Raw genomic sequence first — 72,089 nt, 5'->3', positions numbered from 1 at the left:
GATTAAAATAGTCCTTTGCGTTGTTTCGTGGAGCCGTTATCGGTATGTGCGACCCGTCGATGGCACCTGCACATTGAGGGAAACCCCATCTTCTCTCAAACCCATCCCTGATGTCCAGGAGCCTCTGGCCTGTGGGCAATTGAATGCATTTCTGCATGCAGGACACCAGCGCACTGCATACTTCCCACACGCAGATGCATACTGTAGACCGGCTCAGCCCAAAGAGGTGAGAGATGGTGTTATACCCGCTGCCTGTAGCGAGATACCACAGGGCCACGGCGACGCGCTTATCGACCGGTATAGCCTGACGGAGATGAGTGTGCCTCCTCATTAAATAACATTGCAGGCAGACACAAAGGTAATCGAAGGTCCGGCGCCCCATTCGAAAACTGGTTTGCCAGTCTTGTTCCGTAAAAGAAGCCTGTACTATATTTTCCCACCAGTGTTGACTCCGAGCTTTCATCCAGGTATCTCGCTGGTTTTTAAAGTGTAGTACTGCCGACAGCGAAAATGCTGCACATAATAAGTGCTGCCTTTTGTTGCGTAAGCGTTGTAGCAAGTTTTTTTGTTTTCGTTTTGACTGCATTCGCAAACACAAATAGAGCAAAATGACCGTGGCTGCCTTTTGAGTTCAACTTAAGCGGAAATGAATATTTGCATTTTTCGCGGGAATTAGAAGATCGGATTCATATCCGTTTCGCTGAGACGCATTCATGTGGCCAAGTGTAAATGGAACCGTTTGAACAAATCCGATAGCTATCCGATCTGAGGAAACGCATGAAGTGGCCAGGTGTAAACAGCCCCTGAGTCAGAGAATGCTTCATATGAGGCATGTAAGATAAGAGCGCAGGTGTTTGCCTCAGGAAAAACCCTTTTCCTGTTGTTCACTGGCTCATTTAAAAAAGCCAGTGTGGGCACCTCACTGAACCCAAGAGGAGGGATTCGTTCTGTGCCAGTCGCAAACATCAGCACATCCTCAAACAGGACAGCATCTCCACCTGCAATAATAATAGATGTAATCCATGTTAATCAATGAAATGATAAAAGGCAAATGTTTCTGTATAAGATTGCTTTGAAAGCAAAAAGATAATGGCTGGTACTGAAATAGATCTGTCATGACAGCTACATAAATGATCACGTATCACTTCCTCTTACATTATTGTGCCTACAAAATTAATCAATACATTTTTATTGCAGCAATGCTTCATGTTGACTTTACTGAGAGCTTGTACTTTGAAAGGTTCTGAAGGATATTCAAGAGTGTCTGGCTTGCTTGACACAACTCTAGTTTTATGAATGCGGGTCGCCGGGATGCACGCACACCCACACGCTTAAGGTGAGCAGGAGTAAAAGTGTCCTTAAAATTAATTATTTTAACGAGTGAGGGGAAGAATATTCGCATCATATTGGGATCAATCATACAACCCTCCTATAGGGAGTCCTGCGCAATACTGACTGAGCTAAACAGGCAGACAACAAATGTTTACAATTATTTTACTGTTATGGCCCACCATGTAATGTCTTCCAAAAAACATAGTCTCAATGCCACAGGCAAAAAGACAAAGGCTTGCATAATTATTACACATAGAGATAAAGCTGTTTAAATAAAAATCACAATTAATCATGCAGGTCTCAAAACTGATTAGGTCTGGTTGTATTATCATGCTGTTGTTGCAGCAGTTCCTTTTATTTGAGACAAATTTCTTCATAGGGACATACAAGTTACCTTTATACATAATTAACTGGAACTTGAGCTTCCCCATTTATTTAAGTTGTTTGATGTACACACTCTCAGTAATGCAGATATACTTTAAGGCATTGGTCTGCAGTGTTGGGGAGTAGTTAACTACAAGTAGCGACGCTACTAACTTAACTACATTTTTCAGTAGCTTGGCAGTAGCACAGTTACTTTTTAAACAGTATGATTATTTAATGATGTATATATTTTCTATCGGGTGTTCAAAATATGTAGTTTTGTGTTTTATATTGTGTAGTTCTCTGGCTAACCGGCTAACTCGCATTAATGTTACATCAGTCATTCGGGTAACATATTTTCGTCTGCCTGGGAGAAGCTCACTGGTACATTTGGAGCTGAGAATGGTGATATTGGTAAATATTGTATGCAATTAAAATATTTACATGACAAAAATAACAGTTTTAAAAATGTAAACAATTGCTGAACTTGCTACTTGGTGTGAGCAGGGGTCTTACAACAGGAAGGAAAAAAAAGCACTCAGCAGTTACATACACCTACGTCTAGCAACCATTTAACTAGTTTAATTGTTTTTTTACCTTTTGTCTTGATGTTTGCTTTTGGTGCTTTGTCTCTATTAATAATTTTTTTTTTTTTTGTGGGGGGTATCATGAGGCTCATTATCTGATGTGTATATTTTCTTTCTAAGAGCAAATCATGGTATTAGATTATTTTACAAAGCAGGATTAGATAAGTAATAACATTGCCCTGTTTGTCAACTAAGAGGAAAAAAATTGACATTATTACATTTACGTGTATCTATTCTTAAAGTAAAATATGCTTTGACAACTTACTTGTGAATTCTTTTTCCAGGCATTTCTGTTTCTGAGATGTCAGAAGTGTAGCATGCCTTTTTCCATTTTTTAGAAATGTTGTGAAAAGATGCTGAAAGAAATGAAGTACGTGAATTTAATTCATGCAAGCAAGGGATGTCATGTATTAGTGATTTTACCATCTTTTTGATAATGTTCATTTATAGTGTTGTTTAACCTGCTTACCTGATGTTTGGTCCAGCCTTGAACTGGCTGTGGTGCCTCCATCATCCTGACACTCTTCAGCAACCAGTCCAAGTCTTTGAATGGAGGCCACCAGGAGTGGCCATCGGAGTACCAGGACTTTGCTGTAGGTCCAGTTTTCCCTTCTCCCACAAACTCCACTATCAGGTACTTGTGTCTTTTCTTACTGCATCAACCTAGAGCTTTAAACCATGATGTTTACAGACACTTCTTAAATTTCAGTTGTTCATTTGCATGAACATTTTCAATTCAAAATATATGTAACAAAACAAAAGCAAATATATGTGTAAAAAAAAAGAAGTAATTATTGAGTGTGTAAAAGAGGCACTGAAACAAAACAACGATCATAAGGAACTAAGAAAGCTTTCCCCTCAATCTTCTCAAACTTGCAGAAATTGGTTGTTCTTGAGAGGTTATCAACTAGATGAATACCAAGTGCCGAAGATGGAAGGGGATAGTAAAAAAAAAAGTTCATGGTTGTTGAAGCTACTCTAGGCTACATAAATTTCATCCCTCACTGAAATTATATTTTGCAGCTTTGACACTTTACCCCCAATGTAAACAAAACTGCTGGTCCAGTCTCAGAGTGTAAGAGCATGTTTTTAATTCTCTGTACTGTGAAGCTCCCTGAAAAGATTCAGGTAGAGGGCCAGCTGTATGTAGTTTTCTGAGCATCTTTGGGTTGTTGTTGTTTTTTTTCTTTGCTGCAGCTTTGCATCTCGTAGAACCTTCTTACAATTTGACTTAACGGACATGTAGTTTTCCGCAGGAGTCTCTTCAGCTTGTGCAGGTAATCCTCGAACTTGAAAGCACTGAAGTTGTCGAGTACACCATGGTGTTTTGCATCTTCTGCAAGATGTACAAGAGAGTGGACATTGTAGGACAGGAATTTGGGGCCATATAGCTGTCCAAAGTGTGTGACAAAAAGTCGCAGGATATCATTGGCATATTCAATGTGATCTCCAATTAGGCTGTTATTGCTCAGGATGAAAATTCCCATAAAAAACAATAGGAAGTTTTTGTACACCTCTGTGTCAAGGATATATTTTAACATAACAGGGGCTGTGTACAATAAAAACTGTCTGAACTCGGTCGCCTTCCATCGATCTATTTCCCTCAGTGCCCTTGGTTTGCGTGCAAATTAGGGCTGTTCCGAATACCAATTTTTGAGCTTCGAAGCTTCGGTAGTAATGAACATTGTTACGTTCCTGTATTGTGTGTGTGTGTGTTCTCTTGTGTTTCTCTTCCCGCTCTCTCTCGGTTACTTTCGCTTTTGCAGGTACCCGTGATTGGCTAAGTGACCTGTCGATCATTGTTAGCGCTGACGTCACCTCTTCTCGCTGTGGCCAATGGGAACCTGGGGAATAAGAGTGCACGCCAGACGTTTTTTATTTTTTTTTATTTTTTTTATGTAAAATGTTATCATTCCTGTTGTTGTTCTATTTTTGTATCACTTTTTCTGTTGGGGTTTGTTGTTTAAACTCAGAAATTTCTTGATTTCGACTCTTTGATTTTACTTTTTTTGGTGCTGTGTTCCTTCAATCTTCAAAAATTTCAGCCAGTGTTTTAACATGGCTTCTGCTGTTTCGGGTGTCCAGTGAATTTTGTCCTCTAGTGTTCTAAACCGACTTGCTGGTAGTAGTGGGATGTGCTGGGTTTTTTCTTTTATGATGTTATTAAGGAAATCTATGTTTTCCTGAACCCTAGTGAGTAGACCCCTACTATAATTGATTAACTGAAAATGAACAGTAGCTGACGGGAATGTGGCTTTGATTGCCCCCCTGCAGTCTTTCGATGGTTTTGGTCAGTATCGTAGGATTGCCCTGCTCTCTGTCATTGAGGCCAAAGTTCATCGGGATCACTTGGGTATCCGGATTGGTGACAGTTTTGTTTTTGATCAAGTGATAGGCATGCGCCAGCTTAGCATCCGGATAACAAACCGCTTGAATCTGATCGTTGTCGATCCGGGGAAAACGGGAAAGGTTGGAGTCTCCTAAAAAGAGGATGGGCTTTTTTGGTATTAGGGACCAGTGGGCGTATTTGTCTTGTTTGCAGACGTGTCGCTCGAAAATACCATACGACTGGGGGTCCGACCTGGTCTGGGGTTTGGGACCCTGTGGTTCTGAAGACGCTGTTGAGCCACTCCCAGTCTGGGCTTCTCCTATACCGGTTTGTGTTGTTGTGGTGGTTGTTTTCTCCTTAAAGCTAGTTGATGATGTGTTAGGGGACTCTACGGTGGGGTAGAAGACTTCCTCTTCTTCTGAGTCTCCTGTGGCTACCGCACTTTCTTCCACCGGTTTCCTCTTCTTTGGGGCGGGGTCTTCCCCAATTCCTGTTCCTTCATCTGCCAATTTCCGACGGGTAGCCCCCTCGTTGGTAGCTTTTGGTGACGTGGTGTCAGATGTAGTGGGTTCGGTCGGATTTATGGGGTTTATAAAGCTTCGGACCGTTTGGGAAGCTTGTTGTATTGTACTGTCCCTTAACGTTTTCAAGTTTTTTCTACCCCATTTAATCGCGATGTTCCAGGCCTCTTCCCATCTACTCATCGTGGTGTGGGTGATCTTGTCCTGGGCAAGAACCAGACACTCAGAATAGTGTTTTTTCAGGATCTCCATCCCTATCTGGAGCCAGTTCTGGGCGTTACCATAGATTAAGTCTTCTGTGCCCTGGTTCATGTTCAGAAGCGCTGGTTTAATGGCCGCGTTTAGCCCATTAGTGATATGTTGGAGACGACGAGGTTTAACGTTGTTTGCTTGGTGGAAGGCCCTGAGATATGCGTAGAAATCTCTCACTAGTTTTTTGAAATTTTCGCCAGAAGCCATGATGCCGTTTTGGTATGTCCTAAGGGTGAGAAATATAATGATTAGAGACAAATTCGTAATCTGAGATTCTCTTTTTTTTATGGTTAAGGGGTTTCTTTAAATAAAACCTTTACAGGATATGTTTTCATGGACCCGAAAGTGTTAGACCTGTCTGGGCCACCCACTTTCCTGCCTGTCTGGGCATTTGGTCCATTCCCTAAGCCCGGTCCCCTCCTCCCCCCAGAAATCCAAGGGGAAGGGGGACCCGGCAAGGGAGACACATCATGCAAAATAAAGGATGAGGCGGTATGATATCTGTTTTGTGAACCGAAAAAGCCCTGATTCAGAGGGGACTCTGTGAGTGTTTTATACTAGGTGGTTTCCATTTCGTGTTTCTAATTCGTAAATCTTTTGAGTTCCCGTCGTCCTTTTGGGAATTGTTAGGGGGTTTCTTTTGATAAAACCTTTACAGGATATGTTTTCATGGACCCGAAAGTGTTAGACCTGTCTGGGCCACCCACGTTCCTGCCTGTCTGGGCATTTGGTCCATTCCCTAAGCCCGGTCCCCTCCTCCCCCCAGAACTCCAAGGGGAAGGGGGACCCGGCAAGGGAGACACACCATGCAAAATAAAGGATGGGGCGGTATGGTATCTGTTTTGTGAACCGAAAAGAGTGTTTTATACTAGGTGGTTTCCGTTTCGTGTTTCTAATTCGTAAATCTTTTGAGTTCCCGTCGTTCATTTAGTCCTTTTGGGAATTGTTAGGGGGTTTCTATTAATAAAACCTTTACAGGATATGTTTTAATGTACCCGAAAGTGTTAGACCTGTCTGGGCCACCCACTTTCCTGCCTGTCTGGGCATTTGGTCCATTCCCTAAGCCCGGTCCCCTCCTCCCCCCAGAACTCCAAGGGGAAGGGGGACCCGGCAAGGGAGACAAATCATGCAAAATAAAGGATGAGGCGGTATGATATCTGTTTAGTGAATTGAAAAAGCCCTGATTCAGAGGGGACTCTGTGAGTGTTTTATACTAGGTGGTTTCCATTTCGTGTTTCTAATTCGTAAATCTTTTGAGTTCCCGTCGTTCATTTAGTCCTTTTGGGAATTTGGTGTCTAACTTTTTGATCCAATGCCATTCAGCTTTCCTTCTTTGTTGTTCCGACCATTGGGGGTTATGTTCTATACCCTGTATTCGTATATTTGCAACCCCGTGTCTTAGGAAGTGTTTGATTAAGGTTTGGTTCCTGTTATTTTTGAGGGATTTGCGGATATTGTATTTATGTTGATATAGTCTACTATTAATTGAGTTTTTTGTTTGCCCCACATATTGTAGTTTATACCTGTTGCAAGTTATTAGGTATACGCAGTTAGTGTTCTTGAGGGGTATTTTGGGTATGGAAAACGCTTTGGCCCGCCTCGTTTGTCTTATTATCCCGGTTCTGTGGATTAAACGTGTGGGAGCTTTGGAAGGGAGTTTGCTCTTGACCAGGATATTCTTGAGGTTTGGATTTCTTTTATATGCCGCGATTATGGAAATGTTCTGTTCGTCTCCAAAAGTTCTAGCGAAGTTATTTTTGATCTTTTGGTTGAAGTTGACCGATAGTGGTGTATAAGTGAAAATGGCGGGAACTACTACTTGATTCTCCGTGTTTTGTTGTGGTACCGGACTGGTTTGTTTTTCGAAAAATTTTCGATATATACCTCTCAGTTTCGTTTTGGAGTAGCCTCTTTGTTTGAGTGCCCTGAATAATTTTATTTTAGCTTCTTCGAAGTCCCCCTTCCTGGAGCAGATTCTCGAAAATCTGGTGAGTTGTGCTCGTACTATGCCCTCGAAAGTGTGTTTGGGGTGGAAACTTTTGTGATGCAACAAGGCATGTGTATCCGTCTCTTTGAAATAGACTTTTGTATCTAGTATGTGAGTGGTGTCGAAGTCTGGGCCTTTAAAGACTGTAGTATCCAGGAAGTTTACTGCAATCCTATTGGAGGTTGCTTTGACTTTAATTAAGTTATGATGGTCATTCAGAACCCCTATGAATTCCTGAAAGCTGTCCTCCCCGTGTTCCCAGGTACCCCATATATCGTCTAGATATCGGAAGTATGTGGTTGGTAGTCTAGTACATTTAGGAAGGATTGTTTCTTCCCAATTTGCCATGTAGATGTTCGCATAGGACGGGGCGAATTTTTTGCCCATTGCCGTACCGTTGATTTGGAGAAAGTTCTGCCCCGCGAATTCAAAATCATTACGAGTTAGACTAATTTCCAACAATTCTAGGATCGCATTGTCCGGTCTAGCGGTGTCTTTGAATTTCCCGAAGGCTTCCCTAACCGCTTTGAGTCCTAATTCGGTCTCTATGTTAGTGTAAAGGTTGACTACATCCATTGTGAAAAGGATGGTTTCCGTTTTGAGCGTTGTGGTTTTAATCTTACTTAGGAAGTCATATGTGTCTTTGATGTAGCTCTCGTGTCTGGTGGAGAGGGGCTTCAAATAATGATCGATGTATTCCGCTACTCTATATGATTCACTTCCGCAGTCCGATACTATGGGACGCCCTAAGGGCATGTATGGAGTTGGCCATTCTGTTTTTGGTTTGTGGATTTTTGGTAAGAGGTAAAATCTCCTGGGTCTCGGATTATGTTCCCCCAAAAGGAAGGTCATCTGTTTTGGTTGTAGAAGTCCCTCTCTGACTGTTCTCTCTAAAATTTCCTTAATCCTGGGAATTGTTTCTAGGTAAATTAGTTTGGGGATTTTCTTGTAATATTTGGTGTCCCCTAATTGGCGTAAGGCTTGTTGTACATATTGGGGTTTATCCATAATGACTACTGTGTTTCCCTTGTCTGCCGGTTTTATAACTAAATCCGTTCTTTTTGCTAGTGCGTTTAGAGCTTTTATTTCCATAGGGGATAAATTTGGTTCTGGTATCTGTGGTTTTGAGGTGAGTTCTTTGAGTTGTTTTTCGTTTTCGTCAAAAAAGTCCCAAATTTTGTTCGGTAGTTGTTGGGGTGGTGGTCTCCAATTTGATTGTTCAGTAAAAGGAATTGCTACTTTTGGGTTGCTACTTGTTCCGAAAAAGATTGTTCTTTCTATCTTCTGGTGGAAGTTGCTTAATTCTGAGTATACTGTAGATCTATCCCTACTTTTGTGAGGGGATAAAGGATAATCCCCTATTTAGTACTGCTAACTCCTCCGGAGATAAAGTGTAAATCCTAGAGAGATTGATCACTGTCTTTTCAATATTACTATCCTCCGAGTTTTTGGTTGATTCTGGTACGTTTAGAGCTATTGGGTTTAGAGTTTCTTGGGGTCGTTCTGCCTGGATTTGTGTTTTCTTATAACTAGAAATATTGTGTGAGGCTTGTTCAACTATTGTTTGTTGAAAGTTTTTGAGATTACGTTTTGCCCATTTGATTGCAATTTGCCAGGCTTCTTCCCATCGATTTCTAGATCGAGATTTAATGTAGGTTTCGACTGTTTCCTGTTTTTTGCCCTTAAGTGAGTGTTCTGCTTTAAGGTAAGCGTATAGTTCTCTAATGAGTTGTTTGAAGTCTTGTTCGACTGATATGCTTCCTTCGGTCTGTCTTCTGGGTACAATAGTTGGTCTGAAAAAGAATAGAATAGAATAGGTCTATTAATTCTGTTTGTATGAAAGGTGAGATCATTTCCGACAGCTCTGGCTAGGTTAGGTTTTAGGGGAAATTACAACGACTCCCCCCTTGCTTAAACATCGTTTAAGAAGGTTTGGAATAGGGAGACCGAGGATATGCACTGGCCTACGTCTGTTAGATTTTCACCCGTACCTGTGATTGGACTCCGGTCTGGGAGTCCCATAAATCTGTGTGGATTTTTTAGACCTAGTTCTATCTTTCTTCTCTTTTCATTTTGGGTTTCAAGTATAAACCCCTACTCAAAGAAGTTGTGAGGGAAATATTTGAGACATTTCGTCAGTGGTGTACCTCAAGATCCTCAAGTGTTTCGGCCTTTCAACAACCAGACACTCTCCCCTGAGGCGGCCCGCTTGGGTTGATCAAATCCCAGCGAATGTCTCCTAGCCAATTACTAACCGAATGTTACCAGAATCTCAGAGCAATGTAGTTGGATTCTGCGTTACAATTTTAAAGGATTTTTGAATTGTCGTTAATCGTTCCGGTTCTTCTATCAAAGCATCTCATTTTAACGGGTTATTTGGATTGTCGTTCTACGCTCCGGTTCTCCTATCTAAGTATCTCTTTTGGTATCAGTGTGTCAGAGGTGTTGTGGTGCCAATGTGCTGTTGCGTGGGTGGCCTAAATTACCATGAAAAACTGGGCACCCATTTAAGACCTGTATGCCCTAGGTCACCTTCCCTGTGTGCAAGCCCGAAGGTACAGGGGGGCTGGATACTTACCACTCCACCAGAAAGACCCTTTGTTGACACCGTTAGGTTACCCAGGTCCCCCGGAAGGAGTCTGCAGACTATTGGTCTCATCTTGGGGTATACTCTGCGTACAGAGTGGGAGTTCTTTGGAGTCCCGTAGGTCAGCCTGGGGCCTTCCGTCGGGGAACTCCTCCGAACTCCTTACCCAAGTCAGTTGAACCTCTAACCGGTTCCAGATTTCTCTGGCTGACTTTGGTTCGGGGCCTTCCCCGGCTAAGCCAGAGAGCGTGCCCCCTCAAAGTCCCCGGCACCCAGGCGAACCTGGATAACCGGGGGCTCCAAGAGAGCCCTTTGCCCAAATCAACCGGATCAAAGGTCCTCGGTCACCCGGAACCGCACCCCAATGATCATTGGTTGATTTTGGCCGGAGTCTCCTGGCCCCCCACGGAGAGAGCCAGAAGGACCCTGTCAGAGTCCCCTGGTTCCCGGGAACCGGTCACCAACCCGGCGTAGATAAAAAGATAAAAGGCGTAGTTTGATGATGCAGTGAATGATTATGGAATCTTATTCAATAGGGACAGAGACAGAGACTTGAGGTTTCCACAGAGAGGAGAGGTGAGGGGACCAGTGATGACACTGTAGTTCTTGATGAAGAGATAGACGTTAGCAAAACCAAGACATCTCTGGAGTTCCCTTATAGTGGTGGGAATGGGCCAGTTACGGATAGTATCCACCTTCCTCTCATCTATGGTGGTGCCTTGTTAATTTATGACGTACCAGAGGAACTGGATCTCTGACTGATGGAACTGGCACTTCTCTGCTTTCAAGAATAGTTGGTCCAAGCTCCGGGAATAGATGAGGTTGTTGTTGAAGTAGACCAGTACAAACCAGTGGGGGAAATCCCGGAGCACCTCATGCGTGAAGTCTTTGAACACGGAGTGGCTTTTACCGTGGGCTTGATACTACTTTTCATTGAAGGTCTTCCAAAGGTAGAGTTCCCCCGAGATGAAATTGAGCTGCCCCAGAGTTGATGAGGGCGGTGACTGAAACAGAGCCATTGGAAGAAGCAATGAGGACCTTGGTCATGTGAACTAACACATGAAGTTTGTACAAAACTCACCAAGGGTCGTGGCCGACGTATGAGGCATGCAAGATTGACATGTCCAGCTGCACCGCAGTGTAGGCAGAGAAGCTGGGTCAGCCAGCACTGTCACTCAGGCATAGACAGATGAGTGGATTCAATCTGCAGGGGTTCTGGTTCTAGAAGACTAACTTGCTCTGGCTGGCGTGGAGAGGAGGATTACTGACACTGGTTGGTCTCCAAACACCCCTGCATACCATGGGAGACTCTGGTGTGCTTGATGAATTGTTTTAGACCGATGGAATCATCATATGCAGCCTCAGAGGAATCCGTTGCATTCCACCGCCAGACCACTGGGTTCGCCATGGGACTGGCCACAACAGGTGAGGGAGAAGGAACAGGTGCAGCGATTGGTGTGGTGGTGATTGGATTAGACATCACTCAGCGTAATGAATCCACGATTTCTTGAATAGGATCAGGTGCAGGAGTCCTCATGATTGTTGTATCCTGTCTTCTGTCAGGAAACAGACTCCGGGAACAGTTAAGTAAACTGTGACAAAGTTTATTAATGAGTAGCAGTAAAAAGTTCAATAACTAAGGGAGCTTGAATGTCAACAACCATTTTGTGACTGGAGAAGAAAGTGCAGAGAGGTAAGCTGCAACACACACCACTTTCGCTGACATAACTTGTCGACTCAGAAATTTTTCCTTTCGTTGCAGTGATATCCAGGGAGCGAACCAGGAGACACCAGGAGATTGACTGAGAGGTAGGTAACACAGGTAAGTAGCTCATCGGAAGGTCAGGAAAGACCTAGCTTATACGGAGCTTATATGGTTGATGAGATGATTGGATAAGTGAAAGGTGCCTGAGATTAGAAGTCTGGTAAGGGTGAACAGAATGAGGGTGGAGCATGGTGATTCCGTGACACTTTACACATTATGCTTGACATAGTGATGCAAGTAATCAGGGGTGAAAAATGTTACATGTAAGACCTGAGAGAAGTTTTCTCTGCAGGGTGTCTCGGCTGACCCTGAGAAAGAGGGCAAAAAGCTCATATATGCTGGAGGTACTGGGAGTAGAGCAGCTGCTCCTCCAAGTTACAAGGAACCAGTTAGGGTGGTTCAGGCATTGGTTAGGATGCCTCCTGGATGGCTTCCAGAGGATTTGTTTCAGGCATATCTAACTGGAAAGGGACTCTGGGTAAGACCTAGAACATGCTTGAGGGATTATATCTTTCTGCAAGCCTTGGGATACCTTTGGTTCCCACAGTAGGAGCTGGAGAAAGTGGCTGGGGAAAGGAAAGTATGGAAAGCCCTACTTGGCCTGCTGCCACCGTGGTCTGGTTCAGGGTAAGTGGAGGAAAATGGTTGGATGAATTGTAACAAGGTGACATTAATAAAATGCTGATTTCTCATCCAAAACAGTTTTAGTTGAAGATTAAAGTTATGTTTGACCAGCAGTAATTGGAATTTTTGTCCAGTGTCCCATCCTGCTCCCAGAGGGTCACTGTTCTGCAGTTAGCTCCAACCCCAATTAAACACATCTGCTTTATATTTTAACCAGGATATATAATATATTGTCCAGCTATGATCTTTGCCTTCCCTCACATACCCTTGCGTTCTCCCCTTCACACTTTGAAAACCCTTTTCTGACTGCATTAAGATCCATCACACAAACAGAATGCTAAAATTAATCATCATACATACACGTTTACACAAATATTTATTAACAAATACCATTACTGATTGAGTTGAGCTCCAGAGGTCTGGCTCCATTGGAGTCTTCATCGCTGTCAATGTCCTGGTCGTCATCTTCGTCGTCTGTAAAATCTTAGAAAATACAATGGAAAAATAAGCTTAACATTGTTCCTTTCATGTTAGTTAGTACTCATTACTTAATTGATTAAAAACAATTAATAGTAACTGTACCTTGGATTTCATCAAGAGATTTTCCTTTTAATTCTGTCAGCTTTCCCTTTTCAAGGGCTAGAAGGAGTTTTTAAATTTTGGTCACCTGGATGGTTGCCTCAGGTAGTCTGTAATATTCTCTATGCACATTAATATTGTGGCCTAAAAAGTCTGCTAGTTGGTCCAGTTCATTATTTTTTAAATTAAGAATTTGGTAGGGATGGCTGACACGAAACAGTCGTTCCGAAGCTTTGCGAGATCCCGAAGCACAGATGTTTCGAAACACTGATCCGAAGCGTGATTCAAAACACCCATGTCACATGACTATGGCCAAACGAAGCCTCGAAATGTTTCACTAAGTGTTTCATCAGGTGTGATCTGCCGAATCAGCGTTCGATTGACACGGTCGGGAACAACAGACCACACAATCGCACATCTGTATAAAAGTGAAATCAACGCATATTGACCTCGTGGGTTTTTGTGAGAGGAGTTTGATTTTGAGATAGCGGATTTTGGTGATATAGTGACATAGTGCGATTTGATTAGTTAGGCTATTTAGGCTTAGCCTACATTTAAATTTTCACAACACATTGACTGATAGGCTAGAGACAGACAGAGTATAGCCTACATATAGTGACACATTAATAGATGCATAGATATAAATATAGACAGATAGATTAATAGATAGATTTGGCCAGAACTCATGATCCACTAACTTACTGGAAAGAGAGAGCAGTAATCTTTCCTCATTTGTATGTCCTAGCTAAAAAATATCTTTGCATGCCAGCAGCAACAAGTGTCCCTTGTGAGGGGATTTTTTCAAAGGCTGGAGAAATTATCTGTAAAAAAAGAAGTAGGCTAAGTCTTTCCACAGCAGAGAAATTCATATTTTTGAATAAAAATCTCTAAAAAAGTGAGACATTGTGGCTTGATTTCTTTTATTAATATTCATTTTGCAGGACCAAAATAACATTATGCACAGTGAGGAGCCTATAGGTTACAAGCTTCACATATGAGAAAAATACAATAATAAAAAAACAAACATTTTTTAATGGCTCGTCAAGGTTGTTTCAGATCAACACCTGCAAGTGACCACTAGGTGTCACAGTGGAGACGGGTGTCGGATTGATTCGAAGCCTCGAAACAATATGGCCCATTTGGTTCAACTGTTTCATTGCTTCACAAAGCCTCGATCTGCCCATCACTAGAATTTGGGAGGTTGTTGCAACTTGTTGTCACGGGAACACACAGAGAAACAGGTGGATCCAAATGTAGCGTATTTATTGTCAGGCCAATCCAACTCATAGTCATCCATGCAGGGGTCAAAATCCATTTTAGCAGTCCAATAAACAAACAAAACAAGAACAGGCGAGGAAACAGACTCCAGAAGTGTAAGTGACATTTAGCAACGACTCCGTGATAAACACTAAAACAGACAGGGTATATATATACACACAGAACTAACAAGGTGATGGGAAACAGCTTAGTGCAATGAACTGATGAGTGACAGACAGAATGCTGGGAATTGAAGTCAAACGTGAAAGACACCGTGAGAACGAGGACCTCTAGTGACAACCCAGGGAACACAAACCAGACACTGTGACACTTGTTTCCTCAGTTGTGTCGATCTCAAGTACTCTGGGTGAGTTGCACCACACTCAGCAGCAAACCTCTTGAGACAGTCGTAACCTCTGTAGTGGCTAGAGCACTTTGGAATGGCAAAGAGGAATTCATTTTCTTGCAGTACTCCACATTGTGCCCGCTTCTCACTAAGCAGTTCCAGAGCTTTTGTGATGTCTGGGTTGAGCAAAACGGCAACTTTTCGTCCTCTTTTTCCTTTCAGCTCAACTCGTGTAAAATATTTGCACAAGCTCTTCTCATAAGCTGATAGACCCAGCCCGTCAGATGTGTACGAGTCATCTCTTTAGAGGAAATTTTAAGGCATCTTGGAGACCTCTCCAACCCGTCGTCTGTTGAACATTGATCCTTGTCATTGTTAGCTTGGTGAGACATGTATAGTTGTCCTCTAAGGTCTTTTGGCTAAGTTCCCGGAAGGCCGATTCTGCACTTCTTTGTAGATAGTCATTAAGTTTTTCAATGTCTTGAGTGAGTGGCATTTTGGTCGGCTTGTTGTATTTCAAATCATTAATGGTGCTTAACGCTGAGTGAGATATGAATTCTGACCACTTTGATTTGTACCGTTTCTGGAATGCTTCTGCACTGCTTGCCAACTCTGTTTCCAGCAATAAGAGCATGTCATTGGATAATTTCACTAACTTTTAAGAGGGAGTGTCCGATTTTTAAAGCTAAGCTTGGAATTTGGTAAGAATGTGTGTTTTCATGAAATCCTGCAGTTTCTCTAACTGCTTCAATGACATTCATGAAATTTGCTGGCTTCATGGCATCATCCAGAGTTGCAGATGGACATTTTTTACGCAGTGTTATCATGAATCTGCCAAACTCACGGACCTTCTGGCGAATGTATTCATGTTTTGTAATGTGAAATCCGTGGTGATTATATAGGGACTGAGCAAATTGAAGAAGTCCAAAATCATGTCTCACAACATGGGCAATTTCATCTTCATTCATTTTACTCAATATTCTCATTACCACTTCATCTGTTTTACCAGAGAAGGCAGATTTTGCCACTGCAGCAATGGTGAGGACTCTCTGTCTGCCCTCAGAAGCCTTATCCGTCTTGGCTGGTTTGGACTTGCATCCTCTCATGTGCCTCCACAGCTCATTTCGCAAAAACATTCCCTTGCAATACAAGCAGTATTCATATTTCTTCTGGGTTGAACCTGCGTTTTTAAATGCCCGTCGTTTTACTTTTAATGTACCCTCTCCTTTTTTAAGGACATTGTTGTTGTGGTTGAAGTTGCCTCGGTTTCTCAATTTTTCAAGCAGTTGTTTCCTTTTTTTTGATTTTGCAGGTAAACTCAGAGCCTTTGCTATATCCATGTCTTCTTTGGCATGGACTTTAAAGTGTCTTGAAATTTTGGATTGGGGTTCTTCACACACGAAGCAAAAATGTTGCCCTGCTTTGGCAAGTGTTGGTGATGCTTGAGTTTCTGAATAGCTGTCAGGAAAATCCATTTTTTGTGTTGTATCTTGAACCTCTGTGTAGTCTATAGAAATAGACTCATGCATGGTTTCATTTGGTGTTGTTTCTACACATTTCTCACATGTAATTGATGCATCCAGTGGACTACTGACTGGGTTTCCACTTCCACTGTCTGTGTCATTATCAGATGCAGAACAGGGAACATATTCCTCTCCAGAGTACCTTTCATCCCCCTCACTTTCATCAGCTGATGTATACTGAAGAAACATTGGTAGTAGATTTATAGAATTAAATTTCATATTCATGCATAGAAATTACTTTAATATATTTTGATGTAATTATTTATGGTAATTGCTTACATAATTTTGCAGTTTTTCGAAACACTGTGCATGCCATACAGTGAAGCAAGCTGAGAAGCACAAATAATTCAATCAGTTGAAACGAGAGTTTCAAATATGGTAAATGTCATTTGATTATTTAACAATTACAAACTGTTCACCATTCATTGTTGTTGAAACTGGCCAATAATTTAGTTTTATTCAAAATATCTATAAAAAATCCAGACAATTAAAAAATTACCTATACATTTGACTCCAGACCACTTTAGAGAGGAGAATGGTCCATGGCAAGCCAGACATTTCTCAAAAGAGGTCAGTTTTTATTGTGTGTTTCTTACAAACTGAAAGAAAGTAGAAAATAAACACTTTCACTTTTGAAATTGATTGATTCAGCTAATGCTTGTCAGGATAAATCACACTGAGAGGATGATTAAACTCAGCAAAACTTTATTGAACACTAGGGGTGTGAACCTCCACTGGTGTCATGATTTGAGTCAAGTACGATTTTCATGTCAACGATTCGGTTCAATTCGATATCACAATGCATTGACTATGCGTTGCATGATTTTGATTACTCAAACTGAATTTGCGTTGCATGATTTTGACTACATTTAAAAGAGGGTTGCAAACCAACATGAGGAAGAAAGGTAAAGTGATGCTCTTACCTGATTTACCTAGAGCAGGCTCATGGGCTTGACTGATTTCTGTAGGGTGCCCATGTGCTGGATCACGCTCTGGAGTTGATTCTGTTGTGTTAGTAGAAGTTGTGTTGTATGATTTTGACTAAATTCAAAAGAGGGCTGCAACCCAACATCAGGAAAAGAAAATAAGAAAAGCGGTGCTCTTACCTAATGTATATGCAACGGGCTCAAGGGTTGGAGCAGATTCTACAGTATGTTCTTTGGCAGGAATGGGCTCTGGAGCTGATTCATGGGCAGGAGTGGGCTCTGGAGAGGACTGTTTTCAAAATATATTCAAAAGTTCTTAATATGTAATACCCAGATAGCAGACAGACGTTGATTCAACCTTGATTTTAGTTGTAAAGGTCGGTATCAGTCGTCAAACTTTTGTAAACATACCTTGTTTTTTTACTTTGCATTAACACGCCACGGCAATCCAGTTCCTCCATAATCATATGTGACTTCTTCACATTCTTTTATGTCCATTTTTGCAAATAAACAGAAATGAGGAAGGCCATCAACTTCAAGTTTTTTTTATTTTTGCGTTGAGTTTTGCATCATCATTGACACATCAATACTGAAAAGGAGTAAATAAAACAATTATATAAATAAGTAAGCTGCTTCTTACAGCATTTCTGAATCATATGGCTGGTTAAAAATAATAATCTTCTAATTAATTACAATTTCCTTTTTTAATAATAATCTTAATATAATAATTCCTAAAACTCCAAGATTATATAAAATAATATAACACAAGTAGGAGCGTGATATTATGTTTATACTAGGTGTGCCGATCCGATTTTCAGTATCGGTATTAGTCCGATACTGGGCAAAATCACTGGATCGGATATTGTATGAATCGCGGGAGTATAATCCGATCCGATCAGTGATGTAGTGGTGCCCGGAGAAGTGGGTATACTCTTAATTTATGCCCCCAATATTTTTTTTTAAGCGTCCCAGCAAAGGATGAACGCTCTTTGTAATAAACAGTGAGATGTAAGACTAGTCTTGCATTAGTATTGAATATGCAAGACTACAGAATATAGAATATAATGAATACAATAGAATAGAACATATAGAATCACTAGTATTCTCTCGACATGAGCATTTTAAGGTGTTTTGATGGCCAAAAAAATGGACAACAGTAGCTTTAAAAGCATGAAGTATTTGATCAGATTCTTCAATATGAGAATCAGTTTCAGCTACTTTTTCTTTCCTAAATTAATCAATGTTTTTGGACTAATCTGTTCATTTGTCCACATTTGACAGTCACTTGTCGCCGCCTTCTGGCTTAATGATGCAAGTTGCGCAAACACAGACAAAGCGGAGTGATACAAACAGTGAAAAGTCGAACACATTCGAGGAAACGTTATACAAATAGCCTATATTTATACAATAATAATAATAATGGCAATATATTTAATAGGGTGCTTGTGTTGTTAGATTGAGCTTATAATTTCCACTGTCTCTGATCAAACTGATTATTTCTGTCGGTCATTTAAAACTTCTATCGAAAAACAGCCGGATATTTTAGCTACTTCCATCTTATCTCGCACTGTATGATCGTTAACTGAAGTGAAGCGTTGCGTTGGGATTAGCGCTCGACTCACGCTTCTGTGAACAAAAATCCTGCTTTGGTCTCAAACATTTTGACATTGACGAGCGGATGAGTGCTGAAGCAGATCAGATGAGAAGGTCAGTTATCGTCGCGATGGGAGAATCATTGCAGCAACAAATTAGAGTTAATATTAGGGGTATGACCCTGACTGGGTGTTTTTTATTCATGAGATTGGGTTAGCAACTAAATGATGTGCATCAGAGGGGATTTAGAAGTGGGTATACGCAATGCCGACTGAAAAAGAAGTGGGTATACACCGTATACCTGCGTATACCCTGCACTACACCACTGGATCCGATACGATCCCAGTCCTAAACTGTCATACAAATGCTTAACACCACCTGAGAGACATGCCGTAAAGAGAGCTGAGCAACAGGACACGCAGGGTTTCCAGATTTTCACAAGAAAACCCACCCAATTGCTTCTTAAAAAAATTGCGAATTGTGTTTCGGGGTGGGAAAGGGACCACGGACTTGGCAACACTGGCGTCACGTGAACGGTAGCTACACTGTGACTGAGTGAGGTGAGACCTGTCAGCAATTATCATGTCAGCTGTGTGGAGTTATTTTAAACTCAAGGAAGAAAAAAACAAAGCCGAGGTTTTTCAAATGTACAATAACAATTTTAGGAAAATAAATAAATAACATTACAATGTCTAGAAATCAATTTCAATAGCAACATTACATTGGGTTTAATTAGTTTTTTAATGAGGTCTACCAATAGTGTCAATTAGGGGTGTTACGATATTCGAACCGAACCGAAAAAAACGCGTTGGCCTGGTGATGAAATTATAGAAATTTACTTGGTAGATATTGGGGTGGGCGATATCTCGATATTTAAACAGGGTTCCCACGGGTCATGGAATTACTGGAATGTCATGGAATTTTAAAAGGTCTATTCCAGACATTGAAAGTCAGGGAATTTTATATTTTTTGTCCAAGTCATGGAATATCAGGGAATTTAGTTTGTTGCTTTAAATCTTACTTTCCATTTATCAAAATGTAATTTTTCTATACCGATTTTTTTTTTTTTTTTATCGCGCTGTTTCACACATCTTTCTGTATATGTGTAGCGCCATATTTATTCCCTTCCCGCTTTCACACAGGACGTGGAATGCGCTGCGCTGGCCGCTGGGTTAAGCGTTGCCCTTATGGGCCTTTCACACAGGACGCGGAATGCGCTGCGCTATAAAACCCATTCATTTCAATGGCTTGCGCCACGCAAAGACGTTTTGTTGCTGCGTCGACCAAAGCGCAAGTGCAGCGGTGCGCACCATTGACGTGCTCGCACGCACACCGCGGTCAAAGTTCAAAATAGTTCAACTTTTGCCGCTGCGCTCTGTGACGATTACCAGCGCGGCCAATAGAAACGGGACATCCAAACAAACACGGAAATCAAAATGGATGAACGGCTAGTACTGTTTGTATTGGAATTTCCTGAGCTGTACGATACAAGTTTGAGGTCGTATAGGGAGGGACATCGTCAGAATAGCTGTACACGACATTAGGATACGATTGTCGCATTTCGCCCCCTAGTGGCAGTAGCACATAATTTTAAAATTGATCATGCGCAGCCCTTACCTTCATTAATTTACCATGGTAGAATTAATAAATCAATATATGCACATTAGATAAACTACCAACATTACTTCTGAAGGACAAATATTATGGGTTTTCCAGGACTTAAATAATTCATATTTGTCAAATAATTATTTCAGACCTAAACTACCAGTCAAAAGTTTTCGGACAGTAAGATTTTTAAGAGTTCTTGTCTTAGGACAACTTTGATGCACTTTTTTTGATGCACTTCAAATGTTGACTACTGTATATTCAAACAGAAACAGTTATTTTAAATAGTACAAATATTTCAAAATTGTACTGTTTTTGCTAACCTGACTCCGCCAGATGGATTTGCTCCGCATATCCATCTGGAAACCTTCCGTTGAAGTAGTTTTGGTAAGGGGCGAAAATACTGGTTAGCTGATTGGCCTATGTTGGTGATAGACGGGCCAAATCAACCAATCAGATCAACGAAGCATATGACGTACTAACAGAGCGTATCTTTTCCTCTGAGAAAAGCCTCCAGAGCAGTGTTTTGCTCTTCTTTCAGTGAAGAAATACTCTGTAATTCCGATTAAACTTGCTCGATAGCCACGCTGATGCTAGTTTCATCCGCTGAAGCCGACATGTTCTTTAGACTGAACTGTCGCGCTTCTCATTGCGTCACACCTCTACCCGCCTCAAAGCCAACGCTGATTGGACGTTCGTTTGGTGAACTGCTCCCAAATTTTCTTTAACGGAAAGTATCCAGACTGATCTGCGAGTGAAACCTTGAAAGCTCGCGAGATCAGGATGGTCTCACGAGGCTATGTTTTTGCTGTACTTTGGATCAAATAAATGCAGGCTTGGGGGAGTGTCTTTTTTAAAAAACATAAAAAAAATCTTACTATCCAAAACCTTTGACTGGTAGTGTAAATAATCTTCATAACCATTTGACAGAAATAGCCGAGTAAGAACAACATTTTAATGAAAACATCAGTTTTTTCAACTTTACACTCATAGCTTTGATCTTAATCCATCACATCCAGTCGGTTGGTTGCATACAGTGTAGTCATTCAAGTTCAAATATTAATGTATCCACGGCTCAAATCAGATTAAAAAAATTCCACATCTAAATGTGAAGAAATAAAAAGACTGAATGATGAACTCGATGACAAACCCTTCAGAGCATTCAGTTAAATCCTTCAGAGCATTTAACCCATGAAAGAGTAGAAACCATAAATGTACAGTATTTCTGTAGAAATTGTACAGAAAAAAATCAATGCATTTAACATGTAAAAAGAAAAGTTATGTTTGTGTGTTTAACTTAGAATTATACTAAAAACATCTGTGAACAAGTAAATAAAGTTTGAAATTGGTTGGTTTTAAAACACTGTCTGTGGCTGTTTTTTGTCTGCTCGGTGCTCCGCAAAACAGCAGCCTGTTTTGCCGTTCATTATAGGTCATGGAAATTCATCTTTTTAGTCAAGTGAAAGGCAGGGAAAAGTCAGGGAATTTGACATTTGGTTTAGAGTGAGAACCCTGTTTAAAATATATCGATATATTTTTTAAACACGATGTGGATTTTGACATATTGTATATCGAGATATTGTTTATATTAAATTCTGAAATTCTCACTTTGCTTGTTTGCCTTCTCTTTGCTGTGCTCGCTCCACCATATTTTTTGCTCCATATTGCCCAGACCTAGTAGGTATATAAACTTTTTCTGGTAAGGAAAAAAGTCAATATCAGGAAACAATGTGTAATCACCATCACATCCAGCCGGCTCCCTGAGACAGCTCCCACGAGTGGGTCTCGAACTTATGTCTCTGGTGTGAGAGGCGGACACGCTAACCTCCATTACACATGCATAGTTACTGTTACCTTGTGCATGAATTAAAACAAAAAACAAAAAAAAACAATTTCATCTCATCTTAGGATGCATAAACTTTTTCAAATGCCAAAATGATCTTTCCATTTGTATGTTCCATTTATTAAATTAAATGTAACTGTACACTATTCTTTATCTGCAAGAGACACTCGTCTTTTCAATAAAAAGTTGACCGTAGCTGTTTTTAAAGGGTACAAGCTGTCACACACAATTGTAATTGTGCAAGTTTCCACCTGTTCTGTTACATTTAGATGGTGATACTTCTATTTCTTTACTGCTTCCATTCAAGGTGAGACCTTTAAATCCCTGGGATTTCAATACCGCATGGGGAGCACAACGGTTTCACAGATCGTCATTTCAACGTGTGAGGCTCTGTATGAAGTTATGAAGAAGGATTACCTCAAGGTGGGAAAACTAACATTTTAACAGAATATGGGTCTATCTGTAATCTTACATTATGTGGTGCCCAGGGCCTGAAGTTAACTTTTTTGGCCACCAGCCACTGTGGCAGGTGGATATCAAAATTCACCTGCCACAGAGACTTTTTACCAGCCTTTTTTTTTCTTTTTCTTTTTGCCTCATAGCCTAAAGGTGAAAAACGGGAATTTCACAATATTGTTCTTTAACTTGTACACATTTAAGTGCTGTCAAGTTATTAACGAAATCAATATAAGTAATAATAACTCTTAGAATATACATTTAAAAAAAATCTTTTTATTCATTGATTTTGACACACACATGCACAACAGATCTATAGACCTACCGCAGCTCGTATGTAAACAAATCACCCACGGCTGTGTTGATGGCTGATTTAGTCACGTAGACAGCTAGGTCCTGACAGCTTTTAGTTACAGCGTTCAGGAACCGTTAAGCAGAACTAAATTAATATTATAACTGGTAAAGTTACCGGGTACCGGACATTTTCTCACCGGTTCCCAACTCCCAACATGGAGCGCACATCTGTGCAACTGTCATTGTTCTGGAGCCTACGTCAGCGTTACATTATCTCATCCCATCTCACCAACAGTTTAATACTCGCACATCCTAACGTAGTCAGAAAAGGGCCTCATCTTCTTTCTGATCGCATGAACGTTACGAAACAACAGTCGCTGTCATAAATCAGCCACTCACGAACCTTGCCGTTGTCGCCAATTGACCACTTTGTATTAAAATGTCTTATTTTACTTTTCTTTGACTCATCCTCATCTTTTTGTTGGTTGTTTGTTTCAGCTGGCCTTTTTACCCCAGTAATGTGCCGCCACATTATAGCTAAGGTCCAACGCAATGAAAATGAAAACGTAAAAAAAAAAACTAATGAATCACTCAATTCTCATTGGCTACCTGCCAATGTGGCAGGTAGATTGACAGTGTTACCCGCCAATAGCAAAATTCACCCGCATTTGGCAGGTGGTCGGGTGTTAATTTCAGGCCGTGGGCTGGTGCCCATAGCAAGTTAAAGTCAAACATGATCACTTATTGTTATCTGGATGTGTTTGTTTGCCATTTTATTGTAGACACCAACATCAGAGGCTGCCTGAAGAGCTGTCGCCGCAGACTTCAAGGACAAGTGACAGTACCCAATTGCCTGGGTGCGCTTGACGGAAAACATATCTCCATTCAGCCCCCCGTCACTCAGGCAGCACATTCCGGAACTATAAAGGCCACTTCTCTGTTGTTTTAATGGTAGTAGTAGATGCCAATTACAAATTTGTTTATGTAAATGTAGGTGCCCAGGGCAGACTGTCAGATGGTGGTTTATTTGCCCACAGTGGCCTCCACAGAGCAATGGAAACAGGCCGCCTGAATTTACCCCCACCAGAACCCCTGCCTAACACCACCACTGTCATGCCATATATGTTTGTTGCTGACGATGCATTCCCCCTTCGCACAGACCTGCAGAAGCCGTTTCCCCACCGACAGCTAGACCATGACCAAAGAATCTACAATTACAGGTTGTCGAGAGCAAGACGGGTCGTGGAAAATGCCTTTGGCATTCTCGCCAACAGGTTTCGGGTCTTCAGAACAACCATCTGTCTACATCCTGACAAGGTTGTGAAAATAACACTAGCCTCATGTTTGATCCACAATTTCTTGTGAGAACGCAGATCAGAGTATGTTCCACCAACCTTGACAGACCAGGAGACTGATGACCACGAATGGATCCCTTGATCCTGGAGACAAGAAGGCCAGGGAGCATTCCATGATCTGCGAACCGGCCACGCACGCAACAAAGGGCTAAAGACCTGAGGGACCTGATGAAGAACTACTTCAACTCACCGGAGGGCCAAGTACCATGGCAGGAGCACCACATTTAATGTGTGCACTTTCCCTTACACCACATGTATGTATGATATATACACTCACCGGCCACTTTATTAGGTACACCTGTCCAACTGCTCGTTAACACTTAATTTCTAAGCAGCCAATCACATGGCGGCAACTCAGTGCATTTAGGCATGTAGACATGGTCAAGACAATCTCCTGCAGTTCAAACCGAGCATCAGTATGGGGAAGAAAGTTGATTTGAGTGACTTTGAACGTGGCATGATTGTTGGTGCCAGAAGGGCTGGTCTGAGTATTTCAGAAACTGCTAATCTACTGGGATTTTCACGCACAACCATCTCTAGGGTTTACAGAGAATGGTCCGAAAAAGAAAAAACATCCAGTGAGCGGCAGTTCTGTGGGCGGAAATGCCTTGTTGATGCCAGAGGTCAGAGGAGAATGGCCAGACTGGTTCGAGCTGATAGAAGGGCAACAGTGACTGAAATAACCACTCGTTACAACCGAGGTATGCAGCAAAGCATTTGTGAAGCCACAACACGCACAACCTTGAGGCGGATGGGCTACAACAGCAGAAGACTCCACCGGGTACCACTCATCTCCACTACAAATAGGAAAAAGAGGCTACAATTTGCAAGAGCTCACCAAAATTGAACAGTTGAAGACTGGAAAAATGTTGCCTGGTCTGATGAGTCTCGATTTCTGTTGAGACATTCAGATGTTAGAGTCAGAATTTGGCGTAAACAGAATGAGAACATGGAACCATCATGCCTTGTTACCACTGTGCAGGCTGGTGGTGGTGGTGTAATGGTGTGGGGGATGTTTTCCTGGCACACTTTAGGCCCCTTAGTGCCAATTGGGCATCGTTTAAATGCCACGGCCTACCTGAGCATTGTTTCTGACCATGTCCATCCCTTTATGGCCACCATGTACCCATCCTCTAATGCCTACTTCCACCATGTCACAAAGCTCTAATCATTTCAAATTGGTTTCTTGAACATGACAATGAGTTCACTGTACTAAAATGGCCTCCACAGTCACCAGATCTCAACCCAATAGAGCATCTTTGGGATGTGGTGGAACGGGAGATTCGCATCATGGATGTGAAGCCGACAAATCTGCGGCAACTGTGTGATGCCATCATGTCAATATGGACCAAACTCCCTGAGGAATGCTTCCAGCACCTTGTTGAATCTATGCCACGAAGAATTGAGGCAGTTCTGAAGGCAAAAGGGGGTCCAACCCGTTACTAGCATGGGGTACCTAATAAAGTGGCCGGTGAGTGTATATATATATATATATAAATGTAAATCCTGTTCAAGTCTGCATTTTCATTTAAACAAGGAACATTTCTGTTTTACTGGCGAAAACACCCAAGTGATTTTGGCTGACGATGAGCCGAGTGAACATGCAAATTCATTCCCTGACATTAGATGGCGCTTAATGTAAAACAGAAATAGTCCTATTTTGTAGTCGCTGTCGCGTTTGTCATATAGTTCTTTATGTTCCGACACCAACGAGACCAGAATCTCTACATTCATCTTGCCTCGCATCTTTCTCGTCTTATTTCTTCCCGGCAGTGTAGACCATAGATATCCATAATAAAGGCCATATTTGGCCAGCAGCGCGGACGAGACATCTAGCCTTTATTATGGATATCTATGGTGTAGACGCTACTTGGCGCAGTTTCTTCGCCGTTACGTATGTGTGCTCAGCAAGACCGTTTTGTGTTTGAGCGCCCCCAGGTTGTGTTTTACTGTAACTTCAGAAGCTCCAGACACGTGAGCAAAAGCGCCAATCTCATTGGTCGGATAGTTTTTGACGCGGTGCGTCAAACCAAAAAAACTAACCCGAGGCGTTTTTAAATAAATGACGCTTTCACGCGTGGCGTTTTTCGCGTCGGTGTGCACGCTCACATTGGCGCCCTTTGTTTAATCACGAGGCGTTAAACGTCGGCCTTAACACGCAATAAAGTGTGTATTATGTTATGTTATGTAATGTAAATTTAATACTATACTTCCAATGACCCACAAATAAATCAACTTAAGAATGGGTGAAAATTAAGAAAATGTGTTTTCCGGAGGCCTGCCATTTTTGTACGCTGTTGTACAACATAAATATTGAGAAACTGAAACAGATTTGTTGGTAGAGATGGTCCAAAATTGGTTACTAAATTTAAGGGTTCACTTCCCTTCTCCACCCTGCACTGTGAATGATTACTAAATGTATTTAATAGAAAAACAGTCAGATTACACTATCATTTTTTATGATTGTGAATTACATTAAGATCTAATCACAGATTATAGTGATCAATGCAGAAATCCAGATATTATCAAAGGTTTCACAAAAAAATTCTTTCCACTGTAGACAACTAGACATGTTTAGGTATTATGCAGCTCACAGCTGGAGCTCAGATCCAAAAGTCCACATTTCTTTCAGTATTTGTCCTTTTATTAATAAAACAATGTAACAATGTAACAGCAAACCGGCTTTCCGTGTTTTCACTGTTATACGGTAGGGGGCGCTATTTCACATCTTTTGGAAGAGTACTGAATCTCCAGATCAACACACAGAAGAAGCAGCAGATGTAAAATAAAGCGATCGTCAACATTAATCAGCGTATATAAATCAAAACTGCCTAATGTTACTGAATGAAATGTCGACCCAGGATGAGATATAGGACTGTGAAGCTTTGTGGGTGTTGATGGACTCGATCTACTCCATCTATATTTTGATCATTGCTTTGAATCCAATCTGGATGTAGTCTTTGATAAAAAAATTGGTTTTCTCAGCTTTTTGCTCAAAATCAAAAGCTTTTTTAATGAAACTTACCCACATTCAAGTGTTGATTAAAAAAAAGAATATATGAAGCTAGAATAAGTTGTCTTTTCTTTTGATAAATTGTATATTCAAATATTCAAACCACAAAATATTTTGCGGGCCATGAAATGTTGTGAAAATGATGAAATATGCTGGCAGTGGCTGGCAACTTTTTTCAAAAATGCTAGCGGAGAAAGAGTCAAAAATGAGGGTCACTCCAATATAATGTGAATATGGCAACTGAGGTTTATTTTACGTCCGAAACTCTTTCCACACTGATCACATGGGAACGGCTTCTCTCCGGTGTGAGTTCTGATGTGGGCATTAATTGTTGCTCTTTGTGAAAAACATTTTCCACATTGAGGGCAGGTGTAAGGCTTTTCTCCAGTGTGAGTTTGCATGTGGACTTTAAGGCTGGGTTTTTTTTTTAGGAAAACATTTTCCACATTGAGGGCAGGTGAAAGGGTTTTCTCCAGTGTGAATTCTCATGTGGACTTTAAGGTTTCCTTTTTCAGTGTGAGTGTCTGTGTGAGCAGAGTAAATCACACTTGAAACATGGCAAATGATAGTAAATAATACTACAATATGGTTTATCAAGGTGAATCATGCTAGAATCCTGGTAAATCATTCTATAATGACAATAAAATATGACTTTATTGATCTTAAAATGGAGAAAAGAGTCAATTCAATATTTCACTCAGAGAAAGCTACACAGATATCGGCAGATATGCCTACTAAGACCCTAGTATTGGTATCGGTAGCCAAAAAGCTGGATCTCTAATTTTTTCACGTTATCATTACAGCGAAACTTTCATTGTCGAGAGCAGAACGACTGCTCATGGCAATTGCAGACAACTCTGAGGTGATCTCTGAGGTGACCTCTCAGATGGGGAAGATAATGATCCTGCTGTGGGCGAAGTCATTCCACAAGATGTTGACCGCATGGATGAGCAACCTGATTTTTCGCCAGGAGATAATTCCTGTGAAGAATACACACCACCTGATGCAGCTGAAGATCCTGAAGATACTGACTCCGAGAATGAAATTCAGCCAAATCATCCACAAGTGCACAGACGTGGACGTAAACAACAGCATGTTGAGAATGATGAGCTGGATGAGGAAGATCAGAGACATGGAGAGCCCAGACCAGAACCAAGGAATGCTGGACGTGGAGAACGCTGGAGGTTTGTTCCATTTAGACCAAATTTGGTCCAGTTTCAGGATGGAGATGATAGACTGAAAGATGAGCGAACACGTTGGCAGCCACTGGATTATGTGGAGCAGTACATTGACTCAGATCTGATGAAACTCATTGCTGACTGCACAAATGCCATGTCACTGGGTAACAGTGGGAGATCTCTCAAAACTTCAGTAGATGAGATGTATCACTTTTTTGGAGCAGCAATCTTAATGTCTTGCGTGCCCTATCCACAGATAAGCATGTTTTGGTCCAATGCCCTACAAATCCCCGCCATTAGTAACAATGTCACGTGATCGCTTCTTCAAACTTAGGAGCCATCTGAAAGTAGTTATTGACTATGATGTCTCAGAAGATAAGAGGGAAACCAACAAATTGTGGAAGGTGAGGCCTTTTATGGACCGTATACTTACCAGCTGCCGCCTTCAGGCTCGTCCAGAATGCGTCTCAATAGACGAACAGATGATCCCGTTTGCAGGGGTCTGTCCATTCCGACAATACCTGCCACTAAAGCCAAATCCAGTGGGAATGAAGAACTTTGTGCTGGCATCTGTGGATGGACTCATGCTAGACTTTGAAGTCTATCAAGGTTAAAAAACCCTGGCTTCGAAGGTTCAGGACTCAGATGGATTGGGTCAAGGAACACTAGTCATCAAACGTCTTTCTGAAACCCTCACTGCTGGCACACAAGTGTGTTGTGATCGCTTCTTTACTACCATACAAGTAGTTGATCACATGCTGAAGGATGATATTTATCTTACTGGTACAGTGATGAAGGGCCGAGTCAAACAAGCAATGAACAAGTTACCCGATGACAAAACCCTGAAACACCAAGGGAGAGGTGCCGTCTCTACAGTAACCAGGGCAGATGGGAAACTATGCGTGGTCAAGTGGTACGACAACAAGCCAGTTGTGAAGCCAGAAGCCAGAAGATACTTGCCAGCGGTGGTCCAAGAAGGGAAAAAAGTATGTGACCGTGACACGATCAAGCATTGTGCGCGAGTACAACTCAAAGATGGGAGGTGTTGACATGTCAGACAGGATGATGAGCTACTACCGAATGTCTGTGCGGACGAAAAGGTGGACAATTCGCATGCTGATGCACTTCACAGATCTTGCCCTTGTCAACAGCTGGCTGCTGTATCGCAGAGATAACCAGGAAAATGGCACCACAAGGAAATCTATCAAAGTTTCTTGAGTTTCGCATGGTAGTGGCTCAGGTATTCCTCAGCAAGTGTGATGTTCTTCATGAAGGTGCTCATGTCGCAGAAGAGGAGAATGAGAACGGACACCTTCCACCACCAGGCAAAAAATCTCGGGTCACTCCAATCCCCCATATCTCAGTCCGTTCCAGTGCTGCTCATCTCCCGGAGATGGTGGCCTTGAAAAACCCCATACGTTGCAGAGCACAAGGCTGCACTGGGAAATCCCATCTGCGATGCATGACATGCAATGTGTATCTGTGCTTGCAAAGTGACTGGAACGGCTTTGCAGCATTTCACACCGGCCTATAGGGGCTATTCCAGACAGGCTGGAAAGATAGAGGGAGCTAGTTAGAAAAAAAGCCACAGTTCAAAGGCTGCTCTGCTGAATTTAAGGGTGTATTCACACCTGCCTTGTTTGGTTCGGTTGAATCGAACTCAAGTTCGTTTCCCCCTTTGGTGCGGACCTTTTGGGCAGGTGTGAATACAGCAATCGAACTCTGGTGCGGACCAAACAACCGAACCGAGACCCAGCTGAAGAGGTGGTCTCGTTACGGTTCCAAACGAACTCTGGTACGGTTCGTTTACGGTGTGAACATAAACCGACCCAATTGCAAGAAAGCACTGCGCCTTTGAGTTAACAGGCTTCCGTAGTCGGAGATTTTGGCATAATGGTTTGTGTTATTGTTGTTCAAGTGCCAAAGAGAATTCCATTCCGGCGCGCTGTCTGGCCACACGATACTGTTGCGCGTCTTTCTGCGCGTCGTGTGTGCATCATTGGAATGGAATGAATGAATGAGTGTGTGCATCAGGACATTCACATACAGAGCGTTCTCTTTAGTCTTTGCATAGATGCAAAAAAAGCTTTTGCAGTTCATATAATGCAGCGGTTCCCAAACTTTTTTTCCTGCGCACCCCCTTCTATTTCCCAACCGGGTTGGCGCACCCCCAATCCCCACTTAAATAAAAACACGCAACAAAGCTTTGTTTTATCGCCATATAAAGACTCATGTTTAATCATGCGCAAATAACCAGAACACGCATGACAATAACAACATCAACAAAGTGAGAAAGTGAGAAGTAATAGTAAATAGTTTAGTCAATAAAATAAACAAATAGTATACAGCGAATAAAATAGTCATGAATAGTATAATTATATAATATCATAAGTAGCCTACAATAATACAATCATAAAAATATTTAAAATAAAAGTTTCAATATAATGCAACAAAGCTACGCACACAATGTTTCTTTTATGCGGCTGAAAATAACCGTGCTTTCTGTTACTGAGCCTGTGTCTGTCACTCGTCCTCTTTAAAGTGAACTTTAAGAGGACGAGTGACAGACACAGGCTCAGTAACAGAAAGCACGGTTATTTTCAGCCGCATAAAAGAAACATTGCAGCAGGCTAGGCCTATTAAATGACCGTGGAGCTAGCATCATCATCATCATAACACAACGGTTATAGAAATTAGAAAGACAGTAGAATTAAATTGCAATGAAGTTACAAACGCTCCACAACATTAAAGAGAATAGGCTCCGAAATAGATAAAATAAATAAAAAACGAGGATCAATCTGAAACTTTCCAAGTGCGACAATAAAATTAGCCTACACACGATCCACAACATAATTAACAAAGAGTATAGGCTCAAACATAAAATAAATTAAAAGAGGATCCATCTGGAACTTTTCAAGTGCAGCGCAAAAGTCAGCCTGCAGAGAGAGAGAGAGAGAGAGAGAGGGAGAGAGAGAGAGGGAGGAGTTAGACGGGGAGGAGGATGTGTTAGTATTATTCCCAGTAGGCCTTATATACATGTGTAGCAATAATATCAAATTACTTACCCATATTAATGCGACGGGTGGGCTTGCATCTTGGCACAAAGCTCTCCGAAGTTTGGCGCAATGGAAGACAGTTTAAGCCTCAATTCCTTCTCAACAGCATCCAGTCTTTGCCGATGTTTAGTTTTAACTGCTGCCATAGCAGAGAAACCAGCCTCGCAGAGATAAGTTGTGGCAAAGGGCATCAAAACTCTCAAGGCTTGCTTTGCCAAGACTGTGTATGATTTCAGTGACTCGGTCCAAAAATCCACAAGTGGCTTTCGTTTGAACTGTAACTGCAGTGCTCCATCAGATGACAGCTCGATCAGCTGCTCCTGCTCGTGAAATGACAGCTGTGGGACGGGCAGGGAAACTTCAAATGGATTGCGAATCCAAGCGCGAAATGTGTCCATAGGTGGGAAGTGTTTCCGTAGCTGCTCGGCGAGTTGGTTGAGGTGTTCAATTATGAGACTTTTTACATGCTCACCCAGGTCCATGTCATTTTCCCCTAAGAACTCGTGAAGCGTAGGGAAACACGGGTGTGTGTTCCCACTCACACAACTCGCCCAGAACCGTAGCTTCTTTATCATGGCCTCAATCCTGTCTTGTGTGTTGAACACAGTTACACTGACTCCCTGCAGACTTAGATTGAGTTCATTCAGAGCTGAGAAGATGTCCGCTAGATAGGCGAGCCTTTTCAGAAAATCTTCGTCATGCATACTGGAGGCCAAATGAAACGGATTCTCCTCAAAAAACTGCTGCAATTCGTGCCGGAGTTCAAAGAGCCTTGTCAGCACTTTGCCGCGGGACAGCCAACGCACCTCTGTGTGCAGCAGCAGTGATTTGTGTTCACTGCCCATCTCATTACATAACAGTGTGAATATTCGTGAATTTAGCGGACGAGCTTTAATGAAGTTCACCAGTTTGACTGCGTCGTTCAGCACTGCAAGTAGATCAGCTGGCATGTTTTTGGCTGCGAGGGCCTCTCTGTGAATACTGCAGTGTAACCAGCTGATTTCCTGCCCTGTTGTTCGGGTAGCAAGGGGCCGACAGAACAAAAAATCTTCTTGTACTGTTCCTTCAAAATGGTAACGGACATACAGAAGAAGATTGGCCAGATTTGCAACATCTGTAGACTCGTCTACTTGCAGAGAGTAAAACTCACTTTTCTTCACACGGCTGACTAGTGTAGCCAGGATGTCTTCAGCCATGGCATCAATGCGGCGCGACACAGTGTTATTGGACACAGGAATCATGTCCAACTTTTTTGCCTCTTTCTCTCCAATCATACACTCCACCATCTCTTTGGCCGCTGGCAAACACACGTCTTCGGCGATTGTGTGCGGCAGCCCCTTTCTCCCTACTCTGTAACTGAGCAGATATGAAGCCCGTAATGCGTCTTTCGTAGACCCAACGCATGAATGAAACTGCATTTTTTTTTGGCTTTTCTGCAACTCCTCCAACTTTGCTTTAAAAAATAAAAGGGGCTTTTGACTTAAATTGCCATGTTTCGTGTGCAGGTGACGACAGAGATAAGACGGCTTCAGACAGCTGTTTGCTAAAACTTCACTGCACAACACGCACTGAGGTTTCGGGCAATCTGTATCGCCGATCCAAGTGAAGCCCAGACCCAGATAATTGTCATCATATTTCCTTCTTTTTTTACCCGTCTGGTGTTCACTCTCATCACCTCTTTTTTGCCATCTCCTTCCCTCCTCTTCGGTTTCCGCCGGCGCATCTTCGGACTCCCGCTCATTTTCTTTCTCTATTCTCTCCGTCTCTGTTGCCTCCAAATCCTCACTCTCTCTTGGTCCCTCTCCCCCTTCGTGACTAACAACTTTATCACAAGAAGTCCCACTTGACAGTTTCCCTGATTTCAGCCAGTTAAGCATATTTATAATATATATAGTATTTGTATGGAATGAATGAAACGATTTGGCGCGCATATAGCGGCAGTCAGTGCATAAAAGAAGAGAAGTGCGTAGAAGAAGACATCAGCTGTCTTCTTCTACGTTTTTATCAAAAACTAATAAATTATAGTTTTTTTTTATTTAAAATAAAAGCGATTACAAAGGAAATGTTTACTGTTCATGATTTTTTTTTTTATTGAATGGAAAAATCTTACTTAAAAAAACAGACCGCCATTACATTTTTCCTCTCGCGCACCCCCTGGTGGCAGCTCGCGTACCCCTGGGGGTGTGCGTACCACACTTTGGGAATCCCTGATATAATGTAACGATAGTTACAATACAAGGATGATGCTGCGTTAAACTGGACAAACTTAATCGCAAGCGTTAACATTGACAGCACTTGTTAGCAGTATATACAATAAGAATCTCATTATTTGAATGTGTGAACATAGCCCCTCTCTATGAATGAAAACTTTATACCCTATCCGTCTTCTGCGCAGTTTCTTCATATTACGTTTGTACAGAATAACACAAAATTAATCAAATACCAAATATTGCAGTACGAAATATCTCCATGCTGAGCCTTTTTTGCACTTCCTGATTTCTAGGGGTGTAACGATATTCGAACCGAACCGAAAAACCGCGATACAGAACACACGATTCGAATCGCGATACTCTCATTGCAAACCGAACACGCCCCGCCCCCTGCTAATCCCGGCCCCGCCCAGCCCGGCTCAATGGACCTCATGTCTTGTGTACAGTACACAACAAATTCAGTTTTGTAGCCTAACCACCATTAACACCAAATAACAAGCTCCGTGTTTTGTTACTTTCGATAATAAGCAAGGTGTAATCTTTCAAATTCTGTCTATTTGATCACGAAATTCAAACAATAAATGGCGTTTTGGCGCTCTTTGATGTGGCGTGACAGATCGCTGTATGCCTACTAAGCTCCTCATTTCAAGCGGCAGCGCGGGTAAACGCGATCATCTCTTCCTCAGTTACAGAATGGACACCTGAAGGTATGTTGAAAGATGCAGTATACTTACTGAAAGGCATCATAATTCGTGTAATCGCTCAATCAGTGTTTCAGCAGCGGAAAGACGTCAATAAAACAGCATAGCTTGTCACTAGCATTATATTTACCTCAACAGGCAAGTGATTCAGTGTCCACAACTTTGGTTCCTATAAATGAACTCTTGCACTAAATAAATGCACCATGTTAGCCTATATATTATATTTTACTTAACCTGTTAATGATATCTTGATTATTTAATGTATGTTTAAAATATCTTTCATGAAAATGACAACTGTGTAAAGTATTATATTTCAATAACAAATTAGAGTAAAAACACAAGTTAATGCAAAAACTGCCTTATGTTCAGTTTACATGTTTTCATACAATGTGTTGTGTGTTGATTATTATATCTAAAAAATAAATAGCATCTGATTTTAGGTTAAAACTCTAGGCTACAACCTTTAATGTTATAGTAATTAGCAGATTTTTTTTTAATCCTTGTGAAACGTTTAATTGTAATTGGTTTAACGAAAAAATTATCTTTGTCTTTAAATTAATTCACTGTTTAAAAAAAGAAAGAAAAAAAAAAGCAATTTTAGCTTTCTAAACCGAACCGAACCGAGACGTCAAAACCGTGGGAAAACCAAACCGTCAATTTTGTGTATCGTTACACCCCTACTGATTTCCCTACTTGACAATCCTTGTCCAATGAATGGATGACCTTAGCACACGTGTGGTTTTGTTTACAAATTTTGGTTCACTTGCAAAAAGAGCAGTGTGAAAGCGAACCGTACCAAAAATGAATAAATAAATAAATTATTTGGTCCGGACCAAAGCAAGTGAACTATCGGTCAAAAACTAACTGTTTTTGGACTGTTACTGTTACAGTTTGCAGCTTTTTTATTAGCCATGTTTCAGGCTGTTTACTTTCTATGTAGGCTATACACTCTGATGTTTAACATTTTCAAATAAACTGTGAAAATGTGTCAAATGAACTTTTTTACCAATGGAGTCTATTTGTGTCATACAGTAAGATAGACCCACTGTACTCGTAATAGGACATTCATTTTTGAGAGAACTACTTATTGTATTAAGCTGAAATTTTGAATTTTGACTAATTAGGACCTTCTGGCCCCAACAGCAAATAATATTTCATAAAGTTATGATGGACCCACTGTCCTCGCATGAGGACATTCTTTTATGCAAAAACTACTTCCTGTACAAAAACAAATTTTAGTTATTATACTTATTAGGTCCTACTTATCCCAAATAGCAAGAACATTTATAAAATGCACACCAGGAAAACTCTCGGGTCTCAGGAGGTTAAATGGGTATCGAGGTTTGCATGTTGACTGAAACATTTTCCACACTGAAAGCAGGTGAAACTTCTAGATCCTGTTTTCCGAGCTCTTTTTAGTGGAAGTCTTTTGAGTCTGTGAGCAAAAACATTTTTCTTCAGTTATTAAATCATGAGGCTTCTCTTCCATTTCATTCTTCTCTCCTCTTTCAGCGCCATCAGGTCTAAGGTGAAAAAAGACAAATACATGTTAACCCTAGTTTAAATGTACAAAGTAAAAGACACATCTCGACCAGTGGTTAGGGTTGCCAACCGTTCCATATAATACATAATCTTCCCATATCTAGGAAACAAAAGTAGCGTTCCGTATTAAAACCCAAATGGAACAGAGATTGTCCTGCATAGGTAGTAATGTATATGGCTATATGCAGGCATACCACCTAGTTTTAAAGAGTTTTTGCATATACCCTCCTGGTTATGAGAGAGTTGACAGCTCCAAATTCACAGCAAGTGTTAATTCCCTTCACTGTGTGTTTTCATTTCAGCATAATCATGTAGTCACCATTTGCCCAAACTCTTATTGTTAAAGGATTAGTTCACTTTCAAAAAAAAAAATTGCTCCAAATTTAGCACAATGGTGCTGTTTTCCATTAATAATTTTTAAATTTTTAAATATTTTAATTCTAACCCTAACCACCATCACTACTCCTCCACCTACCAGCACCCAAACAACATCACTGCTCATCCACCTACCAGCACCCGACCAACATCACTACTCATCCACCTACCAGCACCCAACCACCATCACTACTCCTCCACCTACCAGCACCCAACCACCATCACTACTCCTCCACCTACCAGCACCCAACCAACATCACTGCTCATCCACCTACCAGCACCCAACCAACATCACTGCTCATCCACCCACCAGCACCCGACCAACATCACTGCTCATCCACCTACCACCACCCGACCAACATCACTACTCATCCACCTACCAGCACCCATCCAACATCACTACTCCTCCACCTACCAGCATCCAGCCACCATCACTACTCCTCCACCTACCAGCACCCAGCCAACATCACTACTCCGCCACCTACCACCCAGCCACCATCACTACTCCTCCACCTACCAGCACCCAGCCAACATCACTAATCCGCCACCTACCACCCAGCCACCATCACTACTCATCCACCTACCAGCACCCAGCCAACATCAGTACTCCTATATAAAATATCTTCTTATTAAACTGTCTGGACACTGACAAAGTTCTCAATGCTTCGGTTTGAAGGTAGGGACCCTCATTATGCTACCGTGTTAGTGTGGGGCTATTTTGAGCCTTGTTAGTGGTATTAACAAGCGATTTTTATTTGTCATTACTCTATGCCCAATATACTAGCGTTATACTAGCTTTATAGGCTAAGCTGTTTTTAGAGATAAAAACTATTTACATTCGATAATCATGAAAACAAATCTCAGATAACTGTTGACTAGGTAAAAATGTGTAATTAGACCAAAGGTTCATTTTGCGCCGGAGTTCTCTTTTAACCAAACAACAAAGGACAAAGAAAGAAAAAGAAAAAAAAACACTAGTCTTGAACTAAAAAAAGAATATGAATACTATGCAGTATTATTTATTTGATTAGCCAACTTTATTAAATTGAATAACTGAAGAGGACTGTTTATTTCATTTGTATCTTTGTTGTATTGTATTTATTGGTGCTTTTGCTTGTAATTTGATTGTTTGGTTTTATTTTATTACTGGCTGTTTACTTTAAAAATGTAGGCTATTAAATTTATATTAGTAAAGCTAGTAGTTTTAGCTGGGAAATCAAAATTGCAATAGAGAATTTTGAATTTTCACTACTCTCAAAATTGTGTCATGGCAAGTAAAAAAAAAAAAAAGTTTTGCCCTGTAAATTTTCTTGAGTCACCGGCCATTGGCAGGTGTGGCAAAAAGTTAGTTTTAGGCCCTGCTTATAATATGAATAGGGCTCAATGTTAAGTATGAAGTAAATAAATTGTGATATCTGGTTAAAAAGAATCAAACACGAATTAAACAAAATACAAATCGACAAAAAAGTGCAATAAACTTGTCAGGGTTGTGGTGCGGGTTGAAGAAGAGTCTGAGGCAAGAAGGCTCCAATTTAAACATTTACTGATAACAAACTCAAAACAGGTACAGGCAGGCAAACAAAACTCATACTAATACCACTATACATAGACGACGACCGACAAAGACTGAATGAACAGAAGCAAACTAAATACAGAGACAAATGAACACTAACGAGGTGAAGACAGGTGACACAGATGATGATGACGAGGGACAGGTGGATAATGAGGGAGTGAGTACAGGTGTGGAGACAAGGAGGATTCTGGGTAGTGTAGTGAAGATGACTAAGACAGACAGGTGCAGACGAAGACTGTGACAGAACGCCCCCCTTCAACAAGGCGCGACCTCGCGCCGTAGAACATCAATGGGGTGGGGGGGCGGGCGCCCTGAAGGCTGGCCAGGGCGTGGCCAAACTGGGACGGGAAGCCTCCAGGGCGGATCAGGAAGTGCAGGCGGCCAGGGCGGAGCAGGAAGTGAAGGCGACCAGGGCGGAGCAGGACGTGGCCAGGGCGGAGCAGGACATGGGCGTGGCCAGGGCGGTGGAGACCCTTCGGGCGGCCATGGCGGTGCGGACCCTTCGGGCGGCCATGGCGGTGCGGACCCTTCGGGCGGCCATGGCGATGGAGGCCCTTCGGGCGGCCATGGCGGTGCGGACCCTTCGGGTGGCCATGGCGGTGCGGACCCTTCGGGTGGCCATGGCGATGGAGGCCCTTCGGGCGGCCATGGCGGAGCCCTATGGCCCCCCCCCAAAAATTGAATGGGGAGAGTGACAGAGTCATTACTAGTCTCTGGGCTTGACGGAACCAGCGGTGAAGGGGTCTCTGGGCTGGACGGAACCAGCGGTGAAGGGGTCTCTGGGCTGGACGGAACCAGCGGTGAAGGGGTCTCTGGGCTGGACGGAACCAGCGGTGAAGGGGTCTCTGGGCTGGACGGAACCAGCGGTGAAGGGGTCTCTGGACTGGACGGAACCAGCGGCGAAGGGGTCTCTGGGCTGGACGGAACCAGCGGCGAAGGAAGCTCAGGGCTGGACGGGACCAGCGGCGAAAGAAGCTCAGGGCTGGACGGGACCAGCGGCGAAGGAAGCTCAGGGCTGGACGGGACCAGCGGCGAAGGAAGCTCAGGGCTGGACGGGACCAGCGGCGAAGGAAGCTCTGGGCTGGACGGGACCAGCGGCGAAGGCTTGATGCAGGACGGATCTGTCTCAGGCTGGGCAGGCATGACATGAATCATCTCAGGCTGGGCAGGCTGGACGTGAATCGTCACTGGCTGGGCAGGCTGGACGTGAATCGTCTCTGGCGCAGGATCAGCGGGCTCTGGCGCAGGATCAGCGGGCTCTGGCGCAGGATCAGCGGGCTCTGGCGCAGGATCAGCGGGCTCTGGCGCAGGATCAGCGGGCTCTGGCGCAGGATCAGCGGGCTCTGGCGCAGGATCAGCGGGCTCTGCTGGATCCGGGGTGAAAATGGACTGCGTGGCGAAGATGGTTGGAGGCATCACTGGGGTGATGGTGATGCGGAGACCTCTCTCAAACAGGATCCTGATGAGGTAGTCTGTTAGGGTATGACCCGCCGAGTCCATCTTTTGTTTGGTCGGTCGTTCTGTCAGGGTTGTGGTGCGGGTTGAAGAAGAGTCTGAGGCAAGAAGGCTCCAATTTAAACATTTACTGATAACAAACTCAAAACAGGTACAGGCAGGCAAACAAAACTCATACTAATACCACTATACATAGACGACGACCGACAAAGACTGAATGAACAGAAGCAAACTAAATACAGAGACAAATGAACACTAACGAGGTGAAGACAGGTGACACAGATGATGATGACGAGGGACAGGTGGATAATGAGGGAGTGAGTACAGGTGTGGAGACAAGGAGGATTCTGGGTAGTGTAGTGAAGATGACTAAGACAGACAGGTGCAGACGAAGACTGTGACAAAACTAGACTCTTAAACTTAAATGATTACAATTAATGAGGTACCTTTAAAAAGTATGATTTATGAATGCTTTAGACTACAGTCCTAGCCATGGTTTCTTTAAAAAGAAGACACTAAGGAGGTTTTGATCAAGTATAGCAAGTAGTAATATAACTGAAATATATATACAGGTCCTTCTCAAAAAATTATCATATTGTGATAAAGTTCATTATTTTCCATAATGTAATGATAAAAATTAAACTTTCATATATTTTAGATTCATTGCACACCAACTGAAATATTTCAGGTCTTTTATTGTTTTAATACTGATGATTTTGGCATACAGCTCATGAAAACCCAAAATTCCTATCTAAAAAAATTAGCATATCATGAAAAGGGTCTCTAAACGAGCTATTAACCTAATCATCTGAATCAACTAATTAACTCTAAACACCTGCAAAAGATTCCTGAGCCTTTTAAAAACTCCCACCCTGTTTCATTACTCAAAACCGCAATCATGGGTAAGACTGCCGACCTGACTGCTGTCCAGAAGGCCATCATTGACACCCTCAAGCAAGAGGGTAAGACAGAAAGAAATTTCTGAACAAATAGGCTGTTCCCAGAGTGCTGTATCAAGGCACCTCAGTGGGAAGTCTGTGGGAAGGAAAAAGTGTGGCAAAAAACGCTGCACAACGAGAAGAGGTGACCGGACCCTGAGGAAGATTGTGGAGAAGGACCAATTCCAGAGCTTGGGGGACCTGCGGAAGCAGTGGACTGAGTCTGGAGTAGAAACATCCAGAGCCACCGTGCACAGGCGTGTGCAGGAAATGGGCTACAGGTGCCGCATTCCCCAGGTCAAGCCACTTTTGAACCAGAAACAGCGGCAGAAGCGCCTGACCTGGGCTACAGAGAAACAGCACTGGACTGTTGCTCAGTTTTGCATGTCATTCGGAAATCAAGGTGCCAGAGTCTGGAGGAAGACTGGGGAGAAGGAAATGCCAAAATGCCTGAAGTCCACTGTCAAGTACCCACAGTCAATGATGGTCTGGGGTGCCATGTCAGCTGCTGGTGTTGGTGCACTGTGTTTTATCAAGGGCAGGGTCAATGCAGCTAGCTATCAGGAGATTTTGGAGCACTTCATGCTTCCATCTGCTGAAAAACTTTATGGAGATGAAGATTTCATTTTTCAGCACGACCTGACACCTGCTCACAGTGCCAAAACCACTGGTAAATGGTTTACTGACCATGGTATTACTGTGCTCAATTGGCCTGCCAACTCCCCTGACCTGAACCCCATAGAGAATCTGTGGGATATTGTGAAGAGAAAGTTGAGAGACGCAAGACCCAACACTCTGGATGAGCTTAAGGCCGCTATCGAAGCATCCTGGGCCTCCAGAACACCTCAGCAGTGCCACAGGCTGATTGCCTCCATGCCACGCCGCATTGAAGCAGTCATTTCTGCAAAAGGATTCCCGACAAAGTATTGAGTGCATAACTGAACATAATTATTTGAAGGTTGACTTTTATTTTTATTTTATTAAAAACACTTCTTTTATTGGTCGGATGAAATATGCTAATTTTTTTAGATAGGAATTTTGGGTTTTCATGAGCTGTATGCCAAAATCATTAGTATTAAAACAATAAAAGACCTGAAATATTTCAGTTGGTGTGCAATGAATCTAAAATATATGAAAGTTTAATTTTTATCATTACATTATGGAAAATAATGAACTTTATCACAATATGCTAATTTTTTTAGAAGGACCTGTACATCACTTATTTTTGAGATTAGGGACAAAACGTGATTTAGAAGTTAGTTACTATTTAATATTACATTATTATAAACTGATATATTTGTTGACAAAGGTCTCAGTTAATTAACCATGTAAGGGAACAGGTATTAAAAATGTACATTTATTCACTCTATAACTTTATTTGTGTCAACTTTGTCAGATACATTAAAAAGCATGCTATTTTAATTTGATCCATCCAACAACAGCGTGAAGTCTTTATGTATTACTGGTGTTTAGTAAAGGAGTTGAGTGAAAAAATACATTCTCTATATTTTTTTTTCCTGGGTTAGGGTTATTATGAACAATCCAGTTCCTACATTCCTTAACCCTTGTGTTATGTTGCGGGTCAATTTGACCCGTTTCGATTTTCAAGTTGTTGGAAATACTGGTTAACCTTTGTTTTTTTTGTTTTTTTGATATTTTGTGACTTTTTCTCATTTATCATGATGAACATGCATGCAAAGTTTCAACATGCTGATGTGTTTTGACATATACAAACAAAATTACTGTTACGTTCGTGATGTTCGCGGGTCAATTTGACCCTCATAGGCAGCCATTCAAAAGCAACTGTACAGACACAAAATAAAAACATTTATTTTCTGTATGTCAGGGCACTTCAACTCCAGTTCTAACGTGCAAGTGCATCTAAAAGTGCTCTAACCCTAACCAAACACACTTGAAAAAGATAAAATTACAGTGTTCAGAATTATTTGCAAATTACAGATGAAAATCTGTGTCAGACACAGATAATAAAATAACCTCTCATTTCAATATTCAAAATATCTAAAATACCTAGCTTTTAACCAAAACTTTTATGTAGGATTTTCAAAGGCAGATTCACAGAGCCAAAAAATAAATAAAAAACATTTATTTGATGTATGTTTTTGTTATGTTTGGTTTCTCACTTCCCAGTGAGTGAATAATGAAACTAGGAAAATAGGTCTTAGGAAACTAGGGAAAGTTAACTTAGGAAAATGAAAATTTTTCATTATACAGCTATTTTTCTGTTCAGTTACGATGTTCAAAGCATAAAATGTAAAAAAAAAGGGAAAAAAAATATATGCAAAAAAATCAGTATACTGTTTATTTTCCAATTTTGTCAAAACAAAATTGTTTTAAAAAATGTTTTAAAAACATTTTCATAAATCATATTTTCAGATCATGGGCCCTATCTTGCACCCAGCGCACGATCTGAAACGCAAGTGTCAAAGCGCAAAGCGCAAGTGACTTTGTGGGCGGATCCCGGCGCTGTTGCTATTTTCCCGGCGGGATAAATGCCTCTTGCGCCTGGCGCAAATCTAAAAGAGGTTGGTCTGAAGTAGCTTCATTATTCATAGGTGTGGTTTGGGCGTAACGTGGAATAAACCAATCAGAGCGTCATCTCACATTCCCTTTAAGAGCAGGTGCGCATGTTGCATGGCGGATTGCTATTATAACGGCGGATTCACCAGGCGCGCGTCAGGAGCGGTTCACAGCCGAGGAGACCGACGTTCTTGTCAGGACCGTGAAAGACAGAGAAGTGGACGTTGTATTGCGTGTTTTGCGTGCACCTGTAAACTATGGCATAAACCCTCATGCAAACACCCTCAGACGGCACTGTTTATTGACTGTCTGAAGTAGAATGCATGCAGAAATAACAAGAAATTCAACGTTCAAATCAGACTTATCTATCTATCTATCTATCTATCTATCTATCTATCTATCTATCTATCTATCTATCTATCCATCTATCTATCTATCGTGGGTGGGTTTCTCCCATCCCCATACAAATCAGCGTCGGTTAAACAGGCGTGGGAGGAAAAAAAACTAAATTTTCATGGACACCACAATGATTTCCCTCATGTGTTAATATTTTTCCTTGTTATAATGTATGATTTGCAAAAATAAAAACTGCTGCATCTGTGTTGATGAGATAATCAAAGTGTATGCGCGTTGTGCACCCGCTACATTATGGCCAAGCATGCGCGCTTAAAATAGCATAATGAACAACGCGCAACGCGCCACTGACTTTAGACTAGGTTTTTTCTGGTCAGTGGCGCAATTGTTTTATAGAACAGCAAAATAGCATGAGGGAAAGTTTGCGCCGGAACACGCCTCCTCTTTGCGCTGAACCGCCCCGGGGAGCGCAAGTGTATTTCTTAGTTAACCGACGTGCGTCTGTGGAGGGAAAAGTCCGCTTTGCGCGGGTGCAAAATAGGAATGATACATGCGTCAGTGTACAAAGTCATTTGCGCCGAGTGCAAGATAGAGCCCATAATGTTTTTGTAATGTTTGACAAATCCTGATATTAAAAGTTTACAGTTTGTATCTAAATCTTTGTTGTTTTTCATAGTGTGATTTTTGAGGAATTGTATTGAATCCAATTAGGGTCAATTTGACCCGGTCCATAAGGGGAGTACACAGAATTCGAACAGAACACAAGGGTTAAAGGTGCCATAGGTGATCAGGGAAATGCTAACTTTAGCCTGCTAGCATTGGAAGCTTCCTACCCTCCCATCAAATTGCCATCCAAAGCCACGCTTCCTCCAAAACACATGCACAGACCAGAAGCGAGACGACCAGAGACAACGTTATTACATCGTGTCATTCACCGGTGAGAATACTTCACAGTACAGTGAATAAAAGTACTACAATAATGAACACAAACGACTTTTTAAAAACGTGCAATCTTTCATTCATATTGTAACATTTCATAGTAAACTAATTTTTTTGTTTTTGAGGTGTCAATATACAATATTGGAGCGACGTCGCCAGACAAAATGAAATTGTTCAATATTTGACTAAAGAAAAGAGAAAGAAAAGAAAAAGCCTAAAGTCAAGGTATAATGAATATAAGCAATGTATGCAAATAAAATAAGTATTCAAGAAGGTGGACGATCAGATTTGGCCAACATTCAGTTGCAGTGTGAACATAGATACACAAATTTCACAGATACATATTTTGAAAGGTTTTCTTTTATGAAACTCATTCCACATTAATGACATTTAAAACAGTTTATCTCGAGTGAATCCGCATGTGCATATTAAGGTTTACTTTAATGCTGAAACTTTTTCCACATTGACCACATACGAATGGCTTCTCTCCTGTGTGACTTCTCATGTGGGTCATAAGGTTTCCTTGTTGTGAGAAGCTCTTCGGACACAGTTTGCAAGGGTAAGGCTTCTCTCCAGTGTGAATTCGTATGTGGGAATTAAGTGTTTCTTTACGTTTGAAACCTTTTCCACACTGAGCACATACAAACGGCTTTTCTCCAGTGTGAATTCTCAGGTGATTCTCAAGACTATCTTTTCGTAAGAAGCTCTTCTCGCACAGTTTGCAGGTGTAAGGCTTCTCTCCAGTGTGAGTTTTCATGTGGAAATCAAGGGTTTGTTTATGTGTAAAACACTTTTCACACAGCTTGCAGGTGTAAGGCTTCTCTCTAGTGTGGACTCTCGTGTGGATTTTAAGGCCTCGTTTTTCATTGAAACTCTTTCCACACTGTTTGCACTTGTAAGGCTTCTCTCTAGTGTGAATTCTCATGTGGACTTTAAGGCTTCCTTTTTGAGTGAAACTTTTTCCACATTGTTGGCAGGAGTAAGGCTTCTCTCCAGTATGAATCCTCATGTGGATGTTAATGTATCCATGTTTACCAAAACTCTTTCCACACTGTTGGCATTTGACATTACTTCTAGCTCCTGTCTTTTGGCCTCTTTTTCGAGGGGAAGCCTTTTCGATCCCTGAGCAACTTAAAGATTTGTCTCCATTTATGAAATCACAATGTTTCTCATACTGATCTTTCTCTTCCATTTCATTCAGTCCTTCATTCTCTTCTTTCAGCTGCATCAGGTCTGAGGGAAAAAAAGAGAAATACAAGTTAACCTGAGTTTAATTACAGAGGTTCCCAATTGATTCCAGGGGTTAATACAATTGTTCCCAATCCTATTAGAAAAATAGTGTCTTATGTACCAGTATGAGTAACATTGTGAATAAGGGTTCAAATATGCAAAAGATATTGCATGGAAAACGAAATAATTTGCTGGACCAAGAGAATATTTCTGAAGAACATATGGCAGTTTAACTGCTCAGGACAAACAAGGGACTCGAGAAAAACCATCACAAAACAAAAAAGTTTTGGATCATCCAGGTAACGACACAGTATTAAGAATCAAGGGTATGTAAACTTTTGAATGGGGTAAAAATGTTTTATAAATTCAGTAATTTCAACATATTTTATGTAAAATGTCTTATTCAGGACAGTACAAAAAAAAACATTAATTTCATCTTAGCTTATCTTTAGCTTATTTTGTTAAAATAATAAACATTTTGCAGATTCTGCAAGGTGCATGTAAACCACCCGTGGCTGTGTTCTACAAATGTATGATACTATTGAAGACCAATGGTTAATTATTTACATATTGAATTAATATTCACATATACATATATATATATATGTATGTATATGTGAATATTAATATATATATATGTATATATATATATATATATATATATATATATATGTATGTATATATATAAAACATGATATATAACGTTATCTAGTGTAAATGATAAATCACGTTTGAGATTTGTGCTGGCTACTGTATACAGGCCACCATACAGACTTTATCAAAGAATTTGCTGATTTTCTATCAGAGTTTGCACTGGCTGCAGATAAAGTCCTAATAGGCCTATTTCACAAAAATGGCCGCCGAGACCGGAAGTAGGGTAAACTCTTTTCCGGTGATAGCGCTAGCAGCAGCAGCAGCAGTCGGAGAACAATGGCGGAATCTAAAAGCAGTCAGACCTGTTGCGCACCTTTATGTTTCAACTCGAAAAAGAAACAACCCTATTTATCATTTCACAGCTTTCCTTGCGATGAAATGTTGAAAAGGCGTTGGATTTGGACTATACGAAGAGAGGAGGGGCCGACGTTCACAGTGAAGAAAGGCAGTACTTTTTTGTGTGCTAAGCACTTCACGGAGGACGAAGTCTGTGTTAGAGAGTCCGGTCGTAATTATCTTACACCGCTGGCCGTACCTTCCCGGTTTTCCTGGAACAACTGGGGAGAAGTTAAATTACGCCAGACACTGACGGCAAAAAGAGGTGTCTGTTGTGTACTCGAGGAAGCAGAAGTGGAGAGTGCTGATGCCGCGCTGCTGGTGCAGGAGCACGATTACGACAGCCGCCCTCCCCCGGGTGAGTGTAACATGTTGTTATCCAATACAATATGTTAGATTTTATCAAATTGCTGTAGCATATAGTAGCAGTTATGCTAGCAGTGGAGCATGTTAGTAAGATGAATTTGTATTTAATTTTTTTAGCATGGTCTGGTGCAGAGTGCAAACCAATACCACGATTTAAAATATAGCTATTACTGGTAATTTTTTGCTGCCTTTACGTGCCATCGGAAACATCCTACTTCCCTCTTCTGAAGTTGTGACTACGAGCTCATCGCATTCAAATTTTAACTTGTGATGGCGTTCGTCTCCATTTTTTTTTAAACTAGAAAACTAGTATTTACGATCATTCCGATAGCACGATAAATCATCATTATTCTTGTCAGCCCCTTTACTGCATTCTGTGGTTTAGCTCAGAGGACCCCCAATATTTTGCATGTCTCTTTTGTCTTTCTGACACCCATTTATTATTAAATTATTATTAAATCTGCAACAATGGAGACAATTTGAACAATTGATTAAACAGAACTAAATAAATAATGGTATGTGAGGCTGTTGGGGTGAATAAAATTTTTACAGTGATGTTTTAACTGTTTTATAACTGCATAAACATGTAATTGCAATTTACCAAATGAATAAGTTTTTTCCACCTCTATTGATAAAGTGTCATGTTTAACACCAAAAAAGTAAGTTTTATTTTGTTCTCTCTAATTAGGTGCTCTTGATGAGGCACTGGAAAAAATAAAGGAGCTGGAAGAACTGGTGTCAAGGCTTACCATCTCCCGATCTTTGCTGGATAGATGGTGTGTGTCTGATGAAGACTTCAGGTATTTCACAAGGTTCTCATCCAAAAACATTTTTATGGTTTTCTGGAGATCTATTGAGCCCTCTGCATCCAATATTGTGTACTGGTCCAAAGCCAAGAGGATTGGAATTTCAACTGCAGAGAAAGAGGTCGTGAAGCCAAGCCCCCAGCGTAAGATGCAACTCATTGATGAGTTTTTCATGTATTGCTTGCGGGTTGCTGTCGGCCTTAGAGAGAGAGTTTTAGCTGAGATATTTGGGGTGAGCACTTCTACAGTGAGTCGCATTGTAATCACATGGGCAAACTACTTGTACCTTGAATTGGGATCCATTCAAATATGGATGACCCGTGAACAGGTGAGACGAACAATGCCTGTGAAGTTTCAGCAGTACTGCCCAAATGTGAGGGTCATTATTGACTGCACAGAATTCAGATGTGAGAGCCCAGAGGCAATTACCCTTCACTCTGAAACATTCTCAACCTACAAGAGCCATACCACCTTCAAAGCTTTGATTGGAGTTGCACCCTGTGGTGCAATTACATTTGCATCAAAGTTGTTCACTGGCTCTATCTCTGATAAGGAGTTGACAAGGCAGTCAGGAATCTTGGACTTACTGGAGCCAGGTGATGAGGTTATGGCAGAAAGGGCTTCCTTATTGGAAAGCTTTTGGAGGTTGTTGGGGCAAAACTAATCATTCCACCTTTCAAGCATAGAGACCAGTTCAGCAGAGAGGAAACAGAGAGAACCCAGGCCATAGCCAGACTCCGCATCCTGGTTGAACGTGTGATTAGGCGGGTAAAAGAGTACCACATTTGGGTTTGCCCAATTCCCCTCACCTTGGCAGGCACAGTGAATCAGATGTGGTCCTGCTGTTGCATGATGGCAAATTACCAGGGTCCTTTAGATTTTGAAGGTGAGGTAAAATACTGGACAGTTTGAACATGCCACCTCACACTTGCTTTGCTTAGAGCCCGCATCAACGGGGCATAAGCATTTGCTTTGAGAACCTGCCTTTAGTTTTTTTACCGCTCACACTGGCTTTGCTTAGAGCCCGCATCAACGGGGCATAAGCATTTGCTTTGAGAACCTGCCTTTAGTTTTTTTACCGCTCACACTGGCTTTGCTTAGAGCCCGCATCAACGGGGCATAAGCATTTGCTTTGGGAACCTGCCTTTACACGCACATAAGAAAAAACATATTTTCACTGTCAGTGACATATTTTTGTTCACTGTTACTCAAATGCTATCAACAAGTTATATGAAGTTTTAAGGTTAAACTGTTATTTTTTGTGATTATACAGTACGTTCTGTTCAAATGTTACACTCAAATGTTCAGATGTTTCAGTCAGGGAACTACACTGCGACCTTTTGAAATGCCATTGCGACCCTAATTTTTAATGGGTCGCAAATGTATCACCGTTTGATTATTTTTGTACCTACCTAATGTTTTAGGCAATATGCTATGATTTACTATGAGCATTTATTAAAACAGAAATGTGTATTTTAAGAATACGTTTTATAACGCGCTCTGAGCATTCAACACATCAAGTTGGCTTCGCGGATTCGCGCTTGTTTAACTGAGAGAACGAGCAGAGAGAGTGAAAGCCCCAGTCGCGCGCGCGCTCTCTCTCCCTCCCTCGCTCATAATAATGAATTGAGTTGACTGAATATCTTTGAGAATACACGATGGTAAAAGGTCGGAAGACCGAAGTTTTTTTTTTTCTGAACTACCACTGGTTGTGAATTGTGCTAAAATAACGTTGCCTCATCTTCTCTGAAAAGCTTTCCACACATTCAGATGGCATAAACCACTCTTTCAATAAACAAAACAAAAAATCTATCTGGTGATGAAATGTTTTCTGTGTTGAGACAAATCTTGTGCGATGTCCTAAACTGCCTGGATAATCACACAACGTGTGCCGTGGTCCGTTAATGACACGTCCGATTCGCGAACTGACTCCTTTGAACCGATTCACTTTAATGAATGGTTAAAATAACAACTGATCTGTCCAACACTGAACTCAAGAGTCATTCTAGAATGATTCATTCTTTCCAAGTAGAGCTATTCAAGTCATCTGGTGAAATTGTTTTTATATCGCAATATATATCGCAGAAAAATCAAATATCGCAATGTCATTTTTTTACCAATATCGTGCAGCCCTACTGTAAATTCTGTGGGCCTTCAATTGCAGGACTGTCCAAATTTGTAACTGCGTCAAAACAATTCAAACACGAATCATTGAAGCTTCACAATGACATATTATATTTATTTTACTTTTCCTTAAGAGTTCAGAAGTCTGCCCATCTGTGCCAACCATAGCATGGTGAAATCCAAAAGAAATTAATTTAGCACTTTATTGTGTAGGCTACTGTATTTTCTATTGCAGTAAATCTATCCCAACCATTTTTAAAGAAAACAAGAAGGCATGTGTTTTAAAAGATGGAGAGTAAAATAAAAAGCACATCTGTATGCAATACAGTTTCACTATTGGTCATTATTATCCAGAGCGGCTTACTATATAAATAATTTGTGCGACCAAATCATGTTTTGCGCTAGTAACTGAAAAAGTTAGTAGCGCAAGTCCCACCAGTGGAAAATGTTAGTGTAGTTCCCTGTTCAGTGTTGTCTGTTTGTGGCGTCTGTTTGTTACGTTTGTCTTGTCCTGTCTACCCACTCTGAGCCTGCACCTTGACGTGGTGAGTGGGCTTCTAACTAAGCCAGGCTAGATGTGTTGAGAGTTAAAGCCAAGATGATGGTCATCCTTTCTCTTTTTCAGACATGCTGGTGGTTGCTGTTTCCAAGTTTTTCCAGCAACGAACACTGCTAAGTATAAAATAACTTTTAACTCCGATATAGTGTGTAGGCTACTGACTTTGAATATGTATCATTACAAAGTTCTAAACCATAAATATTAAAACCACATGACATTTGTCAAAGTATGTCTACTTGAATTGTCTACTGTGTGTTTCAATAATAAATATTAATGTCTTTATTTAGTCATTTTATGTTGTTTCTACATTAATCTGGAGGGTAAATGTAAAATTATTAAATGATAAAATATAGTAAAAACATATAGAAACTTGAGTTTTTGATTGATCGTTAGCTGCGTCCCAATGTGCATACTATCCATCCTAAATAGTATGTGACATTAGTAATTGTCAATACTATTTAGGGTATAGTATGCACATTGGGACGCAGCCGTTGTCTTTGTCTCCCTAATCAAACACACCTGATTCAACTCATCCGCTCATTAACCCATGTGATATGCCCATGTGATGTGTTTGTTTATCAGAGTTTGGGAAACATTTGTAAAATAACATTTATCATAAAGCTTAGAAACATACAACATGCATAACTGTGAATAATATAAACATCTTTGGTTGGCCACTTTCTTGCCTATTTTCGCCCTAGCAAAACATGGATGTATGTACCAAAGTAGAATTCGTCAGCTTTGGCCTTGATTTCTTGGATCAGCTCATCATCCCTCCATACTCTCTCCACGGTGAAGTCACTCCTTGTATCCGTCACCAGATCACACCAAGCTAAGCCAGTGACCATCAGCTGACCCTGGACTTGCCAGTGGTAGGTTTTTTTTTTTTTTAATTTAGCTTGGCCCCCAATTATATTGATGTGTGATGCCTCTCCAATGTCGTTCACATCAGGGCGCTTAACCTCTACTAGGCCATAGGGAGGTTCTTCATTTGGGTCCACCACTTTACCATCTGGACTGGCACCGAGATGTGGAGCATCGGGGTGGATGATGAGACCGCATGGAAGAACATTAACTGCAAAGGTCTCAGCATAGCGGCGAAGAACCTCTGGCTCAAGCTCCACTCCTCTACGCATTGCTTTGGTCTGGGGGGCACCTTTAATGATCCGGCCAGCTAGTGTCTTTGCAGTGGACTCTGATCTGACATGAGCAGCTTCATGGAACTTGCTTGCTGTAAGACGGAGACGACGCATGCTAAACCAGAGCGGGCTTTTGGATTGATCCCTTGTTCCCTCCTCAACGATCCCTGATATTTCAGGGGGCACCTCCAGACTCTGCATATGCAGGAGTTCAGCCCAGCTACCAGGGACAAAATGAAATTGTGGAAGTGTGTATTGTGGGACAGGTAATGGGGGGAATTGTGGAGCATATGGATGAATGAGCACATCCTTTGGCAGCACAGCTGGACACTGGTAAGACAGCAGTGAACCTTTTGGGACCTCTCCAAATTTAGAGGACACCATGCTTACAGCAGACATTCCATCAATCATTTTAGCTATTAGCGGTTGTGGTCGAAGGGAGATGAGGGATGCTGCTCCAGCAATCACATCTTTGTCAGGCAATGGTCCTTAAACAAAAATGTTCATGCCTCAGTGTGTTAATTATCAGTGTGTCTTATATAATGTGAAGATGTATTGTATTAGTATTTGGAGATTACCTCCATATGCTCTATACATAGTAGACTGCACACAGCTCCTACCAGAGGCTTTCGGCTTGCGCACTACAAGCTGATCCACTGGTTCAGGAGTGATGCCCTGACAAAACATGTATATATTGCATTTGATTGTAATCTGATTTGCACATGCATTTTACACACTTTTTTTATTATTATTAACTGTTGGCTAAATTAAAACTGTTTGAGGAGTTTGTTTTTTATACCTGGGTTCGTGGCCTATGCCAGGTCTGCTGTTTGCTTGTACAAGCAAGGGCAGCTGGAACATTTTTGGTTCCTAATGTACTGTAATGTGCTGTCTGGTAAAGTAGTGCAACCAGGTGGTTGCACAAACTTCTTCCAGCAGCACAAGTACAAGTATAAGCTGCCATTTGAGGTGGATGGTTAGATTCAAGCGTGATCTGAAGAAAGTGATAGAAAGACTCATATATTTCACATCTTTATTTAACTTTTGTGTGTTGTTCATTTAGGGTGTACACTGGGATTTTTTGGGGACATACAAAAATGTTCTTGTAACTTTTTTTAAAACGTAATATCATGAGTGTAAAATTCGTTTTTTTATTATTTATTTGCTTTAATTTCATTATTTTCATGTTTAGATAAAAAAAAATATAGCTAAATTAAATTTACGGTACTGTAAAGATGTACAATTCTTAGTTTCATTCATGGTGATGACATGAAAATGAGCCATAATCTAATGTAAGATTGCTGCACTCTCCTGGACAACTAAATAACATGATTTTTTTTAAAGCCACTAGATATCACACATACAATCAGACATCATTTCTATTTATTTATTGATTTTGTGGGTGTAGATTGGTATAGTAAGTGTCATCAAGTGCAATGCCATTTTAATGAATGGAACATTGTTTTGTTTTTTTCTAACTATAGCTGCTGTTACTATTGATACTGAGACAAGTAGCATTTATCTTGGTTATCAAAAAATATACCATTCATCATTAGCTAAATCCAGTTTGTATTTACCTCAAGTTGATGTGGTTCCTCACGCTTTCTTAATGACCTATAACATCGCGCCCTAATTACCACTGTCCCTGCAATAATATTTGAGACTGAAGTGTCCAAATACACACATACAAACATGGTTAAAACTCAGTTTATTTATTACACCACTTTGAAATTCATCCATAAAACCAACAAAAGGTAAATCATCTATCGTAAATAATACATACCTTGGTAATCAAAAATAAATTGCTCAAAAAAGAATTTGTAACCTTTGTCCAATTTTGATCGTTTTACATCTCCCTGAAAAATGTCAACAAAACGGACAACATCGGATATATGTACTTTTGGTAAGTACGTGAATGACTGAGAAAAAACACGCTGTTCACAGTCCATTTTGTGAAGAATGTCCAAGAATGAATGGGGATCGTAGAGGGCGGCGGCGCGACCGGAAGAATTGTTACCCTACTTCCGGTTGCGGTCGCCATTTTGTGAAATAGGCCTATTGTTGGTGATTTTAATATACATGTAGATAATAAAAGGCGCATTGGGATTGACATTTAAAGACATTCTGAACTCTATTGGAGTTAGACAACATGTTTCAGGACCCACTCATTGTCGTAATCATACTTTAGATCTAATATTGTCACACATGGAATCAATGTTGATGCCATTGAAATTCTGCAGCAGAGCGATGACATCTCAGATCATTATCTAGTCTCATGTATACTCTATTTAGCTAAGGTTGCTAAGCCGACTCTGTGTTACAAATATGGTAGAACTATTAATTCGAACACTAAAGATTGCTTTATTAATAATCTTCCTAATCAGTTTCATTTCCTCAGCATTTCAGATTAGAAGAACTCGATGTTTCAACAAAAACTATTGACTCTCTCTTTTCCAGCACTTTAGACACAGTTGCTCCTTTGTGCATAGTCCAAATTTCAATCTTAACCATTCTATTTAATCAGAAACGATCTTAAAACAGTGCTTTAAGTGTAAAATACCGAACTTGTCCTTTAAGAGAGCAGCCAGAAAAAATGGCGCGCAACTGGAAAAAGACAAAACTAGAGGTTTTTCGCATTTTGTGGAGAGAAAGCACAATTGCGTACAGAAAGGAATTAAAGCTTTTTTATTTGAAACAGTGGCTAAATTAACGAGAAATAAAGCTTCAACCCCAGACATTTCCAAACAGCACAGCTGTAATGACTTTATGAACTTCTTTACTAACAATATTGATAATATTAGAGAGAGTATTATAACTATAGTCTACTACAGTATTGCATCATCAGGCAGTGCATTGTAATCTCCCTGAGGAAAAAATCAATTCATTCATTGCTATAAGAGAGGAAGAATTTTCTAAACTCATTTAAATCATCTAACCGGTGTGATTAGAACTTGTCAGTGCATCATGTGATCAACTGCTAAATTCAAATTTGCTTTCGCGCATCAGCACTGTCATACATCACAACTATTCAGTGTTTTCAACCACATAATGTTTATTTTAGGTTTCAGACATATAAATTCACATAAGTACTAAAAAAACAATAGATTTAGAGTTTGTAAAATACACACTGATGTCTATGGAAGCGGCAATAATAATCCTTTCCATGTATAATTAGACACGTTTTATTCATATCAGACATACAAGTAAGTAACTTTAAAGTTTACTCTATTCTTCTCCCAGTTCACCGGCCACTTACTTTCATGTATTTCGGGAGAAGTGGATGAATTGACGTGTTGTAAATCCAACAGATCCGATTCTCTGAACTGTGGCAACAAAACATCGGAATATCAGATATTTCATGCTACAGCTAACAAATTTGTGAATATTTTGAATAAAAAAGGATAAATGACATAAAAGCAGATCATCATTCATTCAGTGCTGTTGTGGCTGCAGTGTATCACGTGACAAGTGACATGTTCTAAATAGCGGTCGCCTTGAAAAACTCTCGCTGAGGTGGTCAGTCAGAATATTTTAAAGTCCCAATGAATTCAAAATTGACAATGCTTACTTTGTTTGCCTAAATTGATCGTTTTGTGGTGAACAATTCATCCATACAAGTCAATCCACACACAAAAAAATGTTTGGCTTCGTAATCTTGTCGGGATAATTCTGGTTCACGTGGCTACGGCGAAGTGATAAAATTCTGTATTATAAATTTTAAGGCCAGACAAGCTGGAAAATAACTTTATTTTAGAGCTGCCATAAAGCCAAAATAATCTGTTACTTCAACTTCCTATTATCACTGTAAAGCCGCTTTGGAACCATCTACATTGTTAAAAGTGCTATATAAATGAAGATGACTTGAATTGACAAGTTCAGCATGGTGTACCACAAGGCTCAGTACTAGGACCGTTGCTGTTCACACTGTACATGCTACCCTTGGGAGATATCATTAGGAAGCATGACATTAGTTTTCACTGTTATGTCGATGATACTCCGCTCTATATTTCTTCATGCCCTGACGAAACTTACCAATTAAAAAAATTAACGGAATCCATAGCTGATATAAAAAATTGGATGACAAGTAATTTTCTACTACTTAATAGGCTTGCTACGGTAGTCAGTGTTACCGGTGTGACCGGTGTTCAGGCGCAACACCGGTTTCATCACTTGTCCACCGCGACACCGAAAATAAATAAATATATATATAATATATTTATATATTTAACGCAATTACGCAGTATCCGTTTTTTTCTGTCACCCGTTGACTACCGTTGTATTATCACGCTCTTATTAATGTGAATGATAAAGTCTCTTTAGTCTTGTTGCGCATAATGCGCAACAAGACTAAAGAGACCGCGCTGTCTTGCCTACACACACGCGCGTGCGCGTGCCCGACCCACAGAAAAGACGCGCGTCAGTATCGAGTTCTCTCTCGGGCTTGAACAAACCATAACACACACAAATTATGCCAAAATGTCAGTTTTGTCGAGTGTCCTCATAAGAGCAGTCTTAAATGATTTAAATAAAGTCTTAAATTAACGTAGAGATTTGTGAGAAAATGGGACGCGTGTCGATGGCGTCTCTGTCAGCAGCTGGTCTTAAAGGGATACTCCACCATTTTTTCATATTAAACTATGTTATTCTCTTATCTAAGACGAGTTGATACATACCTCTCTCGTCTCAGTGCGTGCACTGAATCGCTCTGTCGGGCGGAGAACTTTGAGAGCAGTTAGCTTAGCCCCATTCATTGCATATGGGCCAAACAGAGATGAAGTTAGAAGCGACCAAACACATCCACGTTTTCTCTATTTAAATATAGTTACACGAGTAGTTACACGACCAAGTATGGTGACACTAAATAAAATGTGGCGCTTTTTATAAGCGGGTAAAATGGATAACTATAATGTATGGCGGAATAGCACTTATTGGGAGCACTTCGACTCGGCGCTGTAATATCTTCACTCGTGAAAAGTCCTCTCCCCCTCTCCCTCTCCCTCCGTCAACTCTGCACAAAAAACTACTACTGCAGGCGTGCAGGTCACGTTGGTTCTATTGACGGAAATGACAGGGAGAGGGAGAGGGAGAGGGGGGAGAGGACTTTTTACGAGTGAAGATATTACAGCGCCGAGTCGAAGTGCTCCCAATAAGTGCTATTCCGCCATACATTATAGTTATCCATTTTACCCGCTTATAAAAAGCGCCACATTTTATTTAGTGTCACCATACTTGGTTGTGTAACTACTTGTGTAACTATATTTAAATAGAGAAAACGTGGATGTGTTTGGTCGCTTCTAACTTCATCTCTGTTTGACCCATATGCAATGAATGGGGCTAAGCTAACTGCTCTCAAAGTTCTCCGCCCGACAGAGCGATTCAGCGCACGCACTGAGACGAGAGAGGTATGTATCAACTCGTCTTAGATAAGAGAATAACATAGTTTAATATGAAAAAAACGGTGGAGTATCCCTTTAAATTGACATTAAAGTTAATCAAAGAACAAAGGTAAGAGAGTAAATGACTCACTCAGACCCGGAGCTAGGAGGATTATTACACCGGCAGCCTAATAATCATGAATGCACACTGCTATCTTTAACACATCTCCGGTGAACGGCTTCTTCACGCAAAAGAAAAACTCTTCATGAAGCGCAGTGAAATTCAGCGACCTATGGCGTTTCCTGATGGATCGAGGTTGTTCGTTAACTTAATTTTATATGTGCAACTCACGTAGCCATATGACACTGACAACGTGCTGACAGACAGGACCGAGCAGGTAATATTTAATATGAAACAAAGTCTCAACTTTCAAATTTGGTCAGTCAAAGAAAATTAAACAATAGGCCTACCGTTTTGTGGCTCTAATGTGTCGTGAGAGATTGCCTCAGTTAAAGACAAGTTCAAATCCACCGACGCTAATGTATATAAGTGAAAGTGAAGTGCACACTGCTGCACCAGCTTTTTATAAGCGATGTAAAAAAAATTTGTTTCGTTTTCAAATGAGCGGCAATTCAGCGCACAATAACAAAACAGTGTTGCTCCGCACGACCACCATTATGCATGCATGCCCGTGCAAACGCGCGCATTTTACATGTGCCTTTAAATGAGCGATTTAAAAGCCCCCGCCGGTGATACCGGTATTACACGTGTTGTAACACGTCGATTAACCGGTGTGTAAAAATCCTCACCGTCACATCCCTACTACTTAATTCTGAAAAAACAGAGATTCTAATTATTGGACCAAAAACCTCCGCACGTACTTGTCACAGTCTCCGTCTGCACCAGTCTGTCTTGGGGCCTTTCTCAATCTGTGTTCTTGTCTGTACTTGTGTCCTTGTGTTCTTGTGAAACGTCATCTTTCGTGGCCCAAGTACTGTCCCAATACACAAGTTTGCATTTTGACAAGAACGGTTAAAAATCCCGGAAGTGTTCTTGACACGCCCATTTTACCGAGGATGCATCGGTTGGTAACTTGTGTGAACTTGACGGCAGAAATATCCCAGCATTCATTTCGGCATACGAGGAAGGAGAGGCAAGTCAATACAGTAAGTCGTTTTTCTACAATTTCGTACGCTATTTCATCACTTAATTCACTTCTGAGAACATTTGATGCGAGAAATCAACTGTGTAGATTTCAAATATTGGCATTTTTACGAAAATTTATGGCGAATCGAAAATGTGCTCAAACGTTTTCGGAAGTGGAATCTCCATAAAGCGCGAGCCAACCGGCCAGTCTTCTCACAGACTCGTTTTATCCCACAGTCAAGAGACAATTGAAGCGGAGCAATAATGGCAGAAGAAAGCCAGACCCACATCTGTAAGACAGTTTTACTTTTCGTACCGCTGTTATTATGTAATTGCATTCTGAATAATGTGATAATAATTGAAACCAAGGGACATCTGAGGAAACCGCAGCATTAATTACATGGCGAGCGGCCAACGAGGCTCTATTCACTGGTCGGAGGAATTCCTCCAAAAATGGATGGGAGTGAGTAACGTTATGCATAATCTGTATTTTGTTGTACTACAGACTGTTATATAAAAAGGTTTGTACGCTAAGGGTAGTTGGTCGATTGGTGTGTTTGGTTGTGTCTGCCAGCCAGTCAGAAGAGTTTTATGCATCAAAATGAAAGAAAACAAATACATACTATAAAACTAAGAAATCAAAATACTAGTGACAAGCAAAATAAATAGTAAGTTACATGTGACATTTATGATTTGGTTATGATATGAATGCAGAAAGTTATTTGGAGGCAGTATTGCACTTAAGTGTATGATAGTACATGCATGCAGGGAGTAGAGGAGTGACAATAATAATTATTGTTAGTAGTAATATTAGTAATTGTGTTTAAGTTGTCCTCTTCTTTTTGCTTTTTTCAGAGTATTTGTGAAGCAGTCTGACCTGGCTATCACAGCCAAACAAGCTATGAAGAAATGGAACAACCTTAAGGAAAAATACAAGGTAACCTACCATTTAATGTAGTGGGACTTACCAAGTTTTTTAGATTTACCAAGTTAATATGCAATTATTTTTTACAAGTGGAGTACAAGTATTATAGGGCAAGGATATACGTTATCAAACACTTTTAAGAAATTGTAAACTAAACAACATATCCCAACTTTCTTTTTTTTCTGTGTGGAAAATTTATAATAATATTGATATATGTATATATATATATATATATATATATATACATAGAAGTTAAAATACTGATGCCAAACATAATATACTTATATATGTATATATATATATATATACACTCACCGGCCACTTTATTAGGTACCCCATGCTAGTAACGGGTTGGACCCCCTTTTGCCTTCAGAACTGCCTCAATTCTTCGTGGCATAGATTCAACAAGGTGCTGGAAGCATTCCTCAGGGAGTTTGGTCCATATTGACATGATGGCATCACACAGTTGCCGCAGATTTGTCGGCTGCACATCCATGATGCGAATCTCCCGTTCCACCACATCCCAAAGATGCTCTATTGGGTTGAGATCTGGTGACTGTGGAGGCCATTTTAGTACAGTGAACTCATTGTCATGTTCAAGAAACCAATTTGAAATGATTAGAGCTTTGTGACATGGTGGAAGTAGCCATCAGAGGATGGGTACATGGTGGCCATAAAGGGATGGACATGGTCAGAAACAATGCTCAGGTAGGCCGTGGCATTTAAACGATGCCCAATTGGCACTAAGGGGCCTAAAGTGTGCCAGGAAAACATCCCCCACACCATTACACCACCACCACCAGCCTGCACAGTGGTAACAAGGCATGATGGTTTCCATGTTCTCATTCTGTTTACGCCAAATTCTGACTCTAACATCTGAATGTCTCAACAGAAATCGAGACTCATCAGACCAGGCAACATTTTTCCAGTCTTCAACTGTTCAATTTTGGTGAGCTCTTGCAAATTGTAGCCTCTTTTTCCTATTTGTAGTGGAGATGAGTGGTACCCGGTGGAGTCTTCTGCTGTTGTAGCCCATTCGCCTCAAGGTTGTGCGTGTTGTGGCTTCACAAATGCTTTGCTGCATACCTCGGTTGTAACGAGTGGTTATTTCAGTCACTGTTGCCCTTCTATCAGCTCGAACCAGTCTGGCTATTCTCCTCTGACCTCTGGCATCAACAAGGCATTTCCGCCCACAGAACTGCCGCTCACTGGATGTTTTTTCTTTTTCGGACCATTCTCTGTAAACCCTAGAGATGGTTGTGCGTGAAAATCCCAGTAGATTAGCAGTTTCTGAAATACTCAGACCAGCCCTTCTGGCACCAACAATCATGCCACGTTCAAAGTCACTCAAATCACCTTTCTTCCCCATACTGATGCTCGGTTTGAACTGCAGGAGATTGTCTTGACCATGTCTACATGCCTAAATGCACTGAGTTGCCGCCATGTGATTGGCTGCTTAGAAATTAAGTGTTAACGAGCAGTTGGACAGGTGTACCTAATAAAGTGGCCGGTGAGTGTATATATATATATAAAAGTATATTATGTTTGGCATCAGTATTTTAACTTCTATCATTATTGCAAGATATCTTAAAATAACTATTAACTTAAAATATCTTGACATGAAGGGAATATATACAGGATAGCATTGCAGCAAACATTTGTGAATCCATTCATCTGTGGAAACTTTTTGGGACTACAAATATGTTCAATAACAGTTTTCACCATTATACATGATTTTTTAGGAACTTAGGGATCCTCCAACAGGGAAAGGGGTGGAGGCAGGTGGGGTGACTGCTGCTACCTGGCAGTGGTACAGTCAGATGGATGCTGCACTCCAGGGGCAGCACTCAATAAGTCCGCCCCTGGTAGTGTCAGCAAATCTGACTGCCACTACAGGTGGCGTTGTCACCTCTCCGTCCTCTGCCCCTCCCAAAGAACGGGCCAATCCGCCACCAAGGAAGAGGGCCAGGGTCAGTGAGGCACTCCTGGATTTCATGAAGGAGCAGGCAGAGAGGGAAGAGGAGAGAGAGCAGGAGGCAGTGGCGAGGGAAGAGGCGAGGGAAAGAGCAGCCTCTGACAGGGCAGATAGATACTTAACTCTCTTTGAGAGACTTGTAAATAAATTGTAAATAGCCTGTATTATTTGTACTGTTCTTGATTTACGATTGTTGTATTGCAACAATTGTAACGCTCAATCTACTACTTCTATAAATATTTTTGAAATTGCAGGAAAGACATATTTTGACTTAAGGTGATAAAGCAAGTCTTACAACGGCAGTCATAATCATGCCTTCTTTTTGATATTATTTGTAGACAGCCATCAAATTTGGCATGTTTCTTTTCAACTAAAATAGGTAATAGGTCTTTTTTCCTGTTGTCATTGCCATTCTGCTAGGTGTGCTTAAAAAAACAGTCAATGACCACATACACAGTATTTTTTAATTATTCATCAACTAAACAATTTTACAGTCTAACTAATATAATGATACAAATAAATATATTCATATTTTCAAGGTAACATTTTCATTTACATTTCATTTTCATTTATTCACTATTTATTTGACAGGGACAGTGCACACTTAAAATAATTGCAACTGAGTTAGCTAGCAGCTTATTTGCATCTATTGTCCCTGGGCATTCACTCAGGTTTATCCCCTCAGTCGTAATCATGCTCCCTCAGACATGCAGGCAGCTCTCCAGGGGCAGACACCTGTGCAGCAAGTCTGGCACGGAGAGTATTTCCTGAGAGCTCCCTATCCTCATCATCAGGAACGTTCCCCTGATCTTCATCCTCATCGTGAAGTTTCTCCTCCTCCTCCAGGATATCATCTGTCGAGAGACAGAGGTTGTGTAGGATGCAGCATGCTGCAATAACTTTAGGGGCAAATAGAGGCCGAATCTCCAAAGCCCTCAGGAAGATGGCTCGCCAGCGGGTTTTTAGCATTCCAAAGGTACGCTCAATGATGTTCCTGGCCTTAGCATGGTGCTTGTTGAAGCGTGCTTCAACTTGGCCTGATGATTAAAATACAGGTAATGTAAAAATATATGTAGTGTTTCAAATGCAAAGTAACAAATCCAATAAAAATTGTCTCTGTGTATTCTTACCCGCTACAGGCTGGCGGTATGGCGTCATGAGGGTGAGAGGATGCTGCAGACATGGGTACCCCCCGTCTCCAAGAAGAAAGAAGCCAGCTGGTGGATATAGGGACTCCTTGTACATTGGAGATCTCCGGAGGACAAGGGCATCATGGACTGATCCGGTGTTGCCAATGTAAATATCCAGAAATTTCCCTTTGCTATCACACACACCCTGGAGAACCACAGAAGGGAAGAGCTTGCGATTGAAGTAACACTTCTTTTGTGGTTCAGCAGGTGGAAGTACTCTGACGTGGCACCCATCTATTGCTCCAGCCGCACAGCGGAATGCCTCATGGCCAGCCAAGCGAGCAAAGCCTGCCCCGACCTCTTCCATCTCTTCTGGCTTGGGGAAATGAATCACCTTGTGAACAATGGCCATCATGTCATCCACTATACTGTGGACTATTCTGCCAACTGTGGCTCTCGGTATGGCGAAGATGTCTGCTGTCACTCGGTATGAGGTGCCACATGCAAGCCAGTAGAGACAGACAGCCACCTCGATTTCGTGGCTCCATCCATGTGGCTTTTGCCGAGGCAACATCTGGACCAGCAGGTTGATGGTTTCTCTGGAGAGCCTAAAGGCTGGTTTTAGGTCAGCTTCAGAGAAAAAGGATGTGAGGATTGGCACATAGTTATTTATTTGTACATACCTCTGAGAAGGCATTTGATCCTGTGTTTAAAAAAGAAAAACACACACATATATATTACTTATCATCGATTAACATTCTAAAATTATTTTTTTATTATTATAATTTTGGTAAAGCAAGGAAAGGCCAACACAATGGAAAGTAAAATGGTAAGTTCCATTCCTTCTAGTCTGGTTCTATGTATTTCTTAAAATTATGTAGGCTATAGATGTTCTAATAAACTTTACTTGATTTATTGTACAATGCTTTCCTGAGTTGTTTTATCTGAAAATGTGAGTGTGAACCTTTTTTGATACAGGTCTAAGGTAGTGCAGAGCGTACTGTAATTTAAGCTACTCAAACAAGCTATTGCTATTCCATTTACCTAATCCCAATTTATTGGATAAGGAAACTATAAACTAGTAATTTTTCCTATTCATCCAGGGTTCTCCCCTAGGATTTTGTGAGGAGGTGATGGTACTGGGGGGCACAATCAAAATGATCAAATGTAGTTTGACTGATGTAATCAATTGTAATACTGAGTGATAAAAATTTGCTTTATATTAAATAGGGGTACAGTATCCTTGTTGAGAACCTGGTTTTATACCTTAACATTTGGTATAATGTTTGCCACTATTATTTAAGTTAAGTGCTGATTTAAGTCAACTTTATAAGATAATGTACGTACATAATCAGAGACAAGCGCTAAAATAGCATATTGCCGTTCCATCTTCCTCCTCCTCCTCATCCTAGTTCTCCTCATTTGTATACGCCTTCTCAGCTCAGCAGCTTCCTTTTCTGCTTCTTGGTAAAGTATACCCATGGTGACTGCTAACATTACCCGGTCCATCTTTGAACTAACAGTTATTTAACCTTAATTATTTGATCTTCTCCAAACAATAGACTACCTTAACGACAACCAATAGCTTGCCCTTTACCGGCGTTTTTTTCCCGCCTTTGGCTAGTGATGTACACAAACAAACAACAGAAGCAGAATGAAAGTAGACAGGCGTTGCTTTATTGTTATGAATATAACTTACATTACATTGTAGTGTACAGTTGTAGATTAATCCATTGAGCCGAGGGTATTGGGCGATAAAGCCTGGCTGTTATCGTCAATAATTCTCGTCATGTTTGGGTACTGCAGACGGCGTCTGTGCGGGGGAATTATTGCGCAATACCAGCAAGAACACATCGTCTCAAACTGTCAGCAGCGTTATGTGTGCTCGTCACCTTGTGAGTTCATTCTTCCAAGAACAACTAGCAAGAGCGTTCTCCCCAAGAACACAAGTCCGTTCTTTGCATTCTTGGTTTTGAGAAACACCCTTGGTCTGCACTACACTACCCAGAATCCTCCTTGTCTCCACACCTGAATTCACTCCCTCAATCATCCACCTGTTCATCGTCTTTATCATCTGTGTCACCTGTCCTCACCTCGTTAGTGGTCGTTTGTATCTGTATTTAGTTCTCTCTGTTCAGTCTGTCTTGGTCGGTTCTTGAAAATGTTTTGGTGTTGTTGTGAGTGTTCCTGCCTGCACCTGTTTATTGTTTTATTATAAGTAAATCGCTGGAATTGAAGCCTTTCTGACTCAGCCTCCTTCTTCACCTGCACCACACCGTGACAGAAGAACCAACCAAAAATATAGATTTGGCAGCAGTAAAGATCCTGCTACTTTCCCAAGAGGATCTTTCCCTCGAGGCCCACACAGAGAGGTATTTGGACTTGGTACCCTTTGTCCATTATGATGACACCAGCCTCTGTGTGTTCTTCCGGGCAGGTCTCAACGCCGAGATCACAGCACGCCTGCCCGGAGATGGGCCTCGGGGGAACTTCGAGGCCTATGTGAAGTGGGTATTGGCCAGCTGTAACTCTCCCTTCACCGTCGGCCCAGTAGCAGAGACGGTGAAGCCAGAGACCGTCCAGCCAGCTCTGAAGGACGCAGTACTCCTTGTGGGATCCATGGCTGTTTTGTGTGTGTGGGCAGCACACACATTCGTTACAGCCCATGAACCCAGCCCTGAGCTTCCTTCGCCGCTGGTCCCGTCCAGCCCTGAGCTTCCTTCGCCACTGGTCCCGTCCAGCAAAGAGCCCTCACCACTTGCCCAGCCAGAGACTGTTCACGTCCCGTCTGCCCAGTCTGGGTCTGCTCGCATCCCGTCTGCCCAGCCTGAGGTGGTTTACGGCACGTCTGCCCAGCCCCAGAGCCTGTCCCTCATCCAGTCACTCTCCCCAATAATTTTTTTGGGGGGGGGGGGCATAGGTCACCGCCATGGCCGCCCAGAGGGTCCTCACCGCCATGGCCGCCCGAAGGGTCCTCACCGCCATGGCCGCCCGAAGGGTCCTCACCGCCATGGCCGCCCGAAGGGTCCTCACCGCCATGGCCGCCCGAAGGGTCCTCACCACCATGGCCGCCCGAAGGGTCCTCACCACCATGGCCGCCCGAAGGGTCCTCACCACCATGGCCGCCCGAAGGGTCCTCACCACCATGGCCGTCCGAAGGGTCCTCACCACCATGGCCGGTCAAAGGGTCCTCACCACCATGGCCACCCGAAGGGTTCTCACCACCATGGCCACCCGAAGGGTCTCCACCGCCCTGGACGCCCGAGGGTCCGACAGCTCCGCCCTGGACGCCCGAGGGTTCGTCTGCTCCGCCCTGGCCACGCCCACGTCCTGCTACGCCCTGGCCACGGCCACGTTCGGCTCCGCCCTGAAGGCTTCCCGCTTTAGGGCGCCCACCCCCCCACCCCTGTTGTTCCACGGCGTGAGGTCACGCCTACCGGGAGGGGAGAGTTATGTCACAGTCTCTGTCTGCACCAGTCTGTCTTAGTCTGCACTACACTACCCCAGAATCCTCCTTGTCTCCACACCTGAATTCACTCCCTCAATCATCCACCGGTTCATCGTCTTTATCATCTGTGTCACCTGTCCTCACCTCGTTAGTGGTCGTTTGTATCTGTATTTAGTTCTCTCTGTTCAGTCTGTCTTGGTCGGTTCTTGTAAATGTTTTGGTGTTGTTGTGAGTGTTCCTGCCTGTCTTCCTGCCTGCACCTCTTTATTGTTTTATTATAAGTAAATCGTTGGAATTGAAGCCTTTCTGACTCAGCCTCCTTCTTCACCTGCACCACACCGTGACAGTACTAACCTAGAATACCAACAACACTTGATGGATGTTCTGTCAAGTCTTCAGTCCGTCTTCGTTGTCGGTTAGGAACCTGGGTGTGCTCTTTGATACCAATCTTTCATTTGAAAGCCACATTTCTAACATCTGTAAAACCGCATTCTTCCATCTTAAAAATATATCTAAATAACGACATATGCTCTCAATGACAAATGCGGAACAGTTAATTCATGCGTTCATGACATCAAGGCTAGATTATTGTAATGCTATTATGGGTGGTTGCCCTGCACGCTTAATAAACAAACTCAAGCTGGTCCAAAAAGCAGCAGCTCGGGTTCTTACCAGAACCAGGAAGTATGACCATATTATCCCGGTTCTGTCAACACTGCATTGGCTCCCTACTAAACATCATTTACATTTTAAAGGGGAAATCGGATGCCCATTTTCCACAAGTTCGTATGATTCTTTAGGGTCGTCATGTTAAGTTTGTAACATACTTTGGTTAATCCTCTATGGTTGTGTAAAACACCACCCTTTTTACCTCCTCAAAAAAGTTCTGTTCACAGTGACCCATTCCGGTGCATGTCTCTTTAACTTATTATAAGCAACTGCTCACCCCAACCCTCTCTTCCGTGGGTCAAGACACGTGAGAAGGGTCTGACTGCAGAGCCGCAAAGCTGCAGTTTTGCCCGCGCATGCGCATTTTGTCTTGAGAGTTTGAGAGAGTTTTATGTCATTGAGATGCATGTTACGGCACTGAAAGGGAATAATTTCCCTAAGTATTCAAAATGCTCTTCTTGCTGTGACCAATTTCACTGTCCGTTCTGCTTGATTCAATATAATAAACCGTCAGGAGAAAGTCACCTCAAGCGCCATCTTAAATTACATTTTAACTGGGCAGTCCAACATGAGGGTAAGCCGACGCTAATTTTAAGTTAGCCATCTTTAGAAAGCGAATGTATTCTGCGGGAAATTTAGTTATCGATAAGTAGCTGTAACAAATTAACGTAACCTATATCTAGGCTTATACTACAATTTAATATTCTTTAGTAACAAACTTTACAGTTTTTAGTTATATCAAACTGTACAGTCAGATAATTGTCATCATTATTAGGCCCTAACAGATATTATTATGAACCTCCTGTTGTGTTAATTTCATGTTAACTAGTTTTGTGTTCCTGGTCCAAAATTATTATCATTATAGCAGATTATAAATTCATAATAATACATATATTATCACCTAATTTTGTGATAGATCTTTTTATCAATGTGTGTTTTTGTTAAACTAACAGACTTTTAGTGAACTAACTACAGGGACAGTCCCCTCTGAAGCAACTTGGGGTAAGTGCCTTGCTCAGGGACAGATTGGTGACAGCCCCAGGGATTGAACTCACAAACTTACGGTGTTCCATTTGGAAGCCCAGAACCCTGACCACTAGACAACCACCTGCTGCATTCTGCACAACTTTATGTTCTCATTGTAGTCTTTTTGTATTTTGTCAGACATGGAAGGGGGTTTTGCACACTGGGCTGAGGAGGCCATGGCGGTTGGGTCCTGCCTCACTGACAGTAAGGTAAGCTTTTTTTGTCAAAGGTGTTTTTTTTTTTTTTTCTGATTTTCAGTCGACAATATCCTATACTTCGACTTTCAGGAGACACAGAGATCAGATGGGTTCTAAAAACACACACCAAGTTAGTCCCATTGCTCCAGGGTTGACCCTTGAAAGACCCTAAAAGACTGTGAACACAAAAAGGGCTACATCTGCCAAATGGTCTAGAGCTAGTCTGATCATTACAGGCATGTAATGCTTTAAATGTATGTTCTTGCTAAATGTATGGATCGGCCGGATCCAGATCTGATGAAGTCTTGAAGTGTCAACTAGTCCCTCCCCTGTGAAGGCCTCCTTCCTCCTCTGTTACCTCAACAAACTCGTCTCCATACCGGCGTGATGACTCCGACCTCCAACCAGATGGAACTGGATAAATATTGTGAATGTTCTGATCCAATCTGACCTGTAATGTTGCCTGAATCATAATCACACACTGTTTGTTCGTCGGCCAACTGGCCCCCGACTGAGCCTGTTTTCTCCTCCATTCTGTCACCTGATGGAGTTTTGGTTCCTTGCCACTGTTGCCTTGGCGTTTGGCTTGCTTAGTTGGGGACATTTAATATTCAACAATATTATTGATCTGCCTTATTTCAGGTGGACGATGACGCAATTTTCTTCTAGAAAAAAACTTGTATTATTTTCATGTTATCAGTAACTGCGTTTACATGGACCCTTATAATCGGATTGATGGCTCAATCGGACTAAAAAAGCTTAATGTAAACACCTTAATCGATCTGATTGAGCTCAATCCGAATGGAATTTCGATCGGATTGAAAGGGGGAGTTTATTCCTTTTGTAATCCGATCGAGAGAACATGTAAACACTTGATCGGATTGAAAACTGAAACTGAAAGGCTTGTGCATGTGCAATGAAGTAGGAATAGCGTGATGATGTATGGCACACAGAAATGAGTGTCCCGTTATTCTAAGATTCTCATTTCACTCTGCGTCTGTGAAGTGGAGCAGGACAACGTCCCACCTGTTGTTGTTTCAGATTCTCATCCACAGACGACTGGTTTTAGGTATTTGTACTGCGTGATAAATATAACCAGCGGCACAACGGTTCATATGCTCATCCTCTCCAAATCATGACCAGAGACGGATAAATATTAAGTCTGCTGTTTAAAACAACTAAAGAACCAATAGAGGAGAAAAGCTATGCACGAACAGCGGCATATTCGTGCAGTGTGCGCATGTCAAAAAATCTATTCCGATCTGAAGCTTGTGACATATAAACGCACACATCAACCCGATTATTTTATTTATCGTGCATGTAAACATCGTGTTCGGATTCATCAATCAGATTGATTTAATTCTGATTGAACAAAAAGGTGTCCATGTAAACGTAGCTACTGTGAAGCTGCTTTGATGCAATCTGTATTGTAAAAAGCGCTAAATAAATAAAGGTGACTTGACTTGCCTTCCCCTTTACCTCTGTACAGATAAAACGTTATCAAAATGATTCCAGTCGCATGGATACACAGAAGCGACAAAAAATTCTGTATTACGCAGGCCAAGCGTCGGTGCACAAATATATTCAAATGCGCATACCTACAGACTAAACACGTAATATGCATGTGTTTTCATGGAATTACGTTTTTGAAGTTTACACAGAGACAACGTTTATCAAAAAATTTCAAAACTTACACCTTGGAACCTATTTTTACGTTTGCATTCTTGAGCAACCAAACACTGTTGTTGTGTAAATGGCCGGCCAGAACGCATTTAAAGTTTTCTGTTTTCAGTTAAAATGGTGTAGTGTTAGCGGCCCCTAAGTTAATAACTAATGATCGTTGCAATGGAAGTGAATCAATCAAAACTAACTTTAACTGGACAATAACTTTATTCTAGAGCTGTCATGAAGCCAAAACAATCGGTTACTTTAATTTCCTATTATCACTACTGTAAGGCTGCTTTGAAACAATCTATATTTTTAAAGGGATACTCCACTTTTTTTGGAAATAGGCTCATTTTACAACTCCCCCAGAGTTAAACTGTTGAGTTTTTACCGTTTTTGAATCCATTCAGCCGATCTCCGGTTCTGGCGGTACCACTTTTAGCATAGCTTAGCATACATCATTGGAGTGGACAAGACCATTAGCATTTCTAAAAACAAATGACCAAAGAGTTTCGATATTTTTCCTATTTAAAACTTGACTCTTCTGTAGTTACATCGTGCACTAAGACCGACGGAAAATGTAAAGTTGCGATTTTCTAGGCTGATATGGCTAGGAACTATACTCTCATTCCTGCGTAATAATCAAGAAACTTCACTGCCGTACCATGAGTGCAGCAGGCGTAATGATATGACGCAGCGCCTGAAAATAGTTCCGTTGTGTTGACGGAAGGTGGCCTATTTTCAGGCGCTGCGTCATATCATTACGCCTGCTGCTCTCATGGTACGGCAGTGAAGTTTCTTGATTATTACGCAGGAATGAGAGTATAGTTCCTAGCCATATCAGCCTAGAAAATCGCAACTTTACATTTTCCGTCGGTCTTAGTGCATGATGTAACTACAGAAGAGTCAAGTTTTAAATAGGAAAAATATCAAAACTCTTTGGTCATTTTTTTTTTAGAAATGCTAATGGTCTTGTCCACTTCAATGATGTATGCTAAGCTATGCTAAAAGTGGTACCGCCAGAACCGGAGATCGGCTGAATGGATTCAAAAACGGTAAAACTCAACAGTTTAACTCTGGGGGAGTTGTAAAATGAGCCTATTTTCAAAAAAAGTGGAGTATCCCTTTAAAAGCACTATATAAAGGAAGGGGACTTGACTTGACTCAATCTATGTCTTTGATTTGAACTGTTTGTGTCACTAACAAATATTTCAACTGTTTTAAGACATCTAGGCTATTGTTAGTTTATTATAAAATAACTAGCTGCTATATTTGCTCACCAAAAAACAAATGTAAAAACAGGCTAGTGTTTTTGATACGACTTATTTGCTGGTTGTAAATTAAGCATTTTTTGGCCCTTTGAATTTTAAGAGGATCTGAATATTATTATCTTCCATGTGCACCATCACACAAAAGGCCAAAAAAATAGCATTCATTGCATTTCTTTCTATAACATGTACACAGCTGACTCTCCCATTGCCACCTAAAAATTTCCTATTAAGTGTTTTTATGTTAATGTTAAATATTGATGCATCCAGGTGTTTGCATTCAAACTGCCTGGAAAAAGTGTTTTTATTTTCCAGGACACTAGTTTGATAAAGCGAGCGCTTTTGAGATGAGAAGAAAAAAAAGATTGGCTTACTTATGGTTTGAGTCATCGAATATTTACTACTATTATGTTCAGGTATGTTAAAATATTTATAATGGTATAGTGTAAAACCCTTTGACCCTCTGTATTTTATATACTGTAACATCCATGCTTTGTTAATGTTGCATAATTAAGTAATAGAAACGAATGGTTTTCCTGGTTTCAATTCAGAAGTAGATATTGGGTTTACTCATTCTTCACAAATATCATTCATTTCTGTAGAGCTTAACATTTTAATGAGGATCAAATGACTGAGTTCAGCTTTGAGAATGAAACCAACCTGTTTTTTCCTCAGTTTCTTCTAGTTTCACTCTGAATGTTTCTTCAATCTTCATGTCTTCACTCTCCTCTTTAATAAACGCCATCTTCATATTAGTAAGTCACTATTTACAATAGTGTCTCAGTTTTTTCTGTGTATTTGGACAATAAGATGAGAATAATGATCAGAAATAAAAATAAATCCAAACTAAATCTCTGCGTACAATCAGTTCAGTAGTTCAGTGCACTGGTAAGAGTCAGTCAGAGTTAAAGGACTTAAATGACCAAAAACTTAATAAAAGAACAAACACTATAGGCTACAGACACTTCATATTTAAGCATTTGGGATTTACATGTGGTACTTACTTGTATATACTTTATACAAATTGGTTTGTTTATGTTGTATTCACCCATGTTTATGTTCTCCATGCATCTACACTGTTTTGACCAGCGTGCGGCGATTCGAATCACTGAATCATTTCGCTAATCATTTGATTCGATTGACTCGGGGTTTCAAAAGCTCCATTTCTCCATCACCACCATAGACAGTAAAAGAAATGGACAGAGCGATCTCATTGGAACTCAGTTGAGACAGTTGAAGCCCACTTTTAGCGATTTTTGAGAACTTCCGTTCCTGACGCGCAGACTCAGACCGACTCAAACTAAGCTTGATGACGTGAGCAACCTGTCTGACAGACGTTAATCTTCTAGTAGCTGTGCGTGAAAACTGCCAACGTTAATCTTGCAGAGACGGGGAACTTGAGCAAAGAGTTCTTTGGCGTGAGTGAGCAGGAGTAAGAATTCCGTTGCTTTTATGGACTCATTATCTATGGGCTTCTCCCTTGACGGGACGTCCCCCCGATTGCCTGCAAGCTTCTCCTCCTGTCTGTACGGTAACTTCTGTACAGCGCGACAGAGAGTCGAGTGGTTATGACGCAATCGTTAGCCTATTTTTACTAAATCTGTTTCTACGGGGCCATAGTGTAACATAGAAGGTAATGGAGCCCTTTATACATTGTCGTGTTTCTTTAGAAATAAATAATGGACAAATGGAGTCTTTAAACGCCTCAGATGTAAAGTTATTCGCTGTCAAAGTGACGCAAAAATGAATGGGAGTCAATGGAAATGCTAACGCAAGTGAAGTTCTGCTACAACATGGCGGCACCCGTCCGGGTTCAACTTCCGGTCGATGGATTACCCCCTTGATCACCACTCGCCAGGGACTGAAATCGTTTTTTACAATAAACCGATTGATTGACGATATAGGGGGCGAAATGAGACGCACCTTTTCAGCTACTGATGTGTGGACGAGCATTAATCATTAAAATGTTACTTTCAATAATAATTAATAATTTTTACATCGCTTGCAAAAACGGTTTGTGTTGATTTAAATACTTTAAAACGTTTAAAGATTAC

At 41.3% G+C, this 72,089-nt stretch overlaps 3 protein-coding genes and 1 long non-coding RNA gene across 6 annotated transcripts; 1 reads left to right on the top strand and 3 right to left on the bottom strand.

Moving 5' to 3' along the window:
* Positions 1–31,385: 31,385 nt before the first annotated feature.
* Positions 31,386–33,577, bottom strand: LOC130071657 (zinc finger BED domain-containing protein 5-like). The gene has a single exon (XM_056236519.1). The coding sequence runs from the start codon at positions 33,300–33,302 to the stop codon at positions 31,386–31,388; it is 1,917 nt and encodes a 638-aa protein (XP_056092494.1). The 5' UTR covers positions 33,303–33,577.
* A 10,619-nt stretch (positions 33,578–44,196) lies between these two features.
* Positions 44,197–70,842, bottom strand: LOC130071697 (gastrula zinc finger protein XlCGF7.1-like). The gene is made up of 2 exons (XM_056236556.1): positions 70,696–70,842; positions 44,197–45,229 (listed from the first exon to the last, which is right to left on the bottom strand). The coding sequence occupies exons 1-2, from the start codon at positions 70,784–70,786 to the stop codon at positions 44,397–44,399; spliced, it is 924 nt and encodes a 307-aa protein (XP_056092531.1). The 5' UTR covers positions 70,787–70,842; the 3' UTR covers positions 44,197–44,396.
* LOC130071707 (uncharacterized) lies at positions 57,502–62,985 on the top strand. Of its 3 annotated transcripts, none has more exons than XR_008804026.1 (5): positions 57,502–57,752; positions 57,970–58,024; positions 58,102–58,669; positions 61,338–61,928; positions 62,027–62,985. It is a non-coding gene; the product is annotated as an uncharacterized LOC130071707 (long non-coding RNA). The 3 variants fall into 3 exon arrangements; XR_008804025.1 differs by having other exon boundaries at positions 57,970–58,669; positions 61,338–61,687; positions 61,772–61,928; XR_008804024.1 differs by having other exon boundaries at positions 57,970–58,669.
* On the bottom strand, positions 61,078–61,892 carry LOC130071703 (uncharacterized). Its single transcript, XM_056236563.1, has 2 exons — positions 61,763–61,892; positions 61,078–61,669 (listed from the first exon to the last, which is right to left on the bottom strand). Exons 1-2 carry the CDS (start codon positions 61,875–61,877, stop codon positions 61,314–61,316), a joined length of 471 nt encoding a protein of 156 aa, XP_056092538.1. The 5' UTR covers positions 61,878–61,892; the 3' UTR covers positions 61,078–61,313.
* Positions 70,843–72,089: the final 1,247 nt, after the last annotated feature.

Source organism: Rhinichthys klamathensis, unplaced genomic scaffold (assembly GCF_029890125.1).
Source record: "Rhinichthys klamathensis goyatoka isolate OS25496 unplaced genomic scaffold, OSU_Roscu_1.1 h1tg000452l_1, whole genome shotgun sequence".
NCBI lineage: Eukaryota > Metazoa > Chordata > Actinopteri > Cypriniformes > Leuciscidae > Rhinichthys > Rhinichthys klamathensis.
The sequence above is the reverse complement of the archived record's forward strand: the minus strand, read 5'-3'. Positions and strand labels throughout refer to the sequence as shown.

Excerpts from the sequence above, each read along its gene's own strand:
- LOC130071657 (XM_056236519.1), bottom strand. The coding sequence starts at position 33,302 with ATGCGCGCCAAATCGTTTCATTCATTCCATACAAATACTATATATATT.
- LOC130071703 (XM_056236563.1), bottom strand. The coding sequence starts at position 61,877 with ATGTACAAGGAGTCCCTATATCCACCAGCTGGCTTCTTTCTTCTTGGA. Across the intron at positions 61,670-61,762 it reads ATACCGCCAGCCTGTAGCGG|GCCAAGTTGAAGCACGCTTC; the intron begins GTAAGAATACAC and ends TTTAATCATCAG.
- LOC130071697 (XM_056236556.1), bottom strand. The coding sequence starts at position 70,786 with ATGAAGATGGCGTTTATTAAAGAGGAGAGTGAAGACATGAAGATTGAA. Across the intron at positions 45,230-70,695 it reads AGAAACTGAGGAAAAAACAG|ACCTGATGCAGCTGAAAGAA; the intron begins GTTGGTTTCATT and ends TTTTTCCCTCAG.